This window comes from Eucyclogobius newberryi, unplaced genomic scaffold, assembly GCF_026437365.1.
Source record: "Eucyclogobius newberryi isolate DKJ021-1_F unplaced genomic scaffold, fEucNew1.0.hap1 SCAF_106, whole genome shotgun sequence".
Lineage (NCBI taxonomy): Eukaryota > Metazoa > Chordata > Actinopteri > Gobiiformes > Gobiidae > Eucyclogobius > Eucyclogobius newberryi.
Genome location: NW_027315731.1, coordinates 119976 through 191918, shown reverse-complemented (window position 1 = coordinate 191918; position 71943 = coordinate 119976). Strand labels below are relative to the sequence as shown.

Sequence of the window (71943 nt, the reverse complement as noted above, 5' to 3'; positions counted from 1 at the left end):
TGAATTGTTTGGGTTTGCGGCGACGCTTGTTTAGTCTGAAGCCAGTTCTCTCACGCTCTCGCTCTCCATAACAGCGATACAGAGAGGAACACAGGGCGCGGGGCGAGTCCGTGCACGCCGACAACTGGCAACAGCCCCGACCCATTCAAAACCAGGTGCATCCTCCTCTATTGTTTACTGTGTCTGACAACAAAGGCAGAGGTAGAAATGTAAAAGAGCTCTGGGTGTTTTGGGAAAAATACTAATTTGTGTTGGGTTGCGATGATTAATTGACTAATTCAAACTTCATTCGGTTGATGGTAATGTAGTAGAAATACCGTATTTTCCGGAAGTCGCACCAAAAAATGCATAATAGAGAAGAAAAAAAACATATATAAGTTGCACTGGAGTATGAAATGCGGTTGCAAGTGTGAAAATAACAAATAATATCACATATAAGTCGCACGCCGGCCAAAACTATGAAAGAAAGTCCGATTTGTAGTCCGGAAAATACGGTAATGGTTTGACCGGTCGACCAATTGAAAAAAACTACTAAAATAATCACTAGTTGCAGTCCTACTTTAGTGAATTTGAAATGTATTTATTGACCCTTTCAGTGTTTGCAAACAGAACACACACATTCTAAAAGCTGGTACTGCTATACCGTAGCGACAACATTGGGAGAGTTAGCGTTAGCCCCCCAAACATCACAAACTATGTAAAACTGTGGCCGCTTTGGTGACTGAAATACTCAACCACACATGAGTAACACAATAGCCTCGTTTGAAAGTATTACCATGTTTAAAACGATGTGCAAGGATTGTTCACTTTTTCGTTTAGCGCTGTAATTAGCATACACGCTAACAACTACGTAATAAGCATTTCTTACATTATGCTGGACAATAATGCGGCAAAGATTTGACAGTGGCATTTTGGTTTTAGGTCATCAAACACTATCAAAATGTGTGTTTTCCTTTAGCTGCCTCATTAAAATGAATGGGATAGAATGTTTATATCAGTAACAGGCTCACTCCATACAGGGCAGCGTATTTTACTGTCCAAAGTGCTGTTCAAAGTTCTAAATAAGATAATTTATGAGAAAACCAAAAACATTTAGGAAGTACAACTAAAACTAAGGACGTATGTAATCTAATAAAAAGGCTGCGTTTGTTTTTGCTCATTTCTGTTCTGTAGATGACAAAGTATCTCGTCTAAAATTCGATATAACGTGCATACCTTGTAGTTAACACTTCCGCAAACCCTGCTATCCACGACCGGTTTTCCAGTAAGAACAATGACTACACAACATTTACAGTCACTGGTGTAATTCCTCGTCTTTTGTCCGTTCTTCTGTAAACTGTAAGCTGCATAATGTGGCTTTGACTTGTGCGTGAACCCGGTCTTCATTCAACAGCACTGAGTCATACTGTTGTGTCTACGGCAGAGTCTGGACCAGCTCCACCGGTTTACTCACACTTAACCTCCACCGTCAGGTCTGAACACGGGCGGCTCATTTGCGTCGGCCCCGGGCACCTGCAGGGTCTCAATCCAGAGCGATCCGGGGTAAACAAATGTCACTTTGTTGTCAATATCGTGGGGTAAAAGTAGGTACGTCTTTGCAGGGCCGTCGGGAGATTTCTGGAGGACCTGTGCAAGATGGTTCTTTGGGGCCCGGAATGGCGACTGGTATTGACAAAAATAATATTTCAATCGCATCAGTATATGTCAAAATTTAGATAATAATGTGAATGTTGTTTTGAACTAAGATATGCAAAATGTCAATATCCTTTATAGTAAAAAAAAGTGCTGGGTAAAAATGAAAAATTATAAGGTAATATTTCTTCACTGATGAATGAACTGATATTTCACATTTGATGATTAAACCTCAAATAATGCATCTAAAAACATGTTTTAACACATTTCTGACATTTCTGTTAAATTTACATAATATCATCTGAATATTTTTATCAGGACACTGCAAAAAAATATCGAGGTATACATTTTTGTCAATACCGCCATGTAAATGCATGAAATTCAAGTATCACTTTTGCGACCGATCCCTAAATTATGTTGTTTGGGGGGATTAATATGGTCACAACTCCCCCTGCTGGCACTAACTAAAATGCGTCACCAGTCTTTCTCCTACCGTAATCCAGACACAGACCTTAGATTTGGACTAAACCAGACTTAAAATGAGTCTGAACCGTGCCAAGTCCTGCGCCGCGCCTCAGCACTGTGGGCGTGCACGTGACCCGTGTGACTCCGTCTGACTGGGGTCTTTTTCATTCAAATCAACCCTGCTCATTATAACTACAGCCTCGGGACATGTCTCTGAAACCGGGACTAGACCGGGACTAGCCATGGGTTCTAATGAACTGGGATTTTCATATGCATCAGACAAAGAAGCACTTCCTCTTTTGCTTTGTTCACATGTAAAGCGTTACTGGAATGATTGCCAAGAACAATGTACGCTTTTCCTCCAGTTGCAACAATATTGAATCTATAACTCCATATTGCAGTTCAGACAGTGTTTATACAACTTTTACTGTTAATGTTAGCATTAGCCAACATAAAAAAAAGAGTTTTCGATTAATATAATAATGGATCAGTTAATTGATTTATTAACACTACACTTGAAATGTTGCATAATCATCATTTTACCATTTCCATACCCTTTCATTGCAAAATTTGAATGATTTGCTAAGAATGCTGGTTGCAAAATCATATTGGCTACTCATTTACCCCAAAAATTGTCATGAGTGGATTGTAGAAAATCTAAATATATACTGTATTTTCTGGTCTATAAGTCGCACCAGCCGAAAAATGCATTATAGAGAAGAAAAAAACACATATAAGTCGCTCCGGAGTATAAGTATATAAGTGTAAGTCGCACCCCGGCCAAAACTATGAAAAAAGGTGCAACTTATAGTCCGGAAAATACAGTACTTTTTTTTTATTGACAAAACGTTTTGCTCTACATCACTCTCCATTATCCATAAACCCTATATTCAGCCGTATCTGCTCCTTCATTTAGTCCCTGTGTTTCATTGTAGTCCATTACATCACTGTTTGCCATTGCCCTTCACGTTATAGACCTCTGTACGCGGTCGCTCCGAAATATCTTCATTACCCAACCGGTCCAACCCACCATTTAAAACAGCTTTATTCTCTAAATGTCTGACCAATTACTCCCGACAATGCACGGCTTTTATGACATTTTGTTTTATAGGGGACAGTTTGTCATGGGCATTTGTGGTCTCTAAATTTCGTCGGTTTAAGAAAACACTGCGGTCAAGTAGCCACGGCAACGTAACAAGGAAGGCGCTAGTTGGTTTAACATATAGCATTTTGTTTTTGGTGGTTTTAAACGGTTCTGGCTTTGCAGTTTTCTAATGTGACCACCGTCTCCTCTGCATCCCCGCTTTCGCAACTAATTTCACATCTTCTTTTCGTGACATCCGTAATTCTCGTCCAAATCGTCTAAAACCAGCTTTATCTCAAAAAACATCCATTCTAAGCTCATATGTAGTCCCTCATTCTTTATCCTAACGATCTCCGCGCTGTTCCTCCGTTCAAGTCTCCTATAATTAGCCTATAGTTCAAAATAAGTTTAGTTTTTCCCCAAAAAATCCTGTCACAACAACCTGTCAATACATAACGCTGTGTCTAATTGGTCGGTCAGCGGAGTTCAAAGGTCATAGGTTGTTGTCCGCTGGGGTTGAGGTCACGTCAAGCTCTGGACTGTGTCATAGAAAAAGCCTACTCACTATTAGCATTAGCACTGGCCTTTCACTTACTCACTCATAAGGCTCCTTGTCCTTTTTACTTGGAAAACAGAACTAGTTTATTTTAAAGTCTTTGCATCAGTTCATTGCTCTCAACTTAATGCATTCCTGGCGTTCTAGAGTCAATGAGCGCATTTCACAACTTTCAGAGCCCAGAGCAGAGTTTACCGTCACATTAACACGCTAACAGTCCTGATTTTACTTTATAACATGGAAATAGTCATGTAGATCCCCTTTAACTAGACCAAACGTATTCATTGTATTACTGCGAATGCTTCTAGAACTCGTACTATACCACAGCCAGCGCCATTCTTTTGCGACTTCACTAATTGCACAAAACAAGATGGAAAATGAAAATAAAAAACAGGCACCGCTGATTCCGTCCGCGTTTCCCGTCCAATGACTCGACAGTCTGCTCGGAGAAGGTCCATAGCGGAGTCGGCCGGCCGCTGTTCAGTTTTTCTTATGTAAATCAGGACCAAATTGGGTGCCCTCTTGCCCCCTGTCTCACTCCGGTCGGACGCACTGTGGGAACTTTGGGGCTCAAAACTCCCACCAACCACGCCAATGCACAGGGAGTAGAGTCAAATAAAACGGTATACAAACAAATAAACAATCTACGTACACGTACAAACGACTTAAACTATTAACTTGTCACAGCAGCGTCACAGTTTTGAACCAACGTTTAGTTAAGAAAATCTGTTTGCTTCAATATGGATCACAAAATTGTACTTTCTGTTCGTTGTCATGAACATAATACTCGGCAATAAGGGCAGTTTGTACAAAAACATGTTATAATACAAAAGTACAGAAACATTTGTACTGGTTTAGTTCACTATACTTTTTTGCCCTATTAGTTTTTTGTCAAATTGGGATGTATTTGGTGCCATCACTTGAAATATTGAACTGGAACAGCTTGTGTAATCAAGTGTGTTGGATGAATCCCCCTAAAGTGTTTTTTTTATTCACTAGCTATACGTAATACATGTTATTCCAGTAGATTCTGTTTCATCGCAGCTTTTCTCAGTTCAGTTTTACGTTCAATGAGGCAAATAATATTAGCGTCCCCTTGTGAAGCTAGCTTGAAGCTGTCCCACTTTCATTTCTATTTTCTTCTATGCCACTGTCACAGCCATTCACTCTTTGCGTCTTTTTTAGTTTTAGTGCGAGGGCAGTGGAGCGTGCTTTGTCCTGGAGGAACTTGCTCACAGAAGGATGCCATAAATAAAAACATTCAAGAGAAAAGGGAAGTGGAGTGACTCGGGGTTAGCTAGCGACTAGTCATGCGATTGAGTGACCTCATCTGATAACTGTCGGGCGTACACAAATTAATATCAAAGCTCTTTGTTTCTGGCTGATGGAATTAATTCAACCCAACAAAAGAAGCTGGATGTGGGGATGAAGTGTGGGGAGAGACATTCAGCAAATTATTGGAGCTGAGAATCAATCAACTTTCTTTTATGTTGCACCGAATCACCAAGAATTCTGTTCATTTACAATGGCAATAATCCCTTTCTGATCTAGATTTGAGTTCAGTAAGATTATTTAGAGTTTAATTATGGATTAATTAAAACAAAAACAAAAAAATGTATTGGAAAAAAAAAGAGTTTGTTTGAGGCTTTAAATCCAATGTTGCATCGATTAAATAATTAAAGGATACGAAAACACTTGACAATCTTGACTAAACAGATAATTAGGGCTGAAACAAGTAAATAAGTTAATACAATAATGGTCAACTGATTTAGTAATTGAATAATTGTTATCTGGACTATGCATGGACTCCAAAACATGCCATGAGTGAAGAGGATTTAAAACTCAAGACTAGCAAGAACGACATCATAATGGTACAGAAAACATGTGAATTTAGTGTTTTTTTCTGTAAATATATCAAATTGTGTACAAATCTCTTATTCACAGGCCTTTCTACTTGTCAATTAATCAAAAATAATTGTTAGTTGTGACTATATAATGAATAGAAGAAACTCGTATGTTGTTAAGCTAACATTTTGCTAGCGATATAGTGATTAAACCTTATTTAAAGTTGCCTTGGCCTCCACAGTCTGAATTGAGAAGTGCTTGGTTATGGATGAAACAATGTCTGTATATTTTTTTTATTAGATGAGCAGGGAGAAATTAGAACGTTAAAGCGTGATAATTTTTTTTTTTAGCTTTAGTAATGTCCAATAGTCCAATATTACATCAAATGAATAAAAGCTAATGTTGTCTAGCTAGTTTTTTCCTTGACAACTTTTGTTTTGCCAACATTTACCTTGCAACACTTTGCCACACATTGTTTATTAACCCTTATTTAAAGTTGCCACCGCCCCAATACTGTCTGAATTGTCCACTAGTCCAACACGCCGTTTTGTCTCTTGCTAATTACCCGTCTAGAGTGCATGTCTGGTCCCAAGTTTGCGCCACTCTTTCCCACGTCTTTTGGCTAGCCCCATCTGTCTGGGACCCCCGCAAGCCCCCCTGCCTTTTACGTCCCGTCCCATTCAAGCCTTTTGTAACATGGGGGGGGGGGGGGGGGGGGGGGTTTGTTGGGGGGTCGCTCAGCTGTTCCCGTCCATGGGAATTTGCCTAAAAGTCTCCTCCGACACTGGGCCACATTCAGATATAGAGTGCGCCTGGACCAGGACACACCATCTGCAGTCGGACATGTAGACTTAATCATAGTATAGTTGATTTTTTTTTAGTTTTTCTTTAGATTTTTAGGTTTATTTACCAAGTGCCTGGAGATATACAAGTGCCTATGCCGAGTTGAATGAGTGGATTTAAAAGGAACAGCTTTAGGAAAACAGGATATTTTCTTCATCATAAGCTAAAAGACAATGCAGCCTCCGTCCGGAAGCCACAACCCTGATGACTGTGTGCCGACGCAACTATGTGGTGAGTACTTAAAAAAGTTAGTGTAAAAAAGAGCACGGTTTTAGATTGAAAAATCAATTGTGTGTCGGTGGTTGAAAGGCCGTCGCTATTGGTTAGCAACGAGTTACAGGAACAAGTGGCTTCCCAAGTAAACCTTTTTCAGATTTTTTCAACATTTATTTTTTAGGGGATTTTCTAACTTCTTAATTGTATGTTTTTTTTATGACGTTGATTAAAAAAAATTTTTACTCATTTTGTGGTGTTGCTGGTGTTCCTTTTTCAAATTTCAAATACTTTTTTCCAAGTAATAATGGCTGTTATTTAACTACAGAAGCTTCAATATGTAGTAAAACTGCTTATTACAATACTGTATTTGCAACTTTCACTCATAATAGAGGCATAAGTGACGACAATATAACATTTGAAAGGTATAAAATGTATCAAATACCTTTCTGCGTTTAGATGATTGACATAAGTGTGAGCAATCATAACATTGGAATGGAGGACGCATCTATGTGCTAAAGCTATTTTCGTTTGGTTTTAGCAGGAAAACGTTTGATTATTGTGAAACATTTTACTGCATCGTAAAAAGGCATCGTTAGCTGTTACGTGATAGTGGTCTCCAACCTTTTTTCTCAGCAGGGGCAGTATTAAACAGAACAACAGTGCACAATTCAAACTTATTCACTTATTCTTATTCACTCTGGCGGCTCTAGTTGAAAACAAGAACATCACAATAAATGATAAAACAGCTGTACAAAAATATTTTGGACTGCTAGTGTAATGTTTGAAAGAGGTGGAGAAGACTGTAAATGTTATGATATTTTACAGTACCAAGGTTACGACATATCTTCCCATGAACACTTTCTTTAGAGGAGTTTGGCACAATAAATTACATAACTTGTCAAAAGAAGTAACATCTATTGGACCTGAACTGCAAACCTGACAGTCTAGTTAATGAATCGGTTGTTTTTGTGACTTGTTTTCAGCATATTTAGCTGTATTCACTTCATTTTGAGCAGTACCAGAAACAAATATCTAGTCAGGTTTGGGTTAGATTTTGTTTTTGGAATGAATTTTAGCATTATTTGCAGGGGAAAAAATCGGAAATTGTCTTAACATATGACAATATTTGATAACACTTTATAATAACTACTCTTTAATAAGCCTTAACAAAGCATGAACAAACTACTTCCTCAATTAGGAGTTGGAGTATTAATTGATAACATTAGTTAATCATAATAAGCTATTTGTTCATCATGAATTAAGTCTTAGTCCATGTTATTAAGGCTAATTAAGGTGTAGTTATATTCAGTAGTACCAAATATTTTTTTAAATAATGAGCAAAAATAATTAAAAAACTGTTACAATTACTTGAACAGAGAATATTTGACCTTTGTATGATGATATTTTACTCAATTGTTCATACTTAAATATAATCAATGAAATACTCATAAATGAATGTATCTAGATTACTTTTTGCAGTGTAATCCAAGCTCAATAAATAGACAGTTGTACGCTATAGAAAACAACTCACTATTTTGAATGCCAGTCTGTGACCAAAGCACAGAAGAGACATTGTAATTGTAATATTTGACCAGAGCAGCCGTGGTCTTCATACATATTGATATAGTATTTTGCATTGAGTCCCTGTCGAATGAATGGCAGGGGGGGTGTCAGCTGACGTCTAGAACAGCACTTTCACATGGCTGTGTCTGGTTTGCTGTCTGTGCAAACGTGTCTGAGGATGGGCGGTAGGAGGAAGGGCGAGACGTCTGACTCTGCCGCGACCTCTGACCCCCCATCTCTCCCCCCACACGGCCCCTGGGGACAGCCCGGGGAAGCCCTGTGGAAATGTGTGTCTGAATGACAGGTCCAAACAAAGAAGTGTCTGTCCCACACGTTAGAGGGCCCTGTCTGAGGATGAAATTATATTCTATTCTTGTTTTTTGTGTGTGGCATTTTCATATGGGATCTTATTTGCAATCTAAGCACAAGTTCTTATTTAATGTCTTACTTGTGAAACATGTATATGACTTGGACTTTACAGTTTGCTCCTGTCTATCACTAATGACTGGATTTTAAAATATTGCTCATGATTTGAAGTCAATTTGAGAATGTAAAGTTCTTTGCTTATTGTTTTATGATGGTGTGTTTCAAATATACCTGTCATGGCAGCAGAGAGAGGACAATAAACAATTTTACTACCGTTTACCACAATAAAAGGGTAGACATTTATTGTTTGTGGTACATTTTGTATGATCATCGCCATTTTACCACCAGATTGTGCCAAAAAAAGTTATCTATCTATGATGTTCTCTTCTAGATCGTTGTTGTTTTCACTTAAAATGCAATTTCACAAACCACAACACTATAATAGTTGAAACCATGTTATTAATATTGCACTATAGTTGTGACACATTTCATTTTCGTCCAATGGGGCGAAAGTGAATTATTGAATGGTTATCAAAAAATGTCAATATTTTTGGTAAATTTGCCAGATTTGTATCATTTTACTCAAATTATGCACTTTGAATTCCTTACAAACTCACTCACATGTTCTCTAGCCACAAACTCATAATGTAGCAGTTCTATACAGGTTTTATCTGTTGCAAAACATTGGCCTGAGCAGGTTAATAAAGGCTGACAGTCTATATTCTGAAAATGCCCTATATATCATTATATTGGTGCATCTCTATCTTTAATTGTGCAATTTGTACGTTATGGCGCGGCGTTGCATGTAGAATTTGGTTTTCATACAATAGGCACAATCGTGAACCTACTCCCAGGTAGTGTTAGAATTTCAATTTAGTCAGTTTAATTCCTCAGTCATTCAGATTTCACTCGCAACAAAATAAATAATATAATGGACAAAGGTTTTTAAGAATGAATATGAGTTTTGCTACTCATCCAAGTTGCTTCTTTAGTTTTGACAGGGTTCTGATGAGTAATAATATGTATTTTTTTTGTACACTAAAACACAACTGTACACGACTAGACTGTGTTAGTTTCAGTGTAGTTAGGCAATGACTTTCCGGATTCCTGTCAGAGCTGAAGAAACCACCTTGGATGAGTGACAAAACACACATTCATCGCTAAAAATGTTCATCCGCATGACACAATTGGATTTTCTTCTAACATGTCGGGTAAATGAGATCACAGTTTTTATCTACAGAATCTGTCTCACTAGAACAAAAAGTTGATATTACAAAGAAACGGTCAAACAAATTCACTCTTGCAAGTTTTTGGATACTAATTTTGACTTCACAATATTAATAAAAAAGGCACATTTTTAGACTGTAGAATGTAATTTTCAACACAAAATAATACAAGTTCCTTTAATGTTTCCATACTATCAGGAATGGTTCAACTTTGTCTCATTTGTGTTATTTGTGTTTTTTTCTAAGTTTTGGTACTTGTTCAAATTAATATATAGTTTCAATTACCGTATTTTCCGGACTATAAGTCGCACCAGCCAAAAAATGCATAATAGAGAAGAAAAAAACATATATAAGTCGCACTGGAGTATGAAATGCGGTTTCAAGGGTGAAAATAACAAACAATATCACATATAAGTCGCTCCAGAGTATAAGTATATAAGTATAAATATAAGTATAAGTCGCACACCAGCCAAAACTATGGAAAAAGATGCGACATATAGTCCGGAAAATACGGGTAGTACGTTTTTAGTATTGATACTTTTGGATTCCCTTTGCATTGCTAAGATCGGGTCAAATGCAGTTCGATTCTCAGCTCAGTTCACCCTCTCTTGAACGCTGCAAGGTGAAACGTGTCTAAAAATATCTTCTCTCTCCGTTCTGTGTGTTCCCCTTTTAGCCCAGCTGGAGTTTGTTCAGATCCTGGTCATTGTGGTGGTGATGATGGTGATGGTCGTTGTCATCACGTGCGTGTTGAACCACTACAGACTGTCGGCGCGCTCCCTCATCCACCGACACGGCACCGAGCGGAGGAGACACCAACCGCTGGCAAACGTAAGGCACTGCCGAGAACAACGGGGCACTTACGTTACTCAAAGCGATCGAAACGAATCGTAGTTGCGATTTAAATGGACGGAATCAAGCTGCGATTTTTTTTAAAGTGCTGTAATTTCATCCACAAACTAAATATCTGGTCTCGTTCAGTATAAAAGCGACTAACTCTGTAGTTCAGATTTGTACAAACATGTTCTGAAATACATGCCGGTTGTTGGTCGGTTTAGTATTTCGGTCTTTTTGTCAATTCTCCTGGTTTAAAACGTGAACTTTGAACGAGAATTCAAATATGAAATCACAAATCTAACGGCAAACACATTTCTCGTCAGAAAAATGGCAATTCGATATTTTGCTATTGTTCCCTACCTACGCTCAGCTGTCTGCGTTTCCATGGAGATGTCATCATTGTGCCTGTAATGTTCCATGGTATGGCGTTAAACATATCTATCTGGCATTTGTTCGAGTACAGATGTTGATGTTGCTCAAAATTACAGTGAAAAACATGCGTAACTTACTGCGAGCGCCTCTCCACAGATCTGACTTGTTACTGTCATATTGTGGAACATTCCAGAAATGTAGTGCACCTTTAAGCAGCGCCCTATACAAACGACACAATATGTTCTAAAATGCATGATTCTTTTTAATTGCAGTTTGAACAGAATCACACTATTAAAACATAAATTGCATTGATGCATCGCTTTATAATAATTATGCTGTAATTAACCTTAATAAAGCATGAATAAAGACTTAAGAGTTCAATAAAAGGTTAGGCCTGAATGGTTCTTAATAAACCTTTTGTTCATCGTCAATAATGTTCAATAAGTCTTCATCCACGACAGTTAAACCCGTAATGTTTGTCTGAAAAAAGTGATAGTAAAAAATCAGTATTGACTTGATTTTGGGTAAATTTAGTTCTTTGAAAAGTTGCCGTTTCAGTTTCAGAACGTCTCCCATTTATTTATGGGGAAATTGGTAAACGTAAAAAACTCTAAATGGGAAACTAAAAAATTTAATATCGTGCTTATGAATATTGTCCGCTAACTCCGTCTGCAATCCCTTCAAGTATTGACTGAAAAAACTGAACTCAAATCGACTTCTTTGCGTCCACGTCGGAGATAAACCTTTGGCTCGTGGTTTAGCGCGTCCCGGGCTCAATGCCAAACCTTTGACGATGATCCTAATCTCGTGTTTATCGTGTTATCTGACAACTCAGCGACACAAGAGGAAGTGTTCAAATCGTCCGTTTCCCATCATTCGAACGTTAGCGCACGACGCCGCCAAAAGAGCATCAAGGGTGATTCGTTATGAGATCGTTACTTTGACAAACCCTTTAACAAGTCTGGCTCGGCTTTTACCTCGAAATTGCAGATAAATTCCTTGGTAATTTGACTATAAAACCATGACGGCGATAACTGTTGTTGGCTTCCAGACTGGTCTTTCTGGATTTTTCACAAACACTGAGGCCAAGTTCCAACTTCATTAGTGCCGCACGATCGGTACAAAAGACCGAGATGTTTGTTTGTTTTTGCACAGCTGCGAAGATTTGGATCTGACAGGAAACGGGCGGAGTAGGCTAAAATTAGTGCACAAGGATATGCGTTGGTCTCTTATTGGACGTGATTACTCGAGATAATGTCAATAAACTTCAGACTGTTCAGTTAAAGACGTTTTCTTTTACAGGAGGCCAGTCTGTGGTCGTCAGAGGGGACTAATGTGCCAATCAATGAGGTAAGTTTACCATTTATTAGCAAAATGCGTTACCTTTTAGTGATTAATGTAGGTGTTTTTATTTATAAGTATTGATAAAAAAATAATCACACAAACTGGACAAAATTTGAGTTTTATCTGTATCAAACACAGTATAGTATAAGACATATTTAACATAAAGAAAGCGCTGTTATTTTCTGTTAATGTTGTCACAATACTAAAATTCCAGGTTTGATACTTGAAATTGATTTCAATACTACAATGATCTTTAAAAATGCTCTTTTTTGGGGGCAAAACATTGTGATTTTCAACAAAGTCTTCTCTGCAAAAAACTGACTGAACCCGGCACATCAAATATCTCATTTAAACACTCTCCCTGGTCCAGATGCACACAGACAATAAGAGTTCTCAAATGATATGATATATATATGAAACAAATCTCCATCTAAAGATCTGATCGTCCCTACTGCTGTGCCGACCTGTGAACGGCAGAAATATGCCAGGAGATAAAAGAAGATACTAGTTTTGGATACTTTTAGTTTTCAATATTTTTGACAAATCCTTTTCTGTGGTTGTGTGTATAGTTTCTATTATCGTTGCGGTATTGAAAGGAGTATCGAGTATCAGTCCTTTTCCTCAGTATCAAACATTGAATTTAAACTTTCAGTATCGTAACAACACTATCACAGAATTTAAACAATAATAATAAAAAAATATAGCCGCAAGCGGCAATGATCGGCCCTCGCCACGCCGCCGCCACGCCGCCACCACACCGCCGCCACGCCGCAAGAGGAGGGGGCGCTAACGCGCCCCAATTGTCCTTTTATTACGCCTACTGCTGAATCTGTGACGCTGTCACATCTTCTCCCCTTTGTTTTACCATCAAAAAGCAATTTTATTTTGAATTCTTGGCAAAATGTGCGGCTTTGCCGCACAGACACCGTGACTCTTTGAATGAAAATGTGGATAACTTTTGATGGTCTTGAAGATGAGTCTCACCAAATTTCAGGTTAATAGGGCTGACGCCCTGGGAGGAGTTTGTGAAAGTCTAAAGTGTAAACATGTTCTGGCGATTTCCCCATTGGAATAACATGAAAGGTTTCGGTCATCGTTACGGCAACGCCATAACAATTATGACATGAGTCATTGACTTTTTTGATGGGGATGCTAAAATTGAGTTGTGTGTCAAATTTCATATAATTTCGCAAAACTAAACATTTAACCTCCATATAAAATCTGTAGGGGGCGCTGTGGCGCCAAATAAATTTATTTCACTTCAAGTAGGTTTAGGGCAAAGAGTTTAACAACTGATTCTAATTTGACGCAATTCGGACTTTATCTGCGCAAACGGCAGAAATTTTAAATATGGGAGATTTCTGAAATTCTAGCTACAGTTTGCGGCTTCGCCGCACAGAGACCGTGAGAGGTATCAATGTAATTTGGATAACTTTTGATGTCCCACTCCTCAGTAGCATTTTCACCAAATTTCAGCTTTTTAGGGCCAACGCCCTGGGAGGAGTTCGTAAAAGTACGACGTTTGGAAAAACTCCGAAGTCATGTTTAGCCATTTTTGAAGCAATATGGCCGACATTTGGTTGGGCGGACGGCGTTGCCGTAATAATATTTTTTACTTCTCTTGTCACCATCTACCTCTGCGCCAAATTTCATGATTCTACGATCAGATTTTTTTTGGGTCATTTCCCATCTCTCAATGCATTTTTGGTACATTTGGGGGCGCTGACGCGCCAATTTTTTTAATTTTAGAAAAGGGAAATAGCCAGAATGTAGAGAGGCACGATTTTTAGAGGCGTGCAAATTTTTGTGACTTTTCGTCAATGTTCACTGGGTGAAAAATAGGGGGGTTGGTCCCGAGAAGAAGAAGAAGAAAGAAAGAAAGAATAATATTCCGATGCGAAAACAATGTTTCCCATTTTTCAAATATCATAAACTATACATTTTCGGAAAGCGCTCGCGCTTTCCTACCTCATGGTGTGGGTTCCTGGTCACTGACGGGTACTTTCGATAATTTTGAGTGGGCTCCGCCCACTTTGTGTTTTTGGCCCTCTATACAGTAATAATGTTCAATTTTTGCCTTACATGCTTATATGCACGGAACATGCAAGAGATGGGGAACGTATTCGTGAGCTACTTAGCGCAAATGAGTGCTTTATATGGGGATGTAAAGTGCTCGTTTAGTGCGAACTTTTGCACGGGCTTCGCCCGTTTACAACGGTAATGTTCCATTTTCCTACAACTAATTAGTATGCACGGGGCGTGCATGAGTGGAGGAGTGCGTTAGTGAGTGTTTGGAAGTGGGCGAGCGCTTCGCGCTCGATTTTGTGCGCACTACGTGCGCACTTTCGCAGCCGTGCTTCGCACGGCCTTACGAGATTAATGGGCCTCTCGCCAGCTTGTGGCGCTCGGGCCTAAAAAAACTTTATGATACTACTAATACTACTACTAATACTTCTACTACTATGACTGCATTTTATTCTATTGAGCAAATAGTTCATGATTCGGGTTTATTTACTACTTAATTAAAGGGGGTTTGGTTATTTAAAAAAACTTGATTATTAAGAATTATTAAATTTTACTTCCCCATAAAATGCACCCCAAATCCTAACATCTGATCCCTGTGGCAGTCGCAGGTGTACAGCACGCGGCCCCCGGACCGGCTGCAGCCCCCCTCGATGCCCCCGCGGTTCCAGACCCCGTACGGGGCGAGCCGGTTCCAGCCCACGTACCCGTACCTGCCGCGGGGCGTGATCGAGCTGCCCCCCACCATCGCGCTGTCGGACGGGGAGGAGCCGCCGCCGTACGCCGGGCCCTGCACGCTGCAGCTGCGGGACCCCGAGCAGCAGAGGGAGCTGAACAGGGAGTCGGTGAGAGCGCCCCCCAACAGGACGGTGTTCGACTCGCAGCTGGTCACGCACGGCAACTGCGCGCACAACAGGTGAGCGGGTCGGGTGTGGCCAGGTCGCTGGGTTTGCTCTGTGGATATGACACGGAAAAGTTCAAATTCTTGATTTGAACATGCCGTATCCGTCTTTTTGATCATTATTGCAGCGATGTTATTGAAAAGACATCTAACGAGTTACAGAGATGAAAGTAAAGTGTTTATTGGCAGCTCAACTTCAAAAGAGCAAATATGAATATGTCAACACTTCTTGTAATTTGACCTTGTAATTATCATTTTAACTGCGGTTAGCTCCCAGACTTGTCTCACAAAGTATTTTGACTGTGCATGGCTGTGAAAATATGGATCTGACTTCAGGTGAATAGTGTGGTCTAACCTCTATGAAGTACAAATCATCGTCATCGTAATTTTTACCAAAAAACACTCAAATGTCATTTCCTCAGTGTGACAATAATTATATATGAAAAAGACAGTTACACAAAAAACAGCAGCTCATCATTTTCATAATTTAGGCTCTCGGGTTCATGGTGTAAGCTACAGGTCAAAAGCAATAATTATATCATTATATCATATTGGTTTTCTGAAAATCTTCTGAATGTGCGCCAGTTTGATGTCCTGCAGTGTGACAGCTGTCGTTCCTAAAGAAACATTTTACCGTTTTTTCCGGACTATAAGCCGGACTTTTTTCATTGTTTTGGCCGGGGTGCGACTTTTACTTATATTCATACTTATATATACTCCAAAGCGACTTATATGTTATATTATTTGTTATTTTTACACTTGCAACCGCATTTCATACTCCAGTGCGACTTATATATGTTTTTTTCTTCTCTATTAAGCATTTTTTGGCTGGTGCGACTTATTGTCCGGAAAATACGGTAAAATTTGTAAAATAAAAAGAGTGATGTAATGCGTGAGAAAAGCCACCCTTGCACCTGTTCCAGAACTGATTCATTTTTTTTTATATTTGTGTTGTATTTTTATACAAAAGCGTCAAGTGCACATTTGCTAAACTAAAATGGAGAAATTCCTTAAAAGTCTCTGATAGTCAGTGTGACGATGATTAACTGAAGTCAATTTCTCTTCTGTTGTCGCGTTACAGTTTGCAGTTGCCGCCCCCTAGTGTCCACTCCGGCGTGAGCGTGTTGGAAGCACAGGAGTCCCGACATCAGCACAAACAGTCCCGAGTCGACGGCGCCCCTCCCACGTACAGCGAGGTGATTATCGGACACTTCTACCACCCTTCCAATCTACCGCCCGACCACAATCGAACTCCGCACGGCCCCGGCACCAGAACTGCCCCCGCCCCGCCACACTCCATCCTACACGGCCTGCTCCACAGCTCCACGGACCAACGCAACAGCCGTAACAGCAAGGACAAGCCTCACAAACAGCGGAACGTCTGACCACGACAAAGGAGAAACCGGGCACGGGCGAAGGAGGGAAATCGAGCGCGCTGATCGGCCACGATTCCCACGGGCGCGAGAAAAAGCACTTACGTTGGACCTCGGGATGGTAACCGCAGCAAAATGGCGCCCCCCCCTGATTCGCCGCCGCCTTCTTCTTATGAGTATTTACCTGTTTTCATTCCTATCATCGCGAAACGTTGCAATCTTTCCACTCGGTCAGACTATTTTAAATGATAATCCCCCATTTAGCTGGTTTTGAACGCACAAATTTTTGAGTTGCAGTTCACGGCAGCGGCTCCTAGCTGACTGAAGCACGTTAGCCCTTCCAGTTTAGACGTAGTTAGTGAAGTCTTAAGAATAGCAAACTATATGTAGTGCTGAAAGTCTTCCAAATGGAGGTTCTTACCATAAACTGCATAAATGATGGACCAATGAGACAAATGTAAAAAAAAAAACATGTTTGTTGAACTCAATTTGTACTTTTGGTACCGTGCTTGCATGGTTATTCTTGCTAGCATGTCTCGCTCTATATATTAAGATTATCAGTCATCCAGTTCATAGTATAAATGACTTTACAACAAGCTAACTTACGACGTAACCACTTCACAGGAGGATACGTTGGTTAAGCTAGTTTGTATCTAAATGCTAATGCTAACCTATCTTCAAACTTAAATAGGACATTCAATAATTGATAAGATTATTTGATTGATTGATTGTTTTTGTACACAAAACAAGACAAATTGTAACGCTATTTTAAATGTATTGAATCAGTTTGTTTTAGGTTAGCATTAGCACAAACGCTTTCCAACGTAGACGTATTTACCGGTGAAGTGGTTACATCGTAGTGTAACAAACTTTAGCAAAGACTCTGAAATCAGCAACATAAGCAACAACGATCGCAACAGAACAACTCGATAAAGTTCCCAAACGCATTTCGTACTGATGACATCACAGTCCTTTGGTCCATCATTTTCCCGCAGCCTATGTCCCCACCTTGTTTTGACCAATAGGAGTCGCTGCTGTTTAGATTCTCGAGGAAGGTTTGCACAAAACTGTTCACCGCAGGGGGATAAAAGTGAGATATATAGGCATATTTTTCTACACTTTGCTTTTATATGTTGTAGTTTTAGAAAAGAAAGAAATCTCGTAAGCCATTTTAGCGTTTACAAGCTCCATACATGTCGACGCGTTTCAAATATGTACGCCGACCGAGAGAAAGCACGACTAAGATATTATTTATGAAAATGCTGAAAATGTTGCACTATTTTTATGCACAGATTTGACGTGAGACAGACTTATTTCGAAAAGGAGTTGCCTGTTTTTTTTGTTTTTTTGCCTTGACCACAAGCTAGCAACAGTGCACGGTACCCATATCAAAAGTAGGACTCTACGCCATTCTTTTATTCTAACCATCGGAAACAAATCCCCTGGTTTATGCAAATGTACGAGTCCTGAGCATTTTCCGTTTTTGAACTTTGACCTGAGCGCCTAATCAAAAAGAATAAAAGGAACTCTCCATCATGTTTTTTCGTTTTTTCTAGACTTGAATCGTTAGCCAATCCCAAAGCGGGGCTCTCACTACCTCGACCAACGCAGTGAAGCACATTTTATGAGTTAATCATCCTTTTAATTTTCCACATCGAGCGAATGTCTCAACCAATCAAGACGATGTGTTAAGTTTGTAGCGTTAGCTAGACGTAGTTGGACAAGCTAGCTTTGTATCTGTTTTGTTTTGTGGGTATCGCGAACGTGACGGAGAGAATCGGAGAAGGATTATGAAAAGCCATTCGGTTCTCAGGATCAAAATATGACGCGATTGGGTCCGTGCACTGTTGCTATGGCGATCCACACCCGTCCAAAAAAGTCACCTGGTTTCGCAGCGTTTCTGAGCACTTTACTGCAGCGGGAAAGAGAACGGGATCGCGTCATCGGCCAGCGCCAGACCACAAGAAAACTAAAAAAACTAAACCACAAAAACAAAAGAAATACTGTGAAATGGTGGAGTCGGAACGTTTTCATCGACTAATTTTTAAATGATGCAAATATGTGTGCTACAAAATGTTATAGATTCAAATAAAAGTTGAGTAACTAGATCTAAACTTAACACATTGAACGTTAAATATTGAATTTAACATCGGGAATTAACTGTTTTAACGTTTGCCTTTAGAGCCACAAACAAATTGCCAATTTCCAGAATCACTAGTAACAACTTTTTATTTGTATTTATTTGTATTTTTCCCCCAGATGGATTAATGTTATTTCGTGGTCAAACTGTTTGTGCTTTTGCAGTGTTGGGCAGGTTGTTTAAACTAGACACATTGGAGTGTTGACAAATGACACAAGTGTTAATAGCAACCTGTTTGGCATCCTCTCTTCTAAAACTTAGTCTGTTAAACTACCAAATCCACCATTCTGTTTACTTTTACAAACAACTGCCGAGTTCAGAGCCCAATGCAATGTCCAGTCTTTATGCAACAGCGCCCTCCTCAGGAACAAGACCAAACTACACCCAAAACCCCAGCCTGAGAGGAGAGTTAAGGCCAAAAAATGAAAAACGATTCGAAACATGGTGAATCTTTTGTTTAGAAAAACGTTGTCTTTACCTTAAAGTTAGCGGCTAAGTTTCAAACAATTTAGAAAACTAGAAAAAAATAGTAAATGTATCTTCATTCTTTTGATATTGTAGTGATGAAATCATTTAGAACTTTTTTTAGCTTTAGAGAGTTGATTGTGTTTATCTTTTCGTGCCTTATGCTTTTTAGACCAATCTTTTCTGTAATCTTGCTCTTTATTAATGTCCCATTCAATGTGTAGTTCATATTTTCTATTACTTCATGCTTTAAACAAAATCATCAACATTATTATTAACATTATTTTTAGAACAAGACAAGGTTGTTTTAATCAGAAGTGTGTTGTATGTGCTCACTTCCTCCTTAATGTTTACTCTCTCTGCTTTCAGCTGCTGAAACGTCTGTACTATTTTTATAAAGATCTATTTTATATTTAAGATAAGTTTCCCCTAAAATCATTACTTTTGGAAATCCCAAAGCAGCTCAAGGAGTGAATAATCAGTTTCCACTGTGACGAGACACATTTGGTGTCAAAATGTATATTTATTTTTATATGTATTTTACTTTGAAATCGTTTTCTGTCTGAAGGGTTTGCAGCGGGTATGACTGGACAGCTCTGAATGAGGCTTACAATGTAAAGACAATAAACTTGAAAAATGTAGAAGAAGAAAACTATTTAAATGGTGCTGGCTGATTTTACAGACAAGGGAAGACTCAAAAGCGCAATGCTACAATTGTAAACCGAAAATGTTTCAATCAATACATACATTGCCTTTAGATGTTGCTCATGGAAAATGTCGGTCAAAATATTAATAATAACAAAAAAAAAATCTCTCATGTTTAGACTAAACTAAAGCACATTTACATTTTTGCTTTTGAAAATGTATTTTTTAGACTTCAATATATCTTGAGCACATTTTGAATTCAAACGTCTAGACACTTCTGGTCTGTACAGTACAATAAGCGCGTTTGTGTTTGGCGGATGATCGACTGTCCAATGAGAGCGTAGAGGAAACGCCCAGCAGCCTCACGCAGACCAATAGGGTTAAACCAGAAACCATCGATCGACATCTATGGGATCGATGCTTATCCCGAACGCGCCTAATCTCTTCCCGTTCCCTAGAAACGCCTGCTTTACCCAGTATCCAATCACATTGCCGTGTTCACTCTGGTCCCGCCTCCTTTTCTCATTGGCCAGGGCTCCTTACGACACTTCATCAGTATAAGTATATAAGTCTGTCTCCTCAGTCTGTGCGTTTGTGTACAAGTGTGCCTGCTCGCTCTGGGACCTACGTACATGAGTGGCTCTCTGGGCTGTCAATCATCCCAGACCACGCCCACTTTGTGTCCCAGAGAAAGATGATTGGATGACGGTGATGATGTTTTTGTTTTCTTTTTAGAACGTTGCAATACACCTCCATTTTGCCTTTTTGATATTAGTCTTATTTGAGAGTAGTGAGTAAGTTTTTAAATGTTGTTTCTTGTAAAACTTTCTTTAATCTTACAAATATTTTTACTTTATAATATTCTTTGTGAAAAAAAAACCCCGTAGAGATTAAACTACCTACCACATATTTGAGCTGCGAAAAATACGGGACGATGTTAGCATGCAAGGACCAATTTGGGTTTTACGGGACATTTTTGCAGAAAATATTTACATTTCTGACACTGATGATTATGGATAACCTTTATATATAAGTGGGCAATGTGGGTGAAGTGTCTTGCCCAAGGACACAACTGATTGTGTACTCAACCAACTGAGCTACTAAAAGTCCATTCTACTTTCATATCATAATGTGTAGGTTATAGATATATATTTGAAAGTTTTTTTGTTTAAATGGTTTTCTTTCAGTAGTAATTAGTTGAAATTAAAAATAACAACTTTTTTAAAATATATATTTTTTAGTACGTTCTTCTCAAACCCAAATGATCCTTGTGTGAGTCGTCTCATTCCAGTTTGTCCATCTGAAACAAAATTAATCATGATGTGCCTTCTGTTTTTCAAACGAGACTCCTTCATCAAATCTACACAAAAACAATTCACCAATTTCTGTTGTTATGAGATACGTACGGAAGCCTATTTGTGCCATAATCAGACTATTTGCCGCTTAGACATAGACATTCGTGCACACGCTCTCTCTGTTGTTCAAACTCTCACTCTTGGCTGATGCTAAACTGGACTTACGTTATTTCACATACAAATGAATGGTGAAGCCAATTCCCATATCAAAGAATAAAACATGTTTATTTCATGATATTGATTTACTCTCTACTCACCAGTAACATGTAAAAGAGGATGTTTAGCGTCGCTAGATTCTTACCAGAAGCACAACATCAGAAATCACAACTTAAAATTCGTGCTTCATTAGCTAGTGCCAGTTTTACACACTAATTATAATTTTTTTGTGCTAATGCTAATGGCTAGTGGAAAAAAATACATGGGGCTGGTTGAGACTAGCCAAGTTACTATGTGATCGAGAGCGTTAGCATCAAATGGCATGTGCACCAATTATATGTCTATGCTTCTGAATAACAAATACAAGTACAAAATATATATATATAAACTTTTTTATTTTATCTTTTTTGGCACACATTTGCTTCCGTATGTCAGTAACACAATTGTATTTGTTTCCCAACTTCCTGAACATCTTTTTGATTCCATCTCGCTCAAATGTCAAAAAATACTTTAAAATATTTTGACTTGGGAAATTGCAGTATTTACAACTATGTAATGCTCCAGAGCACAAAAATGTATTAGTCATTTTCAATATAGCAACATTGAGCATGAATGAACGGGACACATGTTAGAGGCGACTTTGGATTCCTTTAAAAAATATTGGATTTATAAACCAGTAATTCTCAAAGTGTCCTGAGTTAAACCTGGTTGTACCTCGGTTTGGCTCTAGTTTTGTCAACTTGTTGTTTCTTTCTGGTTTTAGTTCTAAACCAATTTTTTGAAGGTTAAAAAGTCACTCCAAACGTGTGTCCCAATGCATGCCTCTTTTACAGTACTACTCCGTATTTATCTTCATGTATCCTCACTGATCATAACAGTACGTATGATAATTAGTACAATGCGTTTTTGAAATGCCCGTGTATGTGTATTTATAATGGATGGATGCTGTTTGGTCTCTAACACAAGACAATGACTTCACACATTTCCGTTGGATTTATCAATAAAGGATTTTATAAAGAAATCACTGTGTGTCTTCATTTGTTCCCCCCGAAAACCAAATACAATATGTACATACATAACAGAATCAGATTATGAGCTGTATTTTCTCATTTGGTATATGGGGGTGCTAGGCAGATGGGGGCGCCCATCATATTATATTAGCCTGGTGAAGGCCTAGTTGCCGAAACGTTGCCTCTCCACCTGTAAATAAAATTTCATCTTGCAACCTTGCGACAGTGTGCGGGAGTTTTTTCAGTACTAATAAAAAAGGTCAAAAATAAACTTGGTCTTAGAATGTACACAGACATTTACACAAACATATACAGATGGTCAGAAATAGTGCAGAAAGTGAACTGTGCATGAATAGTATTGGTTGAATAGTTGTTCAAGTGGCAGGTGTTTACTACAAAGTGTTCATTAGTCCAAGGCAGAGGGAAAGAGAGGGATTATAGCCTCCTGCCTGAGGGGAGTGGCCTCCTGCCTGAGGGGAGTGGCCTCCTGCCTGAGGGGAGTGGCCTCCTGCCTGAGGGGAGTGGCTCAAATAGTCCGTGTCCAGGGTGAGAAGGGTCGGCTGTGATCTGACCTGCTCGTCCCAGAGCCCTGGAGACGTACAGGTCCTGCAGAGATGGAAGTCTGCAGCCGATCACCTTCACAGCAGAGTGCACAATGCACTGTAGTCTCTGTTTGACCCTGGCTGTGGTCTCTACACTGTGGTCGGCTCACATGGAGTGCACATCTGCTATCCACTCGGCCACCGAGCAGCCTGAGGAAGAAGTACTAACCATTATGTCATGGTTTTACAAATAAACCAGAGGAGCATTAACTTCCTGTAGCCTATGGATACAAAAAGGACGAATGAAACAAAGTGCACCTCTAGGAATGTTTCTGATGAGGAAACATAATGTTACATTTCTGAAAAAGTCAAACTCGCACATAATATGTTCTAACAACATTCTCATAGAAATGTGAATACAGCACCATCTGCTGGACAGAGTTACTGTGTAGAACCATCCTGGCCCAGCAGGTGGCGTACTTTACTCATATATGTAATCTCAGGACTTTAGGTGATCTCTGGATGAATTCTGCCTGAATGTAAACTGGATGCTTTGGACGCCGGTCTGAGGGCCCCTTAAGTCAATCCATACAATATTTTTGCCATAATTGAGTATCTATGATATCTATGAAATATGAAAACATTACATTTACACATCAGTATGAAACGAGGGGAATTTTGGATACTTTGTTTTTTACATTTGCTGATGTTTTTGACATTTTTTGTTGAAACTTAAAATAATTCCACTTTATGATTTAATACAAACAAATCCTTCAGTTTGATCGGTCAAAATCTTGCTAAGTACAAGATTGTAAACTTTGGCGTGAGCAGGAGCTGCTTTTTAAGGACTGATCTTTATGACTCTGTGGGACAAAAATGGCATTTGGTAAAAAATAATTTTGAAGTTGCAATGTCCCAGAGAAATCTATGGATGAATAGGAGTAAAATAAAAAGCAAAACTGAAAAAATAATAATTGCTAATTAAGTTTATGAGACATTCATTGAAATCTTATGGACTCATTTGACTGTGCGCTTTGACCAACCGTTGTTGTGCCCCTGAGCAAATCGCTTTATACCCCTCTTACCACATGTGTTATTGTAGAGTGGATGATGGGGATGTTATTTCTTTACCATTAGAGATATGGAATAAGATTAATTTTAGTTTCCGAGTAAATCTTATATTGGCTTCTTGGAACAGTCTAAATCTGTCCTCAGTTGATTTCAGAAGCAATAAATCATTTTGATTTACCTGATGATACACTTGAGTCTGACGTGAGCGATAAAGGGATAAAGGTGTGGGTCACTGTGGGACAGACTGAGCTGTAAAAACTGGACTTGGCCGAGTTCTTAGCACTTGGACTTTAGAGAAGATTAAGTTAGATTAGCTACAGACTTTATTGATCTGGTTTGGTACATCCTATAGAGACGCTTTGATGTGCTCAAGGTTAAAAATTCTAATATAGAGGTGACTGGGGTCAAATCAAGTACTGACATATTTTCAATGATTAACTGACAACAGCTCTAAATTATGGGGGTTTTCAGAATTGTTCAACGATGAATATAGAATTTTGAAAAATATCCAGCTTGACAAACAAATTATACATTTAATATAAATAAATTACTTCAATTTATAACTTTGCATTGCTTATTTTTCATATAATTTCCCCATTTGTTGTTGTTGTTGTTGCTGTTGTTGTTGTTGTGCTGGTTTTGCTTAAAGCTGCACTGTGTAACTTTGCTGGAGGGTTTGCCACCTACTTTTGTCTGTGGAATATTATATTTTTGCCTCATCATAGTGACATTTACGTGTTTTTATTTTTGACCATATTTTAGAACACGACACGTGTCACTTAGAGGTGTTCTTTGTAAAATAATATTTTAAATATCTAAAATAATTTAAAATAAGTGCAGGATGTGGGCGGGGATAGGGGGTAGGTGAACACAGGTATTTCCTGAGCTCTTGAGCCTCAGTTGCAGGACAAACAGGATTAACTCAAACAAGCATGAATCAATCACAACACAATTTACACCAGACCGAGTGAGAGGCGACCCCGTAAGAATGCACGATTTTTTAGGTTTTTAAGAGCAATAGAAACACCTGAAATTGAATAAATACAAGACGGATGAGTTTAATACTACAATGTGGAACATTCTAAGCAAATAAAAACATCTTCACATTGTGTAGTGCACCTTTATCCAGCTGCTTACAATCAAATCAATGCCACAATTCATTAAAAAAAAAACAATACAATTCTATCATTAATACAGTGTGCTTCATATTTATTCATTCTATCGATCGTCACTGCCTCAATAATTACTACAAACTCGTACAAAACTGCAGTTCATTTGGCTCGTCCCGTCTCGTGTTTGTGGTGTGACGTCCTGCCGTTCGGAGTCCCCCGTTTATGGATCTTTCTCTCTGACTCCAGTTCACTTTTGTCCCTCACACGTCACTCTGGGTCCGGTCCAGATCGGCGGACCCCCGGGGGCTATAGCGGCCCTGGCCCTGGACCAGCGCACCGTAAAACCCACGCACGAGATAGTGTGTGACGCTCGACTGATAAGAGATGAATGGACAAATCTGGATTTCACAACGTCATTGATCGATAAGAGCGTGGACATTTAACCTTTTGGAGAGAGGGGCAAAGACTGACAATCAACACACGTGATATTTACTTCAAACGCTCGTATTATGCGTTATTTGTGTTGTTATTACCCTTTAAAAACATACTCTTGAGTAACTTCACTTTTACTTTTCATGTTTTTAGATCTTAAAATAAAGTATTTACTGAAAAGTACTCAATACTTTCTATCAGCCAGGCGTTCCTTCATCTGGATTGGTGTTAGCACATCTTCTACAGGCAGAAGAGGGAATTGCCATGGGGAAATAACAGGTGTTAAAGGTACAGGGTGGATTGGCTGAAACAGGGAAGCGCGCTACAGCGCTCACCAGGCTGACTCATCCTGTAGGTCCGTCTGCTCATCTGAGGGGAAGGATAGAGACTGTTCTCCAGCTGAAGACTGCAGGATCAAAAAAACACTTTGGGCACATAATGAGGTACCAATAGCACTGTTAGAAGGTTAAAAGCTCTGAAAAGTCAATTATGCATGATATGGGACCTTTAAAGACATGACAGAAATCACAGTATAGTGTGAAATGGGGATGAGACTGGGGAAGGACACGCAGCAAACTGTGCTATCCTCTCAGGCACAGAGGGTGAAGAGTGAAGACGTTTTGTCAATCATCCAGTTGACTCCTTCAAGTTTTTAAGACTGTAAAAATCAGGTACGGCACCTTCGAGTGGAATTGAACCATTTTCACATATTTATTAGAATCAGTTTTTGGTCACAGTCATTGTTTGTACAAATGTATGACAAACCAATACACAGAGAGCGACTTCATAAGAGTGTGATTTATGTTAACTGGCCCCAATCACCACTCTGGTAAGGTGAACATTGCCCTTTTTTCTTGTGGGGGTTACTCCACAGATGTGACCCGTAACATAATAATAATAATAATAACTTTTATTTATATAGCGCTTTTCAGTGACCCAAAGACGCTGAACATAATAAAAAAGGGGGGGGTATTTACATGATCTGGTGCTTCGTCTGCTTGTGTCCATGAGATTAATGCCATACTGTGGAACATTCAAGGCAAAGCAACACCATTTCCAACAAGACCAGCAGGTGTTACAAGTCACAAAGAACCTTTAACATGGATCTTTTCCGCAAATATGGTAATCAGGAAACTTGACCAGTGAAATGTTCGCCCAGCTCACAAACAAGTGGCCGGTCAGACATTAAGTGTGAGGTAATGTGCCCGGTTTACTCCCACAATGCACTGCTGTAGGATAAGCGAGCGAATAATTTCTAGCGTCGGCAAAAACACGTTGTTGCTAAAAAAAAAAACCTTACATCACAAACCAACGATGATCCTTTGCAGTACCATTCTCTGTCACAGGAACATATTGTTTCTAGGCATTTAATAGGAAAATAAATGGGCTAAAGTAACTAGTGGGCTTATGATATGAACCATATTAACAATTTAAAAATCAGTTCAATAAATGTTTTTCATAAGTTCATACATCTAAATATGTGACACAATTAAAATCTGAGCAATAAAAAAAAGCAAACTACGCTCGAGAAAACTAAATGTTGACACTATTTAATTGTCATTTTGTTCCATGTAATCATAATTTAAATGTATGTAAATGTATATAAAACATGTGTTACTTGAACTTAAAATACTTGAATAGAAAAATAAGAGATATTTTATATAAGGTCAACAATCTCTGAAATTTGAGCATGTTTACACTTTATACTTTTACAAACTCCTCCCAGGACGTTAGCCCAATTAACCTCATCTTCAGGAGTGGGCCATTAAAACTTATCCACATTTTTCTTTTAAATATGAATGATGCGATCGTGCCACGGATTCAGCAGTAGGTGTAATAAAAGGAAAATTGTGGTGCTCCTCTGGCGTTGCCGGGCGGCGGCGTTGCCGGGCGGCGTGGCAATGGCCAATCATTGCCGCTTGCGGCTATATTTATTAGGCCCGAGCGCCACAAGCTGGCGAGAGGCCTATTAATCTCGTAAGGCCGTGCGAAGCACGGCTGCGAAAGTGCGCACGTAGTGCGCACGAAATCGAGCGCGAAGCGCTCGACCACTTCCAAACACTCACTAACGCACTCCTTCACTCATGCATGCCCCGTGCATACTAATTAGTAGTAGGAAAATGGAACATTACCGTTGTAAACGGGCGAAGCCCGTGCAAAAGTGCGCACTAAACGAGCACTTTACATTGAGATCCCCATATAAAGCACTCATTTGCGCTAAGTAGCTCACGAATACGTTCCCCATCTCTTGCATGTTCCGTGCATATAAGAATGTAATGCAAAAATTGAACATTATTACTGTATAGAGGGCCAAAAACACAAAGTGGGCGGAGCCCACTCAAAATTAACGAAAGTACCCGTCAGTGACCAGGGACCCACACCATGAGGTAGGAAAGCGCGAGCGCTTTCCGAAAATGTATAGTTTATGATATTTGAAAAATGGGAAACATTGTTTTCGCATCGGAATATTATTCTTTCTTCTTCTTCTTCTTCTTCTTCTTCTTCTTCTTCTTCTTCTTCTTCTTCTTCTTCTTCTTCTTCTTCTTCTTCTTCTTCTTCTTCTTCTTCTTCTTCTTCTTCTTCTTCTTCTTCTTCTTCTTCTTCTTCTCGGGACCAACCCCCCTATTTTTCACCCAGTGAACATTGACGAAAAGTCACAAAAATGTTCACACCTCTAAAAATCGTGCCTCTCTACATTCTGGCTATTTCCCTTTTCTAAAATAAAAAAATTGGCGCGTCAGCGCCCCCAAATGTACCAAAAATGCATTGAGAGATGGGAAATGACCCAAAAAAAATCTGATCGTAGAATCATGAAATTTGGCGCAGAGGTAGATGGTGACAAGAGAAGTAAAAAATATTATTACGGCAACGCCGTCCGCCCAACCAAATGTCGGCCATATTGCTTCAAAAATGGCTAAACATGACTTCGGAGTTTTTCCAAACGTCGTACTTTTACGAACTCCTCCCAGGGCGTTGGCCCTAAAAAGCTGAAATTTGGTGAAAATGCTACTGAGGAGTGGGACATCAAAAGTTATCCAAATTACATTGATACCTCTCACGGTCTCTGTGCGGCGAAGCCGCAAACTGTAGCTAGAATTTCAGAAATCTCCCATATTTAAAATTTCTGCCGTTTGCGCAGATAAAGTCCGAATTGCGTCAAATTAGAATCAGTTGTTAAACTCTTTGCCCTAAACCTACTTGAAGTGAAATAAATTCATTTGGCGCCACAGCGCCCCCTACAGATTTTATATGGAGGTTAAATGTTTAGTTTTGCGAAATTATATGAAATTTGACACACAACTCAATTTTGGCATCCTCATCAAAAAAGTCAATGAGACCCATGTCATAATTGTTATGGCGTTGCCGTAACGATGACCGAAACCTTTCATGTTATTCCAATGGGGAAATCGCCAGAACATGTTTACACTTTAGACTTTCACAAACTCCTCCCAGGGCGTCAGCCCTATTAACCTGAAATTTGGTGAGACTCATCTTCAGGACCATCAAAAGTTATCCACATTTTTATTCAAAGAGTCACGGTGTCTGTGCGGCAAAGCTGCACATTTTGCCAAGAATTCAAAATAAAATAGCTTTTTGATGGTAAAACAAAGGGGAGAAGATGTGACAGCGTCACAGATTCAGCAGTAGGCGTAATAAAAGGACAATTGGGGCGCGTTAGCGCCCCCTCCTCTTGCGGCGTGGCGGCGGTGTGGCGGCGGCGTGGCGAGGGCCGATCATTGCCGCTTGCGGCTATATTTATTATTATTATTATATATAATGATTTATTTCAGAAAAGGTGATGTTTAATAAGCATAAACCAAAACCAAGCTAATAAAAACATCTGTAAGTAGATAAATTCCTACATTACAGCAAAACATCAACATCTCCATGGATACTTAAAGTTCCTCTGACAGGTTGGACGACTCATGAAACTAAAATGCAATTAAGTTAAATATAGATGTATTTTGTTTAAGATTATACAAACTTTATCGCAGAATAGCTAGTTTTTAAAGTTCACTATTTTTACTTCCTTCCGATGACATCACAGAAGGAAATGCCTAGCAACCACTTGGCCAAAACTCATCTAATGTCACAACATGCTTTTTTTTGACAAATAAATATATATGAGAGCAATTCATGTTTAACAGGTCAAAAAAGTAGCTTCTTTACGATGCGTTGTCGCCGCGTACACGCTGAGTACACGCTGAGTACACGCTGAGCACACGCTGAGCACACGCTGAGTACACGCTGAGCACACGCTTAGCACACGCTGAGTACACGCTGAGTACACGCTCTTAGTCTGTCCTTGTACTTTGTGTTAAATGAATATTGTATGAACGACATTTATTGAAAAAAACCTTTGGACTCCACGAATCATTCACTCACTCAAAACATGTTTTTCACACTTAAAATAATGACCTTGTTTGTTCTGTTGTTGCTCAAGTCTCTGGAAATCTGTGAGTCATTCATTAATGAACTCTTCAGGTTGTTTTTCATGATTTTAAGGCTGTCCAGAACTCATAACTGCTATATCTAGGCTCAGAGCATTATTGCATTTGTCCAGGTTTTCCAATTAAGGTTCAAGGTTACTTACTTCTGCATCCCACACAGACATCACACAGACACACAAAACGCAGCATTAGTCATTATATTAATCATAAAAAAAAAAAAAATTAAAGTGCTTAAGAACAAGGCAGAGAAGTGTAGATACAGACTTTAGTCAAATAAATCAAAATATACTTATGCTAATACACAAAATGGCTTTTGGGTAATAGCCTATAAATAGCGTATCATAATATTGGTGAATATTTTATTTTTTTTGTTCTTTTGAACTTTTGAAATTGACACCTATGGGTGCCGTTGGGTGGCTCAGATACCGCTGGACAGTCTTTCCTCAGTCTTCTCCTCATTTCACACTGCACTGTCCTGATGTTTAATAAAGCAAATGGGCCAGAACATTTTAAACAAAGACACTGAGAGTAATGTAAAAAAGTGTTGTCATCATGGTATCACCAGGATGGGCGAGTGGTTAAGGCGTTGGACTTAAGATCCAATGGGCAACAGCTCTCGTGGGTTCAAACCCCACTCCTGGTAGTTATTTATTGATTTCATTCCTTTGTGCTCTTGTCCTGTGCTCCTCCTTTATAGATACAATTTAGGCACCTGCACCTTAAATCTAAACTGCGAAATTCAGTTGCTGCAAATGGCAAAAGCTGTGATTGTTTTTGAAAATAAAATGTCCTCTGCAGTGAACAAACTATTTTTCTTTTTATAGCGTGCGTAAAGACCTCGACAAACATTCTACACACATCATATTTCAGTCTTCCCTTGTTACTGCTCCTGGAGTTGTTTGTGCACCGTGAACTGAATCCTACTTTTCAGACACATATCACGAAACGAATTGCAAATAAATTTGACTTTGGTCAGTGGCGCCATTTTTTAACGCACCAAAAAATGGCCCGTAAAAAACTAAATTTTTTGCCAATTCTGAACTTTGGACAAAGTTTTTGAGCATGTTCAGGGGGTCAAATTAGAGCTCAAAAAGTAGTAAACCGTAGAAAAATATATATATTTATATATAGTTGAAAATGCTTCAGTTGTAGTCATCTGGACTCAGTTTGAAAAAATAGACGTTTCGACTCTCATCCAAGAGTCATTGTCAATAAAAGAATTTAGATCGAGAACTCCGATATTAATACTGTTCTGTGGTAAGACCCGCCCATTGGGAGGAGCCTTCCTGAAGTAGAAAGAGTTGTTTGTTTCAACAGAAACTCCCCCCTTGTATCTACCGAGCTAGCCTATTCAGAATCTTAATGGGCTATTAGAATCCTCTTTGTCTTTGTGAGACCCTGGCTCAACCACCCTGAGTACCTGATTAGCATCTAAATGCCCTGGTCCTGGTCCTCTACCTTACCAGGGGTTCAGTAACCCATTATAGATAACAGAAAGATTAAACCTTAGCCCTCCATTTCTGTTTAAAGAAGGTCTTTCTTTTTTAACAAAAATAGCTTCCTTGACTCCTCTTTCAAACCATCTTTTCTCCCTGCTTAAAACCTTCACCTCACCGTCTTCAAACGAGTGATTAGAGGCTTCAAGATGGAGATGCACGGCACTCTGTGGTCCTGAACTAGTATTTCTTCTGTGCTGATAAAGCCTCTTGTGTAGAGGCTGTTTTGTCTCACCTATTTATATTTATATATAAATATAGATCCATCCTATTGCTGAATCCGTGACACTATCGCGTCTTCTCCCCTTTGCGCCACATAAAATCCATACTTTGTAAAAGAAAAAATGTTTTTTTGAAGATGAGTCCCACTAAATATTAGGTTAATCGCCCTCGGAGGAGTTTGTAAAAGTATAAAGTGTCAGCAGGCTCAAATTCCAGAGATTCGGAATAACATGGGAAATTTCTGTCATCGGCTACACGGCCACACCGTAACAAATATACTCATTGAGTTTTTTGATCGAGATGCCGAATTGGAATTTTGTGCCAAATTTCATAAAATTAAAAAATATGTATATATTTTACTCCCCATATGAAATGTAATTTCACTCTATAGGGGGTGCTATCGCCCCATATGATATTTTTTCACCTCAAGTAGGTTTAGGGCAAAGAGTTTAACAACTGATTCAATTTGACGCAATTTGAACTTTGTATGCAAATTTTAAATTTGGGAAATTTCTGAAATTGTAGCATTCAAATGACTTGTTATGTTCTGAGACCAGCAGTAAGTTTTATCTTCTAAAGTATCACAGAGCAGAGGGAAGCCAAAGATTGTACTCAAGTAAGAGGACCAATACTGCAAAATAATATAGCTCAAGTAAAAGTAGCGGTCCAAAAAGTATTTAGAGAAAATACTGTAAGATAACTGTTCGTACAAAACAGGACTAAGTTAAAAGCACCTTTATGTCACAGTTGAGCCACAGACTCAAAGAAAAACATGTTGTTTGTTTTCATGCTTTTGTTGCACTAAATGTGTGCAACCTGTGTCCTTACTGTGCGCGCTTGCATCTCCACAAACCTGACTCGTTCTTGGCCTGGAGGAGGATCACTGACGTACTTTGGACTATTGTAGCAGATTTACGGAGTTGTTAGTTTTTAAAAAAACGTGTACATAGATGTACTTTGTATATCTGAGGACGGGGAAGAAGTCTGCCCTTTGCTCTGACAGTCTGATCTCTCTTTTATTTAATATGTCATGCATGTTGCATCATGCAAAATAATACCATAAAAGTCCTTAGGGTAGAGTCATATTTGACCAGCTGATACAAAAAACAGGAGTTCCTCTCAGTTTGGAGATTGTTGGTGAAATGTAGATCTATTAGAAACATTTATTTTGCAATATGCAACTTATAATGAGGCGTGCTGTAAAGTGACACACATCCTATAAGAAAGATTTGATGAACAATTAAAACAGGCAAATGACGTGAAAAGATAAATATTTTATTGGCGCGTTCTTGTTTTGACAAAGTACAAAAATACATTTCCCTTTAAATACTGACGAGGTGAAGTCACTGTTAAAAGTGACAAATTAGACTGTTCTGACAACTTTGACAATAAGTTATTTAAATAGAAAAATTCAAACCTTTTCTGGCTTCAACATTAACACTTGAACAGCTACAAAATAAAATAATAATAACATTTTCAAAACACAAGTGAATAAAACAAAAAAACAAAACAACATAGTCTAAATAAAAGTGTCACAAAAATCTAAAATGGTAATGTTGTGCTTTTCTTTATCTTTTTAATTTTTTGTACAATTTCCCCTAAAGTAATTAAGTCAGTTTGGCTCCAATTTAACTAAATGCTATTTTTGTTATTTAAGCGCAATTAATTTAAATATGTGGATAAAAGCTCATTTACTGCATAAATTGCATTGACATTTATTACAAGTGAATATAAGATACAACTACTATTTCTAGTTATAAAAGAAATTAAAGGTGCTATATCATGTAATTTTTAATTTATAGATTTCCTTGACTTTTTATAGATCCTTTAAACTCAAAATTCCATTATGAATGCTCATTGTTTAAGTTTTTTATATCAAAAATAAGCATACATTTAGAATTTCCAGGCTTGTGTGAAACCATAGTAAAACCATAAAAATAAGAAATAAGAAATTACAAAAGATGAAACAAAAAATAATGTATCTGGAGATAAAATAAGACCTATTGTGACATCAACATTTCCATAAGCATTTGTCGATTGAAACTTAAAAAATAAAAAGTAAATTACAGTCAGATACTGGTTTTACTTTGACAAAACCACGTGGATTTTTCATATTTTGTTATATTTTGTGATTGACTCCAGTTTCTCCATTGAAATCCCATTAGATTCCACTTTATATCCATTTATAATGAACTGTTTACAAAGTTTTAAAGAGAATATTCACAGTATTTGTTCAAATAATCTATATAACATAAAATATCAACAGCAAAAAGTGGTCCAATTAAAAGTTATTCAATTGTTTTGGCTAAAAAGTGCACAACAAATTTAGAATGAAAAGATCATTAAAACGTAACAAACGTATTTTCCGGTTTTAGTTTTGGCCGGGGTGCAACTTATACTTATATTTATACTTATACTTATACTCCGGAGCGACTTATATGTGATATTATTTGTTATTTTCGCACTTGCAACTGCATTTCATGTTATGTTTTTTTCTTATTATGCATTTTTTGGCTGGTGCGACTTATAGTCCAGAAAATACGGTAATAATTTTGCCCCTATACGTTAAATACAAATGTGTTACGTTTCACTGTTTAGATTTTTCCTTCACATTTGCCGAACTCGTTGCTCCAGCTGATCTAACTGCCTCGCAATCTCGCTCGGCAAATCGTCGTTAACCTGCGTCGCAAAATACTCTCTGACTTTCTCCACTTCCTGTTCCCAAAACCCTTTATCCAATCGGAACAGCTCCTGCAGATCCACTTCCTGCGCCATTTGGCTGAGGTCGAGCGACTCTTGGCAGGGCAGGTACCCCACGGCGGACGGCATGGCACCAGCCTGGCCCGTCAGTCTTCGGAAGATCCAGTCCAAGACCCGGATGTTGTCTCCGAAACCGGGCCAGAGGAAGCCGGACCCGGGGGACTTTCGGAACCAGTTGACGTGGAAGATCTTGGGCAGCTTGGCCTCCGGGCGCTGGGACATGCTGAGCCAGTGGGACAGGTACTGGCCGAAGTTGTAGCCGAAGAAGGGGCGCATGGCGAACGGGTCGTGCATGATCACTTTACCTGTGACAACGGAACGAAAAGAAAGTGAGACTAAGAAGAAAAAGCAGCACTTTGTTAAGGCAAGTGAATAGGTAAATATCTTGAATTTCGAGATATCAATTTGAAACATTTTGCTCGCCTAAACATTGAAACAATGACAAAATGTATTTAATTATGTGAGGTTTAATATAAAAGGTGTAAAAATGCCATTTGGGACATACAAATCTGAAAAAAAATGATAAAGCCAGGTTTAAATTGTTGAGATGTTAAATGAAAAAAATATTCAGAGGAGTTTTTGAATATCTTATTATGTGACTGCACATAGGGAATGTGCAAAAATAAAATGCAATTTTTAATGTTGAATGGTGATGTTGATTTAAATGCACTTGTATTGTTGATGTTTGTGTATTAAAGCATGTGACCCCTGTCCCAAGACAATTTGAGTAAACGAAATTTGATTGAAAATTGCCTCAATATTTGGAGTTAAAACTTTAATAAATTAGGCTTGGAATTTTATGTATAAATAAATCCTTCTGTATCACCTGTCAAAAGTACAAGATTGTAAAGTTTGGTGCGTGTGTAGCTGCTACTTTAAGGAAACTGGTACTAGTAATGATATATTGTAACCAGTCTTTGCACTGACTTGAGTTTGTTATGTGGGAGAAACATAATTTATTACCAAAGACATTAAAAGCCAAACCTTGGTACTCGGCTGCAGCGGTGGCCTCTGACCTCATGGCCGCTCCCACAAACACTCCATGCTCCCAACTGAACGCCTCGTACACCAGCGGCACGCCTGGTCACCAAAACGCACGTTAGCATTAGCTCATTTCACCGTCTGGGGTTCATGTCCAAGTGTTAGCCCTCACCTTCTGGTCTCCGGCCCCCGAAGATGATGGCCTCTATGGGGACGCCCTCTGGAGACTCCCACTGCGGGTCAATGATGGGGCACTGTCCGGCCGGGGTGCAGAACCGCGAGTTTGGGTGGGCACATGGCTCACCTGCGGACAAGTGTTCTCTTTTAGTTTGACTCCATAATTCTTGGTGACGATGTTAAACTTTTGCAGTGTGTTTTAAAGATGCGCTTTGTAACTTTTCTGGTGGGGGGTATGACACGTGCTTGTCTCCATGGAGATGTTGTTGCTTTGAGTGTTTCACAGTCTGGGATCAAACGTGTATATATAACTTATGCTTCTAACTTACGACGGAGCTTGTCCAACGTGTGCGCTCACATTTATGGTATATATCGCATTTTATTATTTGCTCATTTTTACTGTGAGCAGGCTCGCCACAGAATTCACTTACCGTATTTTCCGGACTATAAGCCGCACATTTTTTTTAGTTTAGGTCCGACTTATGCTTATTTTTCTATTTATATATTTATACTCCGGAGCAACTTATGTGTGATATTATTTGTTATTTTCACACTTGCAATCACATTTCATACTCCAGTGCAAGTTATATATGTTTTTTTCTCTCTATTATGCATTTTTGGGCTGGTGCGACTTATACTTATAGTCCAGAAAATACGGTAATAACATTAGTTAATTAACGTTGTATTAAGGTAATCCTTCTTCCGGTTTTATTAGTTAACATGGAGCTCCCGAACTCGAGAGAAAATACATTCTACACTGACTAAAAAGCCATTTTCAGGCTGTCCAGGGAATCATGGCAGTGTTGACTTGTTGGTTACATGAACATTGGACATTTTACACAAATTAATCTACTTTCTAGCATATTTTAGCTATGAGAATTGTCCCACATTCTACATTTAAACCAGTTCCCGCTGGACCGGAAGTGCGATTACGATTGGAAGTGCTGATCCGTGGCAAAAAGGTCAATAGGAGTTAAGCTCTCACCATCTTCTTTGGTCCATGGCTGGTTCTTCCACGATGTCACGCTGACCCCTTCGGGCAGTTCCTGGTCCATGCCCTCCCAGTACACTCCTCCGTCGCTGGTCTCCCCCACGTTGGTGAAGATGGTGTTCTCGATGATGGTGGACATGGCGTGGGGATTGGTTTTGGCCGAAGTGCCCGGAGCTACGCCGAAGAATCCGTTCTCAGGGTTAATGGCACGGAGATTTCCTATTGGATAAAAAGAAGATTAAAAAAAGCGTAAACTACTATTATAAACTGCATCTAATAATGGTCTAGAGGAAGGCCACTCTTAGATTGAATCAAGGTTCAAGCAAGGAGCAAACGAGGACTACATTCAGAACTCAACAAGGACTAGGCAAATCAATGTAGACTGAAATTAAGATAAATTAGTTTAAAAACAAGATTAAACCAGGACCAGGTTAAACCAAGCAAGGACAAAATTAGGACTCATCCGGGTGTGGTCAACCAAGGTCTGCTCTTTTTGGGGTCAAAACATTCAAAGTTGAACTGAACTAGGTCCAAACCACAATGGGGTTTGTTCGCACTTGGTTTGGTCATAGTTTAGAGCGAATGTAGATTTGGTTCTGACCTGATCTAGTCCAGGTTGTGTTGTGGATTGGTGTGTGTGCCTGAATTAAACCTGGGCTAAACCACCACTACATTTTGTCAAGACTTGAAGACATTTTCACTGTCTAAAGCACAACTAAGCACAACAAACACTGTCCAAGGATTCGGATGATGAAATAACCTGGTTTTCTTCTCACCTTGGTCGTCAAACTTCATCCAGGCGATATCGTCCCCCACACACTCCACCTTCCAGCCCGGCATAGTGGGCCTCAACATGGCCAGGTTGGTCTTCCCACAGGCCGAGGGAAACGCAGCCGCGATGTACTTTTTCTCGCCCGCTGGGTTGGTCACTCCCAGGATCTGAAATGAGCAAAGAAATAAAACTTTGAAGGAGACATATTTTGCAAAACCATCATTTAAGAGCTCGACGTTGTACTTTTGGTGATTCATGCGTGTTTGAGTAATCGCCAATCGAGAAGCCATTGCTCAGGAAATTCTTATTGTGATTCTTTCTTAATTTATGATGCACATTCTTTATAATCATGTGCAATACTGTCATATTCATGTGCAATACTGTGTTTTTCAATATTCTCTGTCCATATAACAGCTGTAAATAAGAGTGTCGCTGTTGTTATAACGGTATTGTAACCAAGAGTTTCTCTATAAGAGTGTTTTTTATAAGTTATCTGTTTTTTATTGTTTACTTCTGTGCCTACTTTATGTTGCAACACTGGAATTTCCTCATTTTGTGACAATTAAGGCTTATCTTATTTTATCTTACATTCAGCAGATTCAGATTGAGATTCAGGAGTGTTTTACAATTATGTTAATCTTTCAGCGTCTCTCGTTTCTCACCAGCATGTGTTCTGCGAGCCAGCCCTCCTCCTTGGCGATCTTTGAGGCGATGCGCAGGGCGAAACATTTTTTCCCCAACAGAGAGTTTCCTCCGTAGCCACTGCCAAAGGAGATGATCTGCCTCTTCTCTGGGATGTGGCCGATCAGGGTCAACTCGGGATTGCACGGCCAGTTATTCACCAGAGGTCCTGCAAGAGGAAAAACATGCAAGTGTTACTGTCTCCATTGTATGTTATTTCTCAAATTGCGTTTTATTTTCTTCAATTCAAGTTATTGCCGAGGTTTAATGCATTGTTTAAAGCTCAATTCATTTGTGGAGGGAAAATGCAATTGGTGTTTCTGTGTCTATAAAGTCTTGCTTCATAATGTGTTTGGCAAAGGCGTTTTTTTTTTTTTTTAATTAAGAATATAAGTTATCTGTTCCTTAACTTCTGTACCTACTTGTGTTGCAACACTGGAATTTCCCCATCGTGTGGACAAATAAAGGTTAATCTTATCTCATCTTAAACAACAAGCTAGAGGTAACTTTTGTCATTATGTCATTACTACATTGCAAAGATCATGTGGCTTTTTCACTTGGATAGCAAAATGAAAGATAACACTGGAGTCAACTGGGATGTTTTGTCTTCAATATAAGTGGCACCGCACAGAATAAAGGGGCAAGTTCCTTAGTTATGATGTAAGTATAGGCTTATTGTCTTGATTAACTTGTGGTTCTACCTATTCCTATGTTATAGTTACGTTCGAATAAGTTAAGAAGATTTATTTGTTCTTACTCTTGAGTGGCAGAGGACATCCGACAGAGTGCAGACAGCGAACAAACTCTCCATTGCCCATGTGGGAGAGGACGCTCTTGCCCATCCTGGTCATCACCCGCATGCTCAAGACCACGTAGGGCGAGTCAGTCAGCTCCACCCCGATCTTAGAGAGAGGGGAGCCAAGAGGACCCATGCTGAAGGGAATCACGTACATTGTACGACCTGTAGGGGGAGACAGAGAGCATTCAACGCATGAACCGGGAATACAGAGCAGACTGACACATTGTAGGCACATTTTTGGTCTGCATCTGACGCGTCTTTCATTCTTTATGGTACACGTCTCTGTAAACGTTGCCACAACAACCATGGCTCGACATATGGACAGCAACAGTTCACGATACAGCAGATTAAAAAGAAGAAAAAAAAAGTCTAAATGTTTACGCAGCACTAATGAACCCTATGTGTATCACCAATTAAGAAACAAAGTATATTAAAAAAATTTGAGAACAAAGTATGTACAGAGCAATAACTTGATTGCAGGAGAATAAAGATATCTCAGACATGCATGAATCACTCTAAATACAACTTTGAGCTCTTAAAAGTACATTTTGCCATATATGTCTTTTAAAGTTCATAGGGGAAAGTGGGCAACCTTGTAGAATCCCACCCAAAATAGTGTCAATCGTAAAAAAAAATATAAAAAAAAAGTAAAAGGCTCATATCTTTTTCTGATACTGATACTAGAAAATGTGTATTTTTTCTTTGCAAATTGAGGCTTGCACTGCTCGTTTGTTCATGAGGTTGATGTTAATAATCTTAATAATGTTGAAATTTCTCGCAAATAAACAAAAAACGTGGATATTCCTAACCCTGACACACAGAGAACATGCAAACCCCACTCTTGAGTTCCAAAACCAGAGACCACACAGTAGTCAATTACGTACAAAGATATCCAGCCCTACCTTTCATACATCCAGGAAATCTTTGCGTCACAGCCTTGTCAAACTCGCCCGGCGACATCCAGCGGCCCAGCTGACTGTGCCCCCCGCCCACTGGGGATGGCACTGTTTCCCTTTGCTCATGCGTCACAATCACGGTCTTACTCTCCACGCGGGCCACATCTCGAGGGTCTGTACGCGCCAACCAACTGCAAGGGACAAAACGTCGAAGATTAAAGTCTATAGAATCGATGCCTTTTCAGTATGAATGACAATACTTCATGAACGCTTGATAGTTCTACTGGATTGCTGGTGCTGCTGTAAGTTCAATGTTTTTTAGCATAGCAGAGGTAATACACAAAGTTTAAGGGAAAAAACCCTGAAAAACGCAAATAAGACACTCTTACTCCATGAAAGATTGAATATATGACGATCTAATTACCGAAACTGGCTCTGTGTGAATCGTGTTTGACCTAAAGGAAACCATCTACAGGAACAACATGTAGAAGCACATACTTTGTACGTCAGCAGCTGTTTTGTTCCATAACACTATTGACGTAACAAAGGTTATAGATGTCGCCAAACCAGACACTCCACTTTAAATACATAAGCATAACCCATCCTCCCGCATTTGTACCTTTACGGAAGTAGATTTTCCCGTGATACTTTTGTAATTGTTTTGCTCAACTTTTGCAGCGCATAAGTTGAGCATACGTTTATACAGCAAGGAAAAAGTGCAGGTACAGGAAGGAAAAAGTGCAGGTACAGGAAATGAAAAGTGCAGGTACAGGAAGTAAAAAGTGCAGGTACAGGAAGTAAAAAGTGCAGGTACAGGAAATGAAAAGTGCAGGTACAGGAAGTAAAAAGTGCAGGTACAGGAAGTAAAAAGTGCAGGTACAGGAAATGAAAAGTGCAGGTACAGGAAGTAAAAAGTGCAGGTACAGGAAGTAAAAGTACAGGTACAGGTGGTAAAAAGTGCAGGTACAGGAAGTGAAAAGTGCAGGTACAGGAAGTAAAAAGTGCAGGTACAGGAAATGAAAAGTGCAGGTACAGGAAGTAAAAAGTGCAGGTACAGGAAGTAAAAATTGCAGGTACAGGAAGTGAAAAGTGCAGGTACAGGAAGTAAAAAGTGCAGGTACAGGTGGTAAAATGTGCAGGTACAGGAAGTAAAAAAGTGCAGGTACAGGAAGTAAAAAAGTGCAGGTACAGGTGGTAAAATACTGAAGTAAAAGTGCAGGTACAGGAGCAACAAATACTCTTGTAAAAGTGTATACATTACAAACAAAGAGTAAAAATATAGGAAGTGGAGTCCTAAAACACTCCCAAAAGTGCCATTCCATCAAAAATGCAGCGCATGCCTACCAGTTGTTGTATTTGGGCAGCTTCTTGATCAGGCCTTGTTCTTCCAGCTGCACCAGGAGAGCCTGGTTCTCCTCCTCTGAGCCGTCGCAGATGTGCACGCAGTCCGGCTGGCACAGGGAGATGTTGGCCTCCACAAAGTCCCTCACGGCCGAACTGAGCACGCCCAGTTCGCCCTGCATCACCCGCGTGCTGCCCTGGCTCTGGGACGGAAGCTGAGGAGGCATACTGTGGAGACGAGGATGTAGGAGATATAGGAGGTAGGAGACGAGGAGTGGATGGACCTGGAGAGAGGAGAGACCAGAAGATTTAGGAAAGTATTTGTTAGTTTTTTGTTGTTGTTTTTTTCGTTTTGTTTTTTACATTATCAAGAAAAATTAAAGAAATATTTGGACAAGTAGTTTCATAAAATGTTCCACAATATAACATTCTTTATAATTATTATCAGTAAATATGGGTCAAAATGCAAATCACCACCTTTAAAATACTAACTTACAAGAGGATTTAAAAAACACAACAGAAGAATAATACTTTCTCAAGCACAAGTAGCAGTAGAATTACAAATGATAAATCCTTACAAATTGCATATTTTACTGCAATACATCACCCTCAACCCTAAATGTATACTTTCACATGACTTTAAAGTTCTGGATACTACTACTAACAATACTAACACTCGACTGTACTACTGTAACCACTAAACCAACGAATAATATTGCTTCTATTGCAAATTAAAAGAAAACGTGGGATTACAGTAAATTAACCAGAATGGTGACGGATAAAGTACTCAATTCTGTTACTCCAGTAAACGTAAGTAAAAGCACTGAAGTACATGTTTAAAATGTTACTTATAGTGCAGAACATATTTCGCACAGAACTTTGAAAACTATTAAACAGTGAAATGTTTTGATCTACTTCAATTCTCGATTTTACTTAAGCAGTACTTGTACTTTTGTACTTTGTTACTTTCCAGATTGGGTCTTTTGTTTTGTATTGTGTGGGTGATGCAACACTCTGCAGCTCCAGCATCACTCCCCGTCATGGTACTCGCTTACACAACACAAACTTTCAATATAAGTACACAACTAATTATAATTTGGCCTCAGTACAAAAATATGACAATTTTAGAATGTTTTATATAATGTTAATAGCTGTAATAATCAGAAATGTGTTATCTCAAAGCAAATCCTTGGGAAAAAATACAAAAAAATAAATCATTCTTGTTACTATAAAGTAAGACATTCAATTCCATTCAATTACATTTTTCAATTTAAGATAGAAAACAAAGTAACGTGTTTTTGATGTAACAGACGGGGCAGTAGCCGATGAGGGCAGTAAAAACATGCATTAAACATAAATACAGAACCTGCTGGCGGCTTATGCAACAAGTGAATACATGGTACAGTACAGAAAGTACTGTGCATGAATAAGAGTTGAAAAAATAAAATAAAAAATAACGATTTATGTTGCTACAGTATGTTACTCAAAAGTGGAACCAATCTTTCTTTTAAAAATCCATCAAATAAGAACACAACTAAATGAAAGTGACCCTGGTGATTGGTTCTGTGGACTGTGCACATTCTAGTGGAGGGACTCCGGGTTGTTTCCATGGTGATGTTATTGCTTTCTATCTCCACAGACTCGAGCAACACTACAGCGGCCATTGTGCGAGATAGATGCGTTTCATGCCGTACTGTGGAACATTACAGGCAAAACAATGACATCGCCATGGAGACAAGCAGGTGGCGGGGCTTCCAAAAGAAAAGTTACACAGTGCAGCTTTAAGTGGACCGTATTTAGTTGCTATAGAGTAGTTTTTCTCCTGTCTGCTTCAACAAACTATTCCAAAAAATAAATGTGAACTTTAAATAAATGTATTACATCACTTTTTTCCACTTATTTATGTTGTTTGAAAGTGTATTTTTTAAGTAGATCTAAAGTACAAATGTTTCAGATCAACACTATACAACTGAATGGAAAAATATGACAAAAACACATTTATGTAAAGTCTATTTTTAGTGCACATTTTACAGTATTTCTCCTGCACATTTAGGAAGTTGTGAGAAAAGTTGAAATTTAAGTTATTTAAGATTTTTGCATTTCTCTCTACTTCACCAATCATGCAAAAGATTTATAGAAAGTTGTTTTTTACCTTGGTCTTGTGAGTCGTGTGTTGTCTTTGCAGCTGCTTGCCTCTTGCGGACTTGCTTCACATGTTGTATTTATGCGGCAGGACGTCCCACAGAGGAGGGTGCACAGGGGGCGGAGCCAGGCCTCTCTGCAGACCGCGTGAATGAGTAATCAGCATTATGACGTCATGTTGTTTGGCTACGTTCCCAAAAGTACTTCACTGTTACACATTTATGACTGAAGAGATAACGAGATGTGTGCAATTATATAACTTAATAGTCAATAAATGAAAAGACATTGCTATTTTTGAGCAAACAATCTCATAGAAAATCCTCATAGATGCTATTGTTTTAGCATTATTTATACTGCTTCACTGTGTAAATGGTGGTGTTTTGCATTCACGGATGTTGATGGTTTAACTTGTTATTAAGTTAACTTACTAAACTAGTATTTAGTAAGTATAACAAATATTTTAAAAACTGCTAAGTTGTTCAACAAATGAAATATATTGGACAAAATTGAGTTTGTTTTTGAAAAATGTTAAATAAATGTTTTTTAAATAAAATAATTAAATATAATTAATTCTCATATTATTATCAAGCTCAAAATCTCAATTCAGGCTGTGTAAAAATGTGTATTAATGTGTGTAAAAAAATTAATTATTTAAAGAAATAAAATAAATTGATTTTTTAAAAGGTTTTTGCAAATGAAAAAAAGACAATGATAATAAAGAAAAAACAAATTGCATTCTATTTAGTATTTTATTTGTTTTATTCAATTTGATTATCTTTTTAATCGATTTGCAATTTTTTTTAACTTGTGAAGCAAAACATGAGTCAGAAACTTTTTACTGAAAATTTTGCCTTCAAATATAAACTCCCAGACTTCATTGTCAGACCTGCCGACCTCTGACCTCGGATGATGCAAGTGCAATGATGTGGGCAGCTCCTTGAACCGAGTGATCTCATTGGCTCATTTGACACCTGAGCAAGATCAGCCTGAAAGAACATGGACCACTGAGGCCAAGTGTGTGACTGTGGAGCCCAAGTGTGTGACTGTGGAGCCCAAGTGTGTGACTGTGTGTGACTGTGGAGCCCAAGTGTGTGACTGTGGAGCCCAAGTGTGTGACTGTGGAGCCCAAGTGTGTGACTGTGGAGCCCAAGTGTGTGACTGTGTGTGACTGTGGAGCCCAAGTGTGTGACTGTGGAGCCCAAGTGTGTGACTGTGGAGCCCAAATGTGTGACTGTGGAGCCCAAGTGTGTGACTGTGGAGCCCAAGTGTGTGACTGTGGAGCCCAAGTGTGTCACTGTGGAGCCCAAGTGTGTGACTGTGGAGCCCAAGTGTGTGACTGTGGAGCCCAAGTGTGTGACTGTGGAGCCCAAGTGTGTGACTGTGTGTGACTGTGGAGCCCAAGTGTGTGACTGTGGAGCCCAAGTGTGTGACTGTGTGTGACTGTGTGTGACTGTGTGTGACTGTGTGTGACTGTGGAGCCCAAGTGTGTGACTGTGGAGCCCAAGTGTGTGACTGTGTGTGACTGTGGAGCCCAAGTGTGTGACTGTGGAGCCCAAGTGTGTGACTGTGGAGCCCAAGTGTGTGACTGTGGAGCCCAAGTGTGTGACTGTGGAGCCCAAGTGTGTGACTGTGGAGCCCAAGTGTGTGACTGTGGAGCCCAAGTGTGTGACTGTGTGTGACTGTGTGTGACTGTGGAGCCCAAGTGTGTGACTGTGTGTGACTGTGGAGCTCAAGTGTGTGACTGTGGAGCCCAAGTGTGTGACTGTGGAGCCCAAGTGTGTGACTGTGGAGCCCAAGTGTGTGACTGTGGAGCCCAAGTGTGTGACTGTGTGTGACTGTGGAGCTCAAGTGTGTGACTGTGGAGCCCAAGTGTGTGACTGTGGAGCCCAAGTGTGTGACTGTGGAGCCCAAGTGTGTGACTGTGTGTGACTGTGGAGCCCAAGTGTGTGACTGTGTGTGACTGTGGAGCCCAAGTGTGTGACTGTGTGTGACTGTGGAGCCCAAGTGTGTGACTGTGGAGCCCAAGTGTGTGACTGTGTGTGACTGTGGAGCCCAAGTGTGTGACTGTGTGTGACTGTGGAGCTCAAGTGTGTGACTGTGTGTGACTGTGGAGCCCAAGTGTGTGACTGTGTGTGACTGTGGAGCCCAAGTGTGTGACTGTGGAGCCCAAGTGTGTGACTGTGGAGCCCAAGTGTGTGACTGTGTGTGACTGTGGAGCCCAAGTGTGTGACTGTGGAGCCCAAGTGTGTGACTGTGGAGCCCAAGTGTGTGACTGTGGAGCCCAAGTGTGTGACTGTGGAGCCCAAGTGTGTGACTGTGTGTGACTGTGGAGCCCAAGTGTGTGACTGTGGAGCCCAAGTGTGTGACTGTGGAGCCCAAATGTGTGACTGTGGAGCCCAAGTGTGTGACTGTGGAGCCCAAGTGTGTGACTGTGGAGCCCAAGTGTGTCACTGTGGAGCCCAAGTGTGTGACTGTGGAGCCCAAGTGTGTGACTGTGGAGCCCAAGTGTGTGACTGTGGAGCCCAAGTGTGTGACTGTGTGTGACTGTGGAGCCCAAGTGTGTGACTGTGGAGCCCAAGTGTGTGACTGTGTGTGACTGTGTGTGACTGTGTGTGACTGTGTGTGACTGTGGAGCCCAAGTGTGTGACTGTGGAGCCCAAGTGTGTGACTGTGTGTGACTGTGGAGCCCAAGTGTGTGACTGTGGAGCCCAAGTGTGTGACTGTGGAGCCCAAGTGTGTGACTGTGGAGCCCAAGTGTGTGACTGTGGAGCCCAAGTGTGTGACTGTGGAGCCCAAGTGTGTGACTGTGGAGCCCAAGTGTGTGACTGTGGAGCCCAAGTGTGTGACTGTGTGTGACTGTGTGTGACTGTGGAGCCCAAGTGTGTGACTGTGTGTGACTGTGGAGCTCAAGTGTGTGACTGTGGAGCCCAAGTGTGTGACTGTGGAGCCCAAGTGTGTGACTGTGGAGCCCAAGTGTGTGACTGTGGAGCCCAAGTGTGTGACTGTGTGTGACTGTGGAGCTCAAGTGTGTGACTGTGGAGCCCAAGTGTGTGACTGTGGAGCCCAAGTGTGTGACTGTGGAGCCCAAGTGTGTGACTGTGTGTGACTGTGGAGCCCAAGTGTGTGACTGTGTGTGACTGTGGAGCCCAAGTGTGTGACTGTGTGTGACTGTGGAGCCCAAGTGTGTGACTGTGGAGCCCAAGTGTGTGACTGTGTGTGACTGTGGAGCCCAAGTGTGTGACTGTGTGTGACTGTGGAGCTCAAGTGTGTGACTGTGTGTGACTGTGGAGCCCAAGTGTGTGACTGTGTGTGACTGTGGAGCCCAAGTGTGTGACTGTGGAGCCCAAGTGTGTGACTGTGGAGCCCAAGTGTGTGACTGTGTGTGACTGTGGAGCCCAAGTGTGTGACTGTGGAGCCCAAGTGTGTGACTGTGGAGCCCAAGTGTGTGACTGTGTGTGACTGTGGAGCCAAAGTGTGTGACTGTGTGTGACTGTGGAGCCCAAGTGTGTGACTGTGTGTGACTGTGGAGCCCAAGTGTGTGACTGTGTGTGACTGTGGAGCCCAAGTGTGTGACTGTGGAGCCCAAGTGTGTGACTGTGTGTGACTGTGGAGCCCAAGTGTGTGACTGTGTGTGACTGTGGAGCTCAAGTGTGTGACTGTGTGTGACTGTGGAGCCCAAGTGTGTGACTGTGTGTGACTGTGGAGCCCAAGTGTGTGACTGTGGAGCCCAAGTGTGTGACTGTGGAGCCCAAGTGTGTGACTGTGTGTGACTGTGGAGCTCAAGTGTGTGACTGTGGAGCCCAAGTGTGTGACTGTGTGTGACTGTGGAGCCCAAGTGTGTGACTGTGTGTGACTGTGGAGCCCAACGTAACACACGGGCAAAGGCTGCGATATGCTGCTTATGAAGAATTATGTCTCAGGCCATATTTCTACTTCATTTTGTGCCTGCCTGGGTCACCTGGACTTTTTTTCCCAATCAATCATGTATGTGCATACAATTAAAAGGATGCGCTAAAAGGTTATTATTAATCATTCGTTTATTTGGTCGGGACAGTGCATGTTAATGAACACACACGATACACATGCTGTAAACACAGATTGCATCCATGGTCCCACAGTCACTCTCACAAACACACAAAGCACATACACTACTGCGCCACTGGTATATACTACAATTAGACCAAAAACAAAGTACCTTTAAGTGGTATAATCTCATTGTAAAGGTCTGATTTAACTCTAAACTCTTGGTTAAAATGACTTGGATCAGTCCTAAAAACAAAATCTTACCACTCTGTATGTTTTTGGAGTGAAAGGTTTAAGAATCACTATGTTACACCACAATATAATAAATACGATCAATTACAGTAAGTGAAAAAAACACATTTTTTGCCTGATTTGAGCCTTTTTAAAATGCTTCCTCTGGTTTTGCTGACTGCGCCGTGTCCTCCGCGTTAGTCTTTTAAATTACATCACCTCTATTCATGCTTTATGGACATTATTCCTGATTGTGCAACAGCAGACACTAATAAACGTTCACTGTGGAAATTCACTGCTGCATTGTTTCCTCTGTCCATTGACAACAGGTAAACTGGATGAAAACTGACTCCGATTGTGACTATGAAGATTGATTAAACTATTATTCTAATGTCTTGAAATTGGAGTACCGCTGGTCATAATATGGTGCATAATTCAGATTTTGCTGTCACACGGTCGTCCACAGCCCTGCGCCCCTTGGACTAAACGGCACTGGAGGTCGAGGTCCAGGTGTAAAAAGCATTTGCTGATGTTGGCCCAAGTCTTCAGAACCTCCAGAATAGTGGGCTGTAATGGAACTGCTTTCTTTTACATCTCAGCTATAAAGATTTACTTATTGAGAGGGGTTTGTTATTACCGTATTTTCCGGACTATAAGTCGTCACCTTTTTTCATAGTTTTGGCCGGGATGCGACTTATACTTATATTTATACTTATATACTAATACCTTATTTCATACTCCAGTGCAACTTATATATATGGTTTTTTCTTCTCTATTATGCATTTTTTGGCTGGTGCGACTTATAGTCCGGAAAATATGGTATATATTTTATCTTTTTTTTTCTACTGTTTTACTATGTAGAAGTAGACCTTCAGTGGACCTTTTGGATATTGTAAAAGCCCTATAGAAATAAATCTCAATTGGTTGGAATTAACAGCCATATATCAATAAATATAACGCACATGTACGTTTAGAGATTCTCTTACTTATTATTGACTAGCAACAGCACAATCCCTTTGAATTTTCCACACATTTTTGCGTAAAACAAGTCATTCTGTTTTTGTGGTCAAATTGTGTTCACAACATGAGCATAGCCTTCATGTTGCCTTTTTCACTGTTCATTCTTACTCAGGGCAACTCAGTGGGCTAAAATGCAGTTAAGCCAATATATTTTGAATTTAGCAACAAAATAAATTATACAAACATTATCACAGAATAGCTCATTTTTTAGGTTGATCATTTCACTTCCTGTCCGTAATTGATGACGTCACACTAGGAAATTACCCGGCACGCACTGGAAAAAAAAACTTTAATGTATGTGCAGCATTCCAGCATCAGGTTCCGTCACACGTTTGCATTTGATTACGTGCTGACTCGGAGGCAGGAGAAAGGGTAACCACTCTGCCACAGGTACACAAGAGAGAAGATGATGTCAGCGTGAAGTCACAAACATATTTACGTTTGAGTTTTCGGTTTTATGGACAAAAAAACCCTGATAGCACTTTGCTGACAGGACGAGCTCGCGCAATAACAGCTGATAAAGCCCTTGTGCAACAACCCCAGTGACAACGACGCGCTAACGCTAATGTTCAGGAAAGAAATGAGAAAACAGGCCAGCAACTCGGAACAGTGTTTTTGTACATGGTGTTTACCGTGAAGTAGAATGTTGCTGCATCAGTGGGTACAAAATGTACCGGGGAAGAATGGCTACTTCCAAGAAATTGTGCTTCCCATTAAAAAAAAAATAGTAAACAAAAATAACAATTACAATTTTGAAATATTTATTTTTATTTCTTTTTTTAATGCATTTACACACATCTAATTAGTCATTGCCATTGTCATTATTCATGTTTTTATTTTTATTTAGGCAACAAATTGTATGCATTTTCTACTCTGCAAAAAAGAAAGAAAAAAACATAACATTTTGACTTTTTAGAGTTTTATTTTTATTTTTGATTCAGGAAAAGAGGATCGAATACAAAATAAACCACACAAACATAGAATTAGAATTGCTTCACAAAAAAGGTTTTCCATTTAATAATCTTGTTAACCCAAAGCAAAAATATAGGTTTTCCCTTTTTTCTTTTGCAAGAACACAAAAAGACACTTGCAGGGATAAATATCTGACAAATTTCATGTTGTATTGTTTAGGGCTGTTTGTTCCCTTTTGAAGCTAACAAACATGTTATTGTACTGTCTCCACATCCTATCTGCAGAGATAAATCTTGTTTTATGGCGGACAGATGAAACGCTCTATCATTGAGCAAAATATGTAAAGATAACACACGTTTATGATCTGTCTGAAACATTTTTATAAACTGTGCAGAGCGCAGGCGCCTGATGTTACAGACAATAAAACATATGCACATACAATTTACATAGACACGTGGACAAGGACCGTGACTACAGTGTCACGTTTGTACAAACAAACAGCAACAACATGTTAAATAAGCAGAAGAGTGACATCATGATGTTTGTCTTATTTCACTCATTCATATTGCACTTATTAATGTTGCACTGACACATATTGCACTACTTCATGTTGCACTACTTCATGTTGCACTACTTCATGTTGCACTCATTCACATTGCAAGTATTTATATTGCACTGATTCTATTGCACCAAGTCTTATTGCACTACTTCATATTGCACATTTCACTATGACAATGATTCATTTAACATTTTGAACAAGGTGCTCGGTTAGAAAAAATGAAATTAGACTCTGGGACAATTGAGGCCGTCATTTTACTTCAAATATAATAATTCTGAATATTTAGTTCTGACGTGTTCTGTCGTGTTCTGTCGTGTTCTGTCGTGTTTGTGTTGTGTTTGTGTTGTGTTCTGTCGTGTTCTGTCGTGTTTGTGTTGTGTTTGTGTTGTGTTCTGTCGTGTTCTGTCGTGTTTGTGTTGTGTTTGTGTTGTGTTCTGACGTGTTCTGTTGTGTTTGTGTTGTGTTCTGTCGTGTTCTGTCGTGTTTGTGTTGTGTTTGTGTTGTGTTGTGTCGTGTTCTGTCGTGTTTGTGTTGTGTTTGTGTTGTGTTCTGACGTGTTCTGTTGTGTTTGTGTTGTGTTTGTGTTGTGTTTGTGTTGTGTTTGTGTTGTGTTCTGTCGTGTTTGTGTTGTGTTGTGTTGTGTTTGTGTTGTGTTCTGACGTGTTCTGTTGTGTTTGTGTTGTGTTTGTGTTGTGTTCTGTCGTGTTCTGTCGTGTTTGTGTTGTGTTCAATCTTTGAAAAATAAATATTTAATATAATAAATGAATGAACCTGAACTTTAATATGTTGTAATTACAATGAACACTAATGCTAATACAAAGAGCAGCAACTTTGACTTTTTCTCCTACTTCTGATGTCACAGGGTCAAAGGTCAAGTCTATCAGAGGTTAACTATAGCAAACAGCACATTAGGACATGAACAGGTTTAAGTTTCTGCTCTGACGCACTCAGATATACCAGAGATACAAGTACTACTCACTCACCAATAGTACTACTATTACTACTACTACTACAATAAACTGCCACTCACTATAGCAACTATGGTTCTACTACTACTACTACTACTACTACTGTTCTACTATTACTACTACTGTTTTACTACTATTACTGTTCTGCTACTACTACTACTACTACTACTGCTACTACTACTACTACTGCTACTACTACTACTGACTAACTCAGATATTTATTCTATTCTGTGGTAAGCCCTGCCCAGAATAGAATAAATATCTGAGTTCCCGGTCTAAATTTGCAAATGGACAATAACTCTTGGATGAGAGTCGAAACGTCTTGTTTTTTCCAGATGATACAACTGAACCTTTTTCTACAATGGAACTCTCCTGTGAATGAGAGACTACACCGACATTCTGTAACCATCATTCATGAATAGATAAGTCAAGGTGAATATTTTTAGATAATAAACGTCAGGAGAAATTGTCTGGTTCACCTACACAATGTGCATGACAAATGAGGCTCACAGCATACCGTATTTTCCGGAGCACCAGCCAAAAAATGTATAATCGAGAAAAAAACACCTATAAGTCGCACTGGAGTATATGTCACATTTTTGGGGGAAATTTATTTGATAAATCCAAGACCAAGAACAGACATTTCATCTTGAAATGCAATTTAAAATAATAACAGATGAGAGAACATGGTGAATAGGTGTACGTATGCTAACGCTAACACCTTCAGCTACATGAGGCACAGACAGAACTGTGGTAAGTGTCTGGTATGTTAACGTAACATATTAACAGTTATTCAGATAACTATAGCATAAAGAACATGCTAACAAGTTTACCAAAGCATCAGTTTTACCCCAAATCACTAAATCTAAATCACTAAGTGTCACTTCTAAACAACTCCACAAACTCCGGAGGTAGAGGAAGTGCAGATTCTTCTTCTGCGTCGCTTAGAGCCTACAGCGCCCTCTTGTGGTCGCCAGAGTGAAAATAAAAAATAATATCACATATAAGTCACTCTGGAGTATAAGTCGCACCTCGGCCTAAACTATGAAAAAAGGTGCGACTTTATAGTTCGGAAAATACGGTAGTCCTGAGTGAATCAAAATGTATGAATACTTACTAATACCACAGATATAAATGTATACTCAAGTATGTAAAGTTTACTCCGTGCATTTTCATTAGTATACTTAGAATTAACTTTGTTAAGTATAATGTCTAAATAGTATTTAGAAAGTAAACTATACAATTATTAGTCCAAAATAAGTATACTTAAAATACACTTAGATATACTTATTTTTGGTAAGGTACGGTTCTACTACTACTACTACTACTGTACTATTACTACTACTACTACGGTTCTACTACTACGGTTCTACTACTACGGTTCTACTACTACTACTATAGTTCTACTATTACTACTGCAACTATGGTACTACTACCACTACTACTAGTACTTCTACTACTACTGAGCTGGTACTGTACTGTGAAGAGTGATATGTTGCCAAAGAAAATATAAATGATCAAATTCAAAATCAGCAATAAGCCACTTAAATAACTAAGCAGATAAGTCTTTGAAGTTATTTATTCAACACTTTACCACTCGTTTTTAAATTTCTATATGACAATTATGAACAGGTATATATTAAAAATCAGAAGGTAAAATGAGAAACAGACGTGCTAAACCAACAAGAGAAACAACAATGTAGTGGACAATACTTATGTGGTCGTTTGCTGCCATCTGCTGGTAAGTAATTGAGTTAAAATACACTTTAAGTGCTTTACTCTGAAAGTCAGTTTTATGGCTAACCCTGACCTTGGCAAATGTTGATTTTGGACAATATATTTTGTCACAATCAGGTTAAGGTTAAGATTAGTTTTATGAACAGGTCATTGGGAACCACAGTTTTATACTTAAGAAAACAGTCTGATCCTGATCAAAGCCTATATTTTTTGTGCTCATGACAAAGAATTACAGCGGATGAGTAGAGATTTATCAAATATTAAGCATATCAAAAGTGACAGTTGATTGAGCTGTATGAATCATGAGCTTGAGAATCGTGAGAAATGACACATAATTGTATATTGATGAGTGAGTGGTGAGAGGTGACATATTCATTGCAATAGGAAAAACTGGATTATGTGAAGTATGTGGAAAAACTGGATTATGTGAAGTATGTGGAAAAACTGGATTATGTGAAGTATGTGGAAAAACTGGATTATGTGAAGTATTTATATTTTGTTGTGTATTGTTGATAACACGGTAAAGTAAAATGGTGTTTTTTGGTTGTAATGAAAAAAAAAAAAAAAATCTCGCTGTTATTTTTATGTATTTATAGCAAAGCAACAGTTCGGGTTTTGTCAGGCAAATTAAAATAACTTGAAACACTTCAAAACTGCTCATCTATTGAAGCTGCCCAAGCTTTTGCAGCGGTACAGAGGATACATGTGTGAGGGCATGTGTCTCCACGGCGACGGTAAACTCTGGTGTCACTGAGCCTTTTGAGTGCAGGTGAAACATTATCCCCGGAGACAGAAACACACAAACCCAACAGAAGAGGAGATGGAGCCGGGACAGAAAGGCCCCGTCAACTATGTCCACCAGGACGAAATCTGGTAAGAAGAGCCACTTTTTACTTCAAAAGCCGCAAATGTTTGGTCGTTTATACTGTTAAATGAGGAGTTGTGTTTAAAGAATGAGATGGAATCGCCTTCAACACAAAACAGCAGCAAAGAGGTCGTTCACGCCTTTTTTCTATTTTGTTCATTTATTGTTTATCCAAAGTTGAACACAAAATAGTTTTTGGCATCAGCAATTCCTTTTTGAGTGAGTAATAGTTAAAACTATTCATTTGAGACTCTTGATTACCTTTGTAATAAATGTATTTCTGGATTCATTTCTTTCTTCCTTTTATTTAAAGGAAAAATGTGGGGAAAGAAATAAGGAAAATATATAAATATGTGTAAATACATTATACATGCATATTTTGTAGTGTGAAGTTTCCCAAACTTAAGAGCTAAAATACATGTCATTCAGTCAAATGTATGCAAATGCAGAGCGATATCGCCCAGGCGACAGCCACTTAGTAACACATTCTGACAGACACTTGCATGGAATTGGTCAAGGCACAAAATTCCTATTCACCCCCTCCCTGGAGACCACTCCAGAGCGACCAGGGCTCAGGAGGGCAGGTCTGTCGCTGCTGGTGTGAGAGCGGTGTCAGTGTCTCCATCTGCAGGTGAAGGATCTGCACCACAGCCTCAGCTGTGATCGTAGTTCCATTCTTATAAACCTTAAGGCTTCACATGGAGTGTTTCTCAATGATTAGTGTTCATTTCCACATGCAGAGACCATGGCAGGTAAATGTTACACAATAACACTGGACAAAAACAAGGTCATGTTTGTACAAACTGCCAACAATAAATAAGATGGAGAGTGACAGACAACAATTAGAACCTAATTCATCCGTAATGAACACAGCTCTCTGCTAAAGAGAAAGGCAAGTTTATTTGTAGAGCACATTTCATACACAAGGCAATTCAAAGTGCTTCACAAAATAGGAAAATAATGCATTAAAACCACAAAGACATGACAGAAATCACAAAACAGATTAAGACCTAAAAGTACAAGTAAAGTACATGTTTACTGTAGTTAGGTTTAGAGTAGGCCTACTTTACTGTAAATTATGTATCACTTACTAATGACCAATTTGTTTTTGCAGCTTTTTAGTTTTATTATGACTTCAAAATGTACAATAATACAAATGTTAAATAAAGTTAATTACATTTTTAAAATGTTTTTGTGGTTTATAGGAAGGCCCATGTGAAGCTGGAGAAGGACTCTGCTGATGTCTGGCCAAGAAAATGGGGGGTTCTTACAGAGGCATACAGAGAGGTGAGGATTTTCAACTCTGGGTAAAATATAATTCCCCTCTTCACGGGCACCACTTTTGCCTTCTCCAGCTCCTCTCTGACGCCTTGGGATTTCTCTAGTTTCTCGTGTTCCTTATTCCGGATGTTTCCATCCCATGGTACTGCAATGTCCACCACCACGACTTTCCTCTGACCCTTGTCGACCACCACTATGTCCGGTTGGTTCGCCATTACCATTTGGTCTGTCTGTATCTGGAAGTCCCAGAGGACCTTGGCTCTGTCGTTCTCCACCACCTTTGGAGGTGTTTCCCACTTTGTCCTTGGGGTCTCCAGCCTGTACTCTGCACAGATCTTTCTGTACACTATGCCAGCCACCGGGTTATGGCGCTCCATGTGCTGTCCCTGCCAGCATCTTGCATCCTGCAGTTATGTGTGGGACGGTCTCAGGGCCTCTTTGCACAGCCTACACCTTGGGTCTTGTCTGGTGTGGTAGATCTGGGCCTCTATTGATCTGGTGTTCAGGGCCTTCTCCTGTGCTGCCATGATCAGGGCCTCAGTGCTGACCTTCAGACCGGCTCTTTCGAACCATTGGTAGGATTTCTTGATATGTTCCGGATGTACCACCGGAACATAATAAGTCAGTTATGTTCCGGGGGCACATCCCATGTAGGGGCGTGTCCTCCCATGATGGTCCCTCCAGCACCTCATCATCCTCTGTTCCCCAGTGTCTGAGACATTCACTCAGCACGTCATCTGTAGGAGCCTTGTCCTTGATGTACTTATGGATCTTGGAGGTTTCATCCTGGAAAGTGGCTCTCACTAGTCCCCAGTCTCCTTCCTTATGGCCAGTGTGTACACTTATATATATATAGATTGTATGTGTATTATTATAATGTATATGTGTATATATGTGAATGTATGTGTATAATCTTAGAATAATTATTTTTGGTTTATCTGTTTCAGTACCAGAAAGAAAGTTTGAAGCAGGCAGAAAGTGTAAAGAAGAACCAACCGGAAAACGAGAGAAGTATCCAAAATAGCAATGTAAATTATTTGATTGTTTAGTATTTTACATTATTATTTATACAGTATCAAGTAAACATGTTGGTTTCTCCAAGTTGTTATTGCATTGTCCTGGAATGTTCCACAGTATGGCATTAAATGGATCTGACATTCTGACACAAACCCAATGCAATTCATACAGACATTTAAATGAAAACATATTTTTGTGAATTGCTGAGATCGGCCTCATGATGAACATTTTCAAATTCAGTTATACTTTAATTTATTTAAAAAAAAACATGAGTTATGTTTGGGTGATGTCAGAGCCAGGCCCTGACATGGAGACACTGCCATGAAGCGAGCTTGTCTGTGGGAGCCGGTCTGTGGGAGCAGGTCTGTGGGAGCAGGTCTGTGGGAGCAGGTCTGTGGGAGCCGGTCTGTGGGAGCCGGTCTGTGGGAGCCGGTCTGTGGGAGCAGGTCCAGTTGAAACGTGGCTTAGAGATGAGCCACACTGTGACACTGCAGCCAACGAGCATGAAGCACAACTCAAATAGTTATAAAACTGAATTAACTGAGTCCAGATGACAACAACTGAAGCTTTTTCTACAATAAAACTGAATTCTTTGTTATTCGTTGTCTCTGTTTATTGTAGGCGGGGTCTCTACCTTTCCCTCGTACATCGCAGGCGGTGATTGGCTGGCGCTTAGCTCATTCTCACCTGCAGCTGGAGAAGTTTGGAGCAGTGCATCATGGGAGACGTAGTTTTCTCAAAGAGCTAGGCTGGCCATTGGACTCCTGTTGACTGGATAAACTGTTGTTTTTTGTTTTTTTTTTCTACCTCATTGGCATTTGTCTATATATTCTGCCCAATCACTGCAAGAAGTTATAAATGGAAACATATCCAAGGTTTTTGAACTGTATTCTCTCTTCATTATAGTTTATTCCATAGGTTTTACTGCCATGACTTTTCAGTTGCACTAAAGGTACGCAATCCATCTTTAATAAGACCTTTGGATAACATAAGTCAATATAAAAACATTTATTTTGACGATATTTTTGTTCAATTGGCTCTAAGGTATGCTACCTGCCCGTCTCCATGGAGATGTCATTGATTTGCCTGGAATGGTCCACAGTATCAGCTCATCTCTATGGATTCAAACACCGAGACACAAACACAACCTCAGCAGACGTATCCTCTGTTAAAGTGGTTACATCATAAGTTAGACCTTTCTATGCTGTGTGGTATTATCCACCACTGCATTATCTTTAAATATTGATCATTTTGTAAAGAAATTGATCACAGTGTAAAGAAAGAATCAAGGCGAGAGGGGATTGTCAGCCATTCGAGTAAGACAGAAGTAGCGGGCAAAGGGCCTGAAGTGTGGACAATCGAACAGTGTGTGGCTGAAATGACTTGTCTTTTATTAATGCGTTTCAACTGGTCCTCATCCCGAGAGCGGATTCTAAAAGTGCTTTGAAAGGTTTTTATTCATGACAGAATGTGTCTCCATGCTGCTCTGCGACTTGAGCAACTGACGTCACACAAACATTACTCAGGTTTCCCTACTTAATTGATATAAATTATACCCGAATTATAATTTGTAATCACATGGTTGATTATTCCTACTACTGCATAGCGTGAGCCAAAACTATTTCCCATAAAAGCAAACTTAAAAAAAAGAAAAGGCAATTACAGTTTATGTTCAAAACTTCAGACTCGGTTGTGTTTTATTTTTAAGTTTATTAAATATATACATGACATGGTGTAGGTGGAAGGACTGAAATACATCGATCAGAATCGAATAGAAGCTTTTACAACTGTTCAAAACCAAGCGACGGACACTCTGCTCTCTGATTATTCTTAAACTAAAAACGTCTCCAATTCTGACGTCAGACAAAACCGCCAAACCGTAAATATACTTGCAAATTGTCAATTTTTAAGACAATGCATCAAAAACCCCACAACACCAAAATTAAAAAGGCATATCTTGCGAGTTTAAATATTCATACCATGTTTTGAAAGTACTTTATGTGGGATTTGGGTCAGTCATATGCTGTGGGGTCTTCGGACACATTGTGGTAGAACAAAGCGTTTTGTGTGTGGTAATGTCTTATTTTGAAGGGTCGAGAGTGGAGTAGTTTTATTTTGGAGGTCTGTAGGCGATCTTCCTGCTCTTGAGTACAGACCACCTGTGCCTCTTCATGTAGTAGAGCAGTGGCAGGAGGATGGCAGAGCCCATCACCAGCTGGAAACACACGAAAAAACATCATGATTAGTAGTGAAAAGCAAAATCGATTCATTGATACTCACCGGAGGTATTGAAAAGTATTTATTCTACTTTCTCGGTGGAATCGTGTAAAAATTGTATACCGTATTTTCCGGATTATAAATCGCACTTTTGACCGGGGTGCAATTTATTTTAAATTGCATTTGAAGATGTTCTTGGTCTTGGATTTGATCAAATAAATATCTCCCAAAAATGAGATTTATTCTCCGGAGCGACGTATAATCCGGTAAATGTATTACAGATCAACAAAAAAAAAAAAAGGCTAATAATAAAAATGAGCCGATGAAGAGTGGGAACACCTCAATGAGTAACAACAAGTCCTGATCTGTAACCAATCTTTTAATGTTTGTAATTTCCGATACCAATCAAATATTTCTTATTTTTAACATTTTATTATAAATATCCATCTTTGGATTAAATGACTGCCTGTATAAAATATGCATACTTTAAGTGCCTATGGAAGGTCGGACGACTCATTGAACTAAAATGCATTTAAGAAAAATATATTTAAAATTTAGCTGAAAATATAAAAATGTCCCAGAATAGCTACATTAAGGTTTATAATTTCAATTCCCGTCTATAATCGATGACATCACACTAGGAAATTACCCAGTAAACACTGGGCCAAAACTCATCTAATGACACTTTTTTAATTTGAGAAATAATGAGACTTTTGTTGAATTAATGTTTAGAGAGTCAAAAAAGTTGTTTATTTTTGTGTAAATTATTCATAAACTTTGGACTGGAATGAGTGTGATGTCACTTCCTGTTATTTTCTACACATTTTTCATACCTGCTGTATTGGTGTTAAACTATCATTTATGTACAACGGGTATAAATACACCAAATAAAGTCAAAGATAGAAAATCGTAAAAATTGTCATACGCACTTTAAAAATAACCTGATTACGTGCTATAATATTACATGTCTAACGCTTTAGACTCCACGCTTTTACTCACTGACAAAGACATTGGGTTAGTTTTTTTAAGCATTTCGTTACAAACGGAAACAAAAACATTTAGTGCATCTGGAAAGTATTTACTTTATCTTCATTTTGTTATGTTAAAATCCATCTTAAGCTGACAAATGTATATACACGTTTAATGCCATATTGTGGAGCATTACAGGCAAAGCAATAACAAGCACCTTAAACAAATGTAACCTAAACAGACATTCTCTGGCCTTAAACCTACCGTACTTTTCGGACTTTAAGCCGCTACTTTTTTCCCACGCGCTGTAGATTTTTACTGGCTAACGGCCCCCAGGGGACACGTCTTTAAGCTTCAGAACGTTGTGTTTTATTAAGATCAGACTCATATTCACAGAGAAAAGAGTCTAATGAGGAAGTGAATCTAGACACGGCAGAACCCAAAGACACACGTGGAGAGCAGACATGTGACATACGTGTCTGCAGTTCAGAACCTGCTGCATTGATGTGATGTGTGCTTTGTACGTTTAATTTCTCAGTGAATATGAGTTGGTCTGTAATAAAACACACAGCATTTTAAAGTTTGTCTAATTAGTACCGCGAGACCCCCGGTTCAAAAGACAACCGGTGCATCACCACTATGTACTATGTGTATAAATATCTCATGTTACAACTTCGGCACCTGCGGCTTATTGACAGGTGCGGCCTGAATATGGACAATTTATTTCGTATTAGAACATTTTGTTTGTGCAGCTTTTATTCAGGAGTGAAATGACGGTGACAAGCTGCTTTGTCATACCTTTAGTCCCATGCGTTTGCGCTGATCGTGCTCCGGTTCAGCTGCCCACCTCAGGAAAGTGCACACATCTTTAGCCACCTGACTCATGGTCGCCGGGGTTCCTACGGCAAACCACAAGGGACACGATTAGTACAGTTAGAAGTAGTCTCAATTATTGTAGGAAATATCAGTATCCACATTTACTTTATCTTGTATTCAAAGCTAGGTGGCAGGGCAAACTAATTTATCTATTAACGGACTAAATATTCAACAAATATCAATTTAAAAAACAGCTTTTTTCCCCCCCAGGAGTTAGTATTGAACGGCAAGATAATTACAGCATTTTACATTTTGTCCATTGTAAAACACATTGAGCTAAAACGGCTTAATAGGCATTGAAAACACAAACTTCCTGTTCAATATTGCAGAACTGATAAGCCCCGCCTCTTCATAGTGACATTTCCCAGTAACGAGCAGCAGATGGAAAGTGGCTATGTGAGATTTTAGAGCTCTACATGTCACTTAAACGCATGCCCTTTTTGACTGTATAAAAAGGTTGTTTTATCATTGTTTTATGTTGCACTGAATCACCAAAGCAAGTTCCTACGTTTGTGAATTCGGTTCAATGGCAATAAACCCTTTTCTAAACCTGATACTGTCTTCATTTTTCTAAAATCACAACCAACTACTGGGATGTGGGCGGTGATAGGGGGAAGGTGAAAACTGGGATTTTCTGAGCACTCGTTTCTGAGCCTCATTTGCAGGACAATAAAGGATTAACTCAAACATGCAGGAATAAAGTTGATTTTTCACAATATGTCCCTTTAAAGTGCATCCAAAACCATGTCTCCATTGACCTTTTGTTGACACCTTTAACCTAGCTGAAGTTTGTCTTTAGTAAGAAAATGATTTTGTCTCACCATCGTCGTACTCCAGGATCTCATTGTAGATGGGTGGGGCCATGCCGATGGCCTGTCCCGGGAAATAGGGGTTATAATAGAGTCCCTCTCTCACATTGACCCCTGCGGGCGGCTCGCAGTAGCCGGTCAACAGGCTGAAAACGTAGTCCTCTCCTCCGTGCCTGAGCGTGACAAAGAACAAAAGAACAGATCACTGCATGTGACAACATAAAGCACTAAATTACATGTGCAACAGTTTGTCAAGAGTTTGTCAAGAATCTGTCAGGATGTACCGGTAGTCACATGCATTTCATTCCTTTACGTTTAGATCATGTGTACTTGAAGCAGCAACACTTGGATACCAACCGCCATAAAACAGATTCGCTGGCTAAAAATTCCCGTAGGTGGCCATCAAGCAATGTGATGGTTGAGTTAAAGCAAATCTGAAATCAAGCCTTATTGTTAAGAGTTTTGGAATCGTTGTGACGGCATCTCTATCAGATGGTTAAGTAGTGTTGGTCCACGCAGATCCATGGGCAGGAACGCCATGGAAGCCTTTACTCGCATGAGAATGGGCCACACTGGACTCAATTGGTCGCTGAGTAGGATCGGCAAACATCCGACCGGTTTGTGTAATCACTGTCAAGAGCCAGAGACTGTCGTGCACGTGCGGATTCACTGTGCGGCCTATGAAAGAAAGGACTGGGTTGGATTTCAGGTTTCAGAATAATAGGCAGGAATTCAATCCGCACAAAATATTCTTGCATTCCAGTCACAGGGTATGTGTGAGGCTGTCGTTACGGTACTTGTATAACAAAGGGTTGAGTGGAAGATTAGAGATTGGGTGTGTTACACAACGATCTGACATGAGAGGCGGCTGCGGCAATGACGGGGAGACGCACCGAGGAGGAAGGAGGAGTGGGTGGAGTGTAGGACTGTGATCGAAATATCAATACGGCGATATATCGTCACGGGCTCCGTAACGATACGGTGTCGCCATATCGATACTTTTCAATAACGTTAATGTATTAAAAATTGTCCGGGCGGCCGTTGAGAAGCTCCCTCCTGTAGAGGGCTGTAAACAGCGCGGAACTACTGAGACAGACACACACCGTGCACCAGCGTGTACACAGGCCTGAAGAAGAGCTTATGGCTCGAAATGTCGCTACTGTTACACGCCTCCCGTTTCCATTCTATTTGATTTCCTTTTTCATTGATTTCATTCCTTTCACCCCTTTATTTTATACAAATTCAACGCAGCCCCGGATAGGGATGCGTACCGCTATGACGGACCGGATCTGGACTTGTAAAAACGTTTTGGTTCAGGTCCAAAAAAAACGAAACCCCGGTGATTCGGTTCTGGACTCATAAAATCAAGCACTGACATACTATATCCTTTCGTTCTAGAATCTAGACCATCTTAAACCTTCCATTGATCGCGAAATTCGAGCTGGAAAAGACATAAACACTGCCATGCGCCGCTGTCAATAGCGCACACGGACCCTATATAGTGACGCACGCGTCTTCCGGGCATAAGTTGAAGCCGGCAAAATAAGTTTAAAGATGCGAGAGACAGGAGCGCCTCGTACGTGTCGAGCTGCGCGGAACTGTGTATCCACATGTGAACATTGAAATGAAGCCGGTAAGATCGCTGGCTTTATCAGAACTGTTTAAGCTGTGGCCGCCGCGTGTGATGTTGTGATGGTTAAAGGGGCGGGGTCAGCGTGGTTTCTTGTCTGGGTCTTTGGTCTGGGTGTAAATATGAATGAAATAACTTAAGTGTTATGTTGTGGTGTGATGTATTTGGCATTAAGTAAATACTAAGTCAAAGTAATATTGCTTAATTGCTGCATTCATTAATTGGAGTTTATATTTGTATTCTACAGTTGTTATGGTCTGGTGTTTAATGCTGCTAATATGATGTATTATTTTGATTTGTTGTGTAAAATATTTTCTACTTTGATACTGCTAAGTTGATTGCTTTATAGTGATTCTAGTTGACTTTTATGCTAGTTTTTCTAACTCTGTTATTTTACACTGTGACTTAATTATTTACACTGGTGTATTGTCTGTTTGAAGGTTTTTACCTGACTTTTGATGCCAATGGATCTGTAACATTAAAGAGTGGAAATGTGTCTAAAGGTAAAACATTGTATCAGATGAAACAGCTGCTTTGACCCTTGACCCAGACTGACTCTGTCAACAATACTCAACATGCTCTTGTTCAGAAGTTGTTCCTCAAGTAAAACACATGAATGTTCTGTTAAAAACTGAATAAACCGGACAAGTTGAGTTTATTTCAATCTGCAGTTAAGCCTTGTGTTTGATAGTCGTCCTAGTTCAAGTGTCTTCAACTTAATTTAGCTTGTGTTACGCTGTTGTAACATTATGCAAATATGGCATGGTTTAGGTCCGGACTCATTAGGTCCGGACCTGAACCTAAACCTCTGGATTCGAATCCGGACTTGGACCTGAACGTGGGTTTAGGTATGCATCCCTAGCCCCGGAGCTAACTTAGCCCCGAGACCGCCATTTTAGCCCCGGATCTAACACAGCCCGAGGCCACCACAACAGCCGAACCGGAGGCCAAAAATCGGACACAAACCTGACACCAACGTCACACACATCTTCCCTACTCTACACTACATAAACTCAACGGTTAAACAATAAAACGGAGCGGTTAAACAATACAACTATCCAACAGGGCAACGCAGAGCGCCTGTTAGCTTAGCGTTAGCTGCGGCCACTTCCGCGCTACTTAGCTTAGTGCCGAGCCCGACCCGACGAAATGGGATTTTAAGAGCAAAACAACAACAACAAAAAGACACAAACAGAGGGTCAACAGCCTCCCACACATGACACACATTACACAGACCTTGCCAATTGTTTGGCAACCTTACTTGAATGTGTTCTTTGCATAAGCTTTGTGGATAAACATGAAAATTCATGCATTTTCTTATCCAGAATAAAACAAATGCCCATTTGGTAAACTTTAAGACCCTTTTTTCAAAAAAGTATCAGGATACGTATCGTAATGAGGGAATTGTATCGGGACATACAAGTATCGGGATACGTATCGTATCGCGACCCCTGTATCGGGATACGTATCGTATCGCGAGGGTCTTGGCAATACCCAGCCCTAGTGGAGTGGGTGGAGTGGGACTGATGCCAGAACCCCAAGAGGAAGGCTACGAAAACAACAGCAGCTACAGATGAGGAGGTCTGATGTCCGGGACATGGGACTATAGTAGGTGGTGGTGGTGTGACTGTGGATGCCAGCCGGAGGGGAAGAAGAAAGAAGAAGAGCGGCGAGAGGAAGGGAAAAAGAGTAAAGAATAAAGTCTGAAGGGAAGACGAATTACCAAGAGTAAAGTCTGGAGAATAAAGTCAAAAGTCTAACTGCAGTGGGTGGCGGTAATGAAGAAAGAAGAAAAAGAAGAAGGTGGGTGGCGCCGTGGAGCACCAAGGAGGAGGAAGAAGACCACCTCATGTGCTTGGAACTCGTGGGCTTTGAACTCCTGTGCTTCTGAAGAATAAAGTCTAAGGAATAAAGTCTAAAGTGCTGTTCAAACCGCGGTGTCAAATTCACGCCCTACGCAGAATTTGGACGCCTGTACATTTGAAGACAAACGCCTCGTCATGTAGCAGCAGTTTGCAAAGAGACGCAAAGGTGCGGTCAATGTGCAGGGATCAAGTGTAGGGGCCATGTGACCAAGGAGCAAAACTGCAACGCTGTAACTGTAGGGGACATGCCAGCGTTAATCACAGCCAGGGAGGGGCTCCCGAGAGAGGTGGCGGGGGCCCCCCCGAGGGAGGTGGCGGGGCCCGCCGAGGGAGGTGGAATAAAAGCACCTTTTCTGTTGCTGCCAACCGCCATTAAAAGTAATAGAAGGTAAAAGTCTGCACAGCAAGATGGAAGAAAGCAATCTGTGTGTACTTGTGTTCAATAAAGCTCCTGAACCCGTCCCTGTGTCTCATTGTCTCCATCTATCCATCAATCATATACATAGTCATTTATTAATTTACAAAATTATATTTTATATCAAATTTTCTAATGAATTTAAATCTTTTAAAAGGGCGACAGGAGATATGGAGCAGAATTCTGTTTTTGTGCTGATCAGAACATCACACTGGACTCACACATTTTGCACTAAAATGGAATAAACACCTTTTCCTAAAAACTCAAAAGAAGAAAGAACTAAAGCCTCAGATCATCGTGGATAGACATCTCTGTGGCTCACAAAGGACATGGTACGGAAAAGCTCAGGTCCAGACTCGGGCCATACAGATGAGAAATATATGATAGGACACCTTTAAAACCTATGGTCGCTGGTCCAAGCCCAAAATGGGACATTAATATCGACACAATCTGCTAGAACTTTTTAGGCTGTTACAAGTATGTGAGCTTGTTGTACACAACTAATCTTTCCACTTATCCTTAAAACATTGAGTTTAGACTTAGTTTTGCTCAGTACCTGGCGTTGACGATGTAGCTGAGGTCGGGGGGCAGCGCGCCGTTGTTGGCCACTCGAGCCGCTTCAGCGTTAGGATACGGCTTTGGGAAATAATCCGACAGTTTCCCAGTACGAGTGAACATCTCCCCGCTCTCATCAGGCCCGTCCACAACCTCCGCCTGAGACACACACACACACACACAAATGTGGTACGGCAACGACCAGGCAGTTTGTTCCTCACTATATTGCTCACAAATACTTCACTAGAATGCAAATGTATACGCTTTTGTACCATGTAAAAACATTGAGGAGCGTTTGAATAAGGTTTCGACCATAGCAGAAAATGCCGTCTATAAACCGCTACTTTTTCCACGCACTTTGAACCCTGCGGTATTCACAACGATGCCGCTAATTTGTAGCTCTGGCCTCTAGGCGGAAGCTCTCCCGCTCCTGCTCGCTCACCAATTACAAACAGGAGCAGAGCCAGACATATAACCCGCCCTGCCCGGCCCTGCAATGAAATTAAATGATAATTTCTTGATCCGCGGGACTACTGTGTACCATCTTTCATCTTCTCATTACAACGTGGACACCTGCGGCTTATATATGTACACTTTTTGTCTTTGTAAATTCAGTTGCTGCTATTCTATTCTACTGCTAATACTTCCATTCGGGTGCGCTCAATAGTCTGAATGTTACGGTACAATGAACCCAGTACATGTAATTGCAACTGAATTAACATTTGAATTGTCAGGTATCAAAATCACCAAAAAACGAATCTATATAGCCATTTATGATTTTTAACCCGTGAACACTAAATGGTGTAATTTGGCAATACTTTAGTGAGTGCTGTGGCTGAAAAGATGTGGAACACTACTTTTTTTCCCCCCCCACCAATAATTATGTTCTCAGGTGAATTGGTTCTCAAATTTAGGCTCGCATGGGAAATCTTTGATGGGCCACGTGAAGATGTGTTTTAACGCTTAAAAAGAGACGTGACCAATTAGAAAAAAGTTTGAGAAGCACTGATCTAGAGCTCAAACGGACCTCTTCAGCGATGGCCTTGACCTCGTCCTCCGTGTGCGACACTCCCACCAGGTTTCTGAAGGCCAGGTACTCCATACTGTGGCAGGCCGAGCACACCTGTTTGTACACCTGGTAACCACGGCGCACGCTGGAAACACATAAATATACAGTAAGCTACAGTGTGTAGATACAGGCATCTCGCATTAATAACATTTTAACCACAGATTTTCTGGACCCAAAATATTATTTAATGTCAAAAGACTAAATGCCAAATTAATTTTAATTAAACTTAGGTCGTATGTTACCGCAGTAACCGAATTATCAATTCTGTCTTAACCGGGACATGATTTTTTTCTTTTTCCCTCCAAGAAATTAGTTTTGAACTAAACCATAAATAGATTATAATTTAATATTTTGTTCTTTGTAAATGGCAATATTGGTCTAAAAATAGTTTAGTTATAAAAACATGTGCATTGACTTCCTGGGCCTTTTTTCACAAAAGACTTTGTTTTCCCATTTCAGAAGCACGTTTAAACAAACCGGCTGGAGTTACTCCCTAGTCCGGTTTCAGAGGGTCCAGTGTAACTCTGAGTCAGTTGCTGTGGTAACAGTCTCTGAAACAGACCTGGTCTGGAGAAGGTTTTATTTTGCAAACCCAGAGTTTAACCAGAGTCAGCTCCAGAAGGACCGCTCTGATTCACTGGTTCACTTCATTTCACAGATGGACTGGACCCCACTTTGCCCGAGTTTAATGATTAATGTATACTTTACATGCATCTTGTGCATCAACTTATGCATTCCAATTTGTTGGACAATGCAAGCATTAGATTAATGAGCATACTAATATAATGTGATTAATGTACACAGAAATAATCAAACATTTTAAAGGTTTAAATAACTGCTTAATGCTTTTACGTAAATACTAGGCAACAACTAAATGCCTTTAGAGTAATTATATTTGTGTCTTAATGTAACATTATAATAAATGATGTGCTCATCACTTCTTTAATCTTTATTGCAGCATCAGGTTCCCTGAAGTAAACGTTCTCCTGCTCCAGCGCCTTGACAGCGCCCACACGGTTGGGTGCGGAGATTTATTGGGATTTGAGAAAATGTTGTGCTGAAAAGACGGACTGTTGTAAAGGAGACCAAAAAGATGGATGGACATAAAAGTTGGGGGCACACCTGCGGTAGAATAATCACATGCAGGAAAAAGGAAATACAACTTTGAGTAAACTGATGAGGACACACTGGTGTAGCCTGGTTAAAAGCTTATTAATGTTGATGTTTTTTCAATTCACAAGCCTTTTTAAAAAAGGTCAAACTTTTATCTTTTACCTGGCATGGTCAAGAGCCGACAGGGGCCCAGCGTGGCTCCAGGGGTACTGCGGTGGGTGCAGCTCCAGGTCTGAGGCCTTGACCGACTGATGCAGAGCGAGAGCCAGCCCTGTTCCTCCTGCTGTGACCACCCCTATCGTGGTCAAGGCCACCTTCCTGCCCCGCGAGAGGGTCGAAAATGACATGTTTGCCTGAAAATACACATAATAGTTATAACCTGAAAAAGGACAGAAACATCTCGTGTAATCTCCCAAACAAGACCCTTGTCTTAGTGATATTTCTGCCCTTAAACTTTTGAACACCACTTAAGACGTCCATCCATCCATTTTCTACCGCTTGTTCCCTTTCGGGGTCGCAGGTGACTGGAGCCTATCCCAGTGACTTCGGGCCTTAGGCGGGGTACACCCTGGACAGTGGCCAACTTGCCGCAGGGTTAGACTTAAGGCGTATTTTTGTAAATTTAAAATGTATTGATAAAATATATGAATATTGTTACGGAAATATTGCAAAAACACGTATAGATTTGTCAATATCACCCACCACGAACAATGTTCTAATGACAATAGCCCACATCGATTAATGCAGCATAAACAACTCAAACCTACAGTGTATTTCTAATCTTAAGAACGTCTGTAACTTATGGTTAGTGTGATCACATACCAGTCTGGACCATGACACCAGATAAATGTTATCATTCAAATCAAATTCTCCTGAAGCCAAACTAAAAAAGCAATGCCACATCACAATGTCTAAAGGCTCGTTCAGCTGATCTGACAACAAGGTTTCCTCCAATGACCTTAAGAGTGGACATTATATTAAAAGACCAGTTATAAAAAGTTAGTTAAACCTAGTTTTACTTAAACAATTCATTTTGACCCAAAGAGGACCTCATTTATAATAATCATCCAATTAAACAAGACTAGTTACAAGTTTAGATGTAACGATTTTGCAATCAACGTGTAACGTACCACGTCAAAGAGCTCGTGCCTCTGTAACAGTGACAAGTGTTTGGAAAATAAAGGTGACCGGTGGAGTTTGTCACCGGAAGTCTTCTCAGTCCTTGACAGGCTAACTTTAGCACGAGGGCTAACTGTTAGCTCATCTGCCCTTATAACCACGGACTTGGATAACTAAAATGACATATGGCTCCATACATCAATGTGATCACACAAACGAGTATCCATGCACAACTTCTCATTGTAACCCATATTTTAGGTCAATGTATTCTAGCTAAAGTTGTACCTTTAAAAAGTTTCATCTTTGGGAGTTAGCTAGCGTAACAGTCACCGGGTAACACAAGTCTTCTCAGCCAACTGAACCTCCCCGGCGCTAGGAAAACCAGATCTGAAGAAAACAACGGTCTCCAAATCGAGATGAAAGAAGTGCCATGACAGAACACGTTTGAGAAAAGACCAGAAGCTCGTTTGAAATCCGGCGTGACGTGAGTGACCTTGCCTGACTCCGCCGGCTGGACGGCTAACCTAAAGCTTAGCTGCTGCACGGGAAACCTTTTCTGTCGAACTGGGAGACAAGTCTTTCCTACCGCCGATGGACAAAGTCTCACTCTTAGGATCTTACCGTGGGAGTCTTGATGGTCTTCGCGGTGCTCAGGAGCGCTTTGCCGGCCGAAGCTCGAAGCGCCGCCATTTTCTGCGGGATCTTTGTCAAACCTGCGACAATTAAGCAGTGTGCACTTCCGCTTTGCAGCTTTCAAAACAAAATACGCAGTAATGTGTTATACATAAAGTGGCCTATTGTTTTCATCCATTTTAATCTAGTTGCTATTTGTTATTTATTTTGATTTTTATCAATAAATGGGAAATATTGCTTTTTCTTCAGATGACATCACAACTTTCTATTGGCTAAGAATATGGGGACAGCTAAAATTAATATACTAAGTTTTTTTTTTTTTTTTATTGTTCTATTATCGCAAAAAATAGAAAGGATAAGGTCTATCATTTGTGACTTTACCTTTAAAATACAGTGTAATCAATACTAAAACACCAAAAGGTTGGATTCACATTCTAGAATGTGGTCATCTCAGATGGTGGGCAGAGGCCTATGTAACGCTACGAGGGAGTCACTGTTTTTCAAAGAAATATCCAAAATAGAAATCTACCAACGCTGAACCTTCTCATTACTTGCTTGGGATTGGCTCCACAAAGCTGCATTGTTCATTCCTTTCAACTAATCCTATATAAACAATCCACATCTGGAATTGAAAGACGGCATCACTTTCCAAAGCTATTGTGATTATTAGGCCCGAGCGCCACAAGCTGGCGAGAGGCCTATTAATTTCGTAAGGCCGTGCGAAGCACGGCTGCGAAAGTGCGCACGAAATCGAGCGCGAAGCGCTCGCCCACTTCCAAACACTCACTAACGCACTCCTTCACTCACGCACGCCCCGTGCATACTAATTAGTAGTAGGAAAATGGAACATTACCGTTGTAAACGGGCGAAGCCCGTGCAAAAGTGCGCACTAAACAAGCACTTTACATTGGGATGACGACCGCGAATATAAAGCACTCATTTGCGCTAAGTAGCTCACGAATACGTTCCCCATCTCTTGCATGTTCCGTGCATATAAGAATGTAATGCAAAAATTGAACATTATTACTGTATAGAGGGCCAAAAACACAAAGTGGGCGGAGCCCACTCAAAATTAACGAAAGTACCCGTCAGTGACCAGGGACCCACACCATGAGGTAGGAAAGCGCGAGCGCTTTCCGAAAATGTATAGTTTATGATATTTGAAAAATGGGAAACATTGTTTTCGCATCGAAATATTATTCTTTCTTTCTTTCTTTCTTCTCGGGACCAACCCCCCTATTTTTCACCCAATGAACATTGACGAAAAGTCACAAAAATTTGCACACCTCTAAAAATCGTGCCTCTCTACATTCTGGCTATTTTCCTTTTCTAAAATAAAAAAATTGGCGCGTCAGTGCCCCCAAATGTACCAAAAATGCATTGAGAGATAGGAAATGACCCCAAAAGAATCTGATTGTAGAATCATGAAATTTGGCGCAGAGGTAGATGGTGACAGGGGAAGTAAAACATATTATCACGGCAACGCCGTCCACCCAACCAAATGTCGGCCATATTGGTTCAAAAATGGCTAAGCATGACTCGGGAGTTTTTCCAAACGTCGTACTTTTACGAACTCCTCCCAGGGCGTTGGCTCTAAAAAGCTGAAATTTGGTGAAAATGGTACTGAGGAGTGGGACATCAAAAGTTATTCAAATTACATTGATACCTGTCACGGTCTCTGTGCGGCGAAGCCGCAAACTTTAGCTAGAATTTCAGAAATCTCCAAAATTTAACATTTCTGCCGTTTGCGCAGATAAAGTCCGAATTGCGTCAAATTACAATCAGTTGTTAAACTCTTTGCCCTAAACCTACTTGAAGTGAAATAAATTAATTTGGCGCCACAGCGCCCCCTACAGATTTTATATGGAGGTTAAATGTTTAGTTTTGCGAAATTATCTGAAATTTTACACAAAACTCAATTTTGGCATACCCATCAAAAAAGTAAATGAGACCCATGTCATAATTGTTACGGCTTTGCTGTAGCGATGACCGAAACCTCCCATGTTATTCCAATGGGGAAATCACCAGAACATGTTTACACTTTATACTTTCACCAACTCCTCCCAGGGCGTTAGCCCTATCAACGTGAAATTTGGTGAGACTCATCTTCAGGTGTGGACCATCAAAAGTTATCCACATTTTTATTCAAAGAGTCACGGTGTCTGTGCGGCAAAGCCGCACATTTTGCCAAGAATTCAAAATAAAATTGCTTTTTGATGGTAAAACAAAGGGGAGAAGATGTGACAGCGTCACAGATTCAGCAGTAGGCGTAATAAAAGGACAATTGGGGTGCGTTAGCGCCCCCCTCCTCTTGCGGCGTGGCGGCGGTGTGGCGGCGGCGTGGTGAGGGCTGATCATTGCCGCTTGCGGCTATATTTTGACATTACTTTTGTTTATTTATGTAACTCAAGGCTAATTTACTCAAAATCTGTATTTTTCTTAGTTTTTTCATTCTAAAAAAAAAAAAGTTTTTGTTTACAACATTTCGTTTTTTCCAGTATCGATGAATGGGAAGCAAGACAGACAAGAGATGCCAATGATAATCAAAGACGTGAGCGTAATAAAGTGGTTTTCCGTAGATGTACGTGGAATATCAGACAACAGCAAAACAAGGAACTAAATTTGTTTAGAGATGTTAAAAAGCCTTTATTCCGCCTTGGCTATTAGAGATATAAATATGTGCACCAACACAGTTCGGCCTATTTACTTTACTTTACTTAAGTTATTTTCACTTGAACAAATGAATGAACAGAACAGTCCTTTTTAAAGAAACGTTAA

General features: G+C 39.9%; 4 protein-coding genes and 1 non-coding gene across 5 annotated transcripts in view; 3 read left to right on the top strand and 2 right to left on the bottom strand.

Moving 5' to 3' along the window:
* pmepa1 (prostate transmembrane protein, androgen induced 1) overlaps positions 1-19240 on the top strand; it is a 45052-nt gene extending 25812 nt beyond the window's left edge. Inside the window, exons 2-5 of the mRNA XM_072432239.1 lie at positions 10473-10627; positions 12308-12355; positions 14977-15287; positions 16354-19240. Of these exons, the coding sequence (XP_072288340.1) occupies positions 10473-10627; positions 12308-12355; positions 14977-15287; positions 16354-16657 (818 nt within the window). The 3' untranslated portion in view covers positions 16658-19240. The remainder of the gene's footprint in view (positions 1-10472; positions 10628-12307; positions 12356-14976; positions 15288-16353) is intronic.
* Positions 19241-30584: 11344 nt separating this feature from the next.
* trnal-uaa (transfer RNA leucine (anticodon UAA)) lies at positions 30585-30667 on the top strand. The gene has a single exon. It is a non-coding gene; the product is annotated as a tRNA-Leu (tRNA).
* Positions 30668-34306: 3639 nt separating this feature from the next.
* On the bottom strand, positions 34307-41441 carry pck1 (phosphoenolpyruvate carboxykinase 1 (soluble)). Its single transcript, XM_072432238.1, has 9 exons — positions 41144-41441; positions 39806-39990; positions 38862-39065; positions 38086-38273; positions 37428-37590; positions 36646-36870; positions 35656-35787; positions 35487-35582; positions 34307-34807 (listed from the first exon to the last, which is right to left on the bottom strand). Exons 1-9 carry the CDS (start codon positions 41365-41367, stop codon positions 34350-34352), a joined length of 1875 nt encoding a protein of 624 aa, XP_072288339.1. The 5' UTR covers positions 41368-41441; the 3' UTR covers positions 34307-34349.
* Positions 41442-53552: 12111 nt separating this feature from the next.
* LOC140384315 (ciliary microtubule inner protein 1-like) lies at positions 53553-56666 on the top strand. Its single transcript, XM_072466024.1, has 4 exons — positions 53553-53605; positions 54803-54884; positions 55826-55906; positions 56517-56666. The coding sequence occupies exons 1-4, from the start codon at positions 53553-53555 to the stop codon at positions 56664-56666; spliced, it is 366 nt and encodes a 121-aa protein (XP_072322125.1).
* A 919-nt stretch (positions 56667-57585) lies between these two features.
* On the bottom strand, positions 57586-69244 carry cyc1 (cytochrome c-1). Its single transcript, XM_072432237.1, has 7 exons — positions 69154-69244; positions 67576-67766; positions 66259-66385; positions 65233-65390; positions 60779-60939; positions 59880-59980; positions 57586-58110 (listed from the first exon to the last, which is right to left on the bottom strand). The coding sequence occupies exons 1-7, from the start codon at positions 69220-69222 to the stop codon at positions 58006-58008; spliced, it is 912 nt and encodes a 303-aa protein (XP_072288338.1). The 5' UTR covers positions 69223-69244; the 3' UTR covers positions 57586-58005.
* Between the last annotated feature and the right edge of the window lie 2699 nt (positions 69245-71943).

What these genes read in the sequence shown, in the direction of transcription:
- pck1 (XM_072432238.1), bottom strand. Translation starts at nt 41,367, where the DNA reads ATGCCTCCTCAGCTTCCGTCCCAGAGCCAGGGCAGCACGCGGGTGATG. An exon ending in GATGAAGTTTGACGACCAAG is followed by an intron (nt 36,871 to 37,427) that starts GTGAGAAGAAAA and finishes TTTATCCAATAG; the next exon opens with GAAATCTCCGTGCCATTAAC. An exon ending in CGGGGGCCGGAGACCAGAAG is followed by an intron (nt 35,583 to 35,655) that starts GTGAGGGCTAAC and finishes TTTGGTGACCAG; the next exon opens with GCGTGCCGCTGGTGTACGAG.
- LOC140384315 (XM_072466024.1), top strand. Translation starts at nt 53,553, where the DNA reads ATGGAGCCGGGACAGAAAGGCCCCGTCAACTATGTCCACCAGGACGAA. An exon ending in TTACAGAGGCATACAGAGAG is followed by an intron (nt 54,885 to 55,825) that starts GTGAGGATTTTC and finishes TATCTGTTTCAG; the next exon opens with TACCAGAAAGAAAGTTTGAA. An exon ending in GAAGTATCCAAAATAGCAAT is followed by an intron (nt 55,907 to 56,516) that starts GTAAATTATTTG and finishes TGTTTATTGTAG; the next exon opens with GCGGGGTCTCTACCTTTCCC.
- cyc1 (XM_072432237.1), bottom strand. Translation starts at nt 69,222, where the DNA reads ATGGCGGCGCTTCGAGCTTCGGCCGGCAAAGCGCTCCTGAGCACCGCG. An exon ending in TCGGCTCTTGACCATGCCAG is followed by an intron (nt 66,386 to 67,575) that starts GTAAAAGATAAA and finishes ATGTGTTTCCAG; the next exon opens with CGTGCGCCGTGGTTACCAGG. An exon ending in GATCCTGGAGTACGACGATG is followed by an intron (nt 59,981 to 60,778) that starts GTGAGACAAAAT and finishes GGTTTGCCGTAG; the next exon opens with GAACCCCGGCGACCATGAGT.